The 71339-nt window shown below is 40.4% G+C and overlaps 4 protein-coding genes, 1 non-coding gene and 1 pseudogene across 12 annotated transcripts; 3 read left to right on the top strand and 3 right to left on the bottom strand.

Annotated features, from left to right (window-relative positions):
• Positions 1-671: 671 nt before the first annotated feature.
• Positions 672-2084, top strand: LOC123936902 (putative tripartite motif-containing protein 75). The gene has a single exon (XM_045997416.1). The coding sequence runs from the start codon at positions 672-674 to the stop codon at positions 2082-2084; it is 1413 nt and encodes a 470-aa protein (XP_045853372.1).
• Positions 2085-10987: 8903 nt separating this feature from the next.
• Positions 10988-11091, top strand: LOC123937799. Its single transcript, XR_006817588.1, has one exon. It is a non-coding gene; the product is annotated as a U6 spliceosomal RNA (small nuclear RNA).
• An 11654-nt stretch (positions 11092-22745) lies between these two features.
• LOC123936754 (high mobility group protein B1-like) lies at positions 22746-23491 on the top strand. The gene has a single exon (XM_045997305.1). It carries the CDS (start codon positions 22865-22867, stop codon positions 23489-23491), a length of 627 nt encoding a protein of 208 aa, XP_045853261.1. The 5' UTR covers positions 22746-22864.
• Positions 23492-27474: 3983 nt separating this feature from the next.
• On the bottom strand, positions 27475-28896 carry LOC123937566 (tripartite motif-containing protein 60-like). Its single transcript, XM_045998521.1, has one exon. It carries the CDS (start codon positions 28894-28896, stop codon positions 27475-27477), a length of 1422 nt encoding a protein of 473 aa, XP_045854477.1.
• A 9876-nt stretch (positions 28897-38772) lies between these two features.
• Positions 38773-39749, bottom strand: LOC123937377 (annotated as a pseudogene).
• Positions 39750-40472: 723 nt separating this feature from the next.
• On the bottom strand, positions 40473-68751 carry APELA (apelin receptor early endogenous ligand). Of its 8 annotated transcripts, none has more exons than XR_006816182.1 (4): positions 68519-68751; positions 67042-67131; positions 60442-60517; positions 45161-45258 (listed from the first exon to the last, which is right to left on the bottom strand). XR_006816182.1 is itself a non-coding variant. In XM_045987520.1 (3 exons), exons 1-2 carry the CDS (start codon positions 68592-68594, stop codon positions 67043-67045), a joined length of 165 nt encoding a protein of 54 aa, XP_045843476.1. In that variant the 5' UTR covers positions 68595-68751; the 3' UTR covers positions 40473-40494; position 67042. The 8 variants fall into 8 exon arrangements, 4 of the variants coding, with proteins under 4 accessions (XP_045843476.1, XP_045843435.1, XP_045843458.1 ...); XR_006816184.1 differs by having other exon boundaries at positions 45161-45253; XR_006816183.1 differs by lacking the exon at positions 60442-60517 and adding an exon at positions 53358-53504.
• Between the last annotated feature and the right edge of the window lie 2588 nt (positions 68752-71339).

The following is a 71339-nucleotide window of genomic DNA, read 5'->3' as shown; positions in this document are numbered from 1 at the left end:
GCTTAACAACTGAGCCACCCAGGCATCCCAGAAATATCTGTGTTTTAAACCAAAAAAATACCAGGTTCTTTTATTAGATCTTTGACAAGATTGAAATGATTGAAGTTGGGATTTGTATCCTTATTTACTTAGATTCTCTTAGAGATGAGGATGTCATTTACTTTCCCCAGATCCCCCAGATAATGAGTAAGGGGAAATCCTACTCAGGATGGATGCTCAATTTGCAAAGCCTTTAACCTTCTGCAATGCCATGCATCTCCCTGTGGTTGGCGTGGGTGTAGGTAGAATCCTGGGGGTGGAGAGAAGAATTGGTGGCTGCCTCAAATGTGGCAGTGAGCAGAGCCACAAATACGGTAAATTTTTTTACATGAAACAATATTTTCTCCTCTCCAGGGATGAAGAGGCACTTTAAAGTTGTGTCTACATTCTGACCAAGAGAACTGTATAACTTGGCTTCACATCCTCCAAACTGCCAAGGACAGCTGGTTGCCCACTAACCTGTGACTGGCTGCAGCTTCCCTGGGCACCTTTGTATTTGAGGGATGAAACGTTCAAGATAGGAAGAACAGCAAGATCTGAGGGTGCGTCTGAGGCTTCTCAGTGGAAAGAGCCTTCAAAGCCCCAGCTCTTGAAGAAAACCCACCTCAGTCCAGGTCTTCATTCACAGCCCAATGGCAGTCTCAGCAGCCCTGGCAGGACTCCAGGCAGAAGCCAACTGTCCCGTCTGTCTGGATTACCTCAGAGACCCCGTCACCATGGAATGTGGGCACAACTTCTGTCGCTGCTGCATCCAGCGGTCCTGGGCTGAACTCAAGGACAGGTTCCCGTGCCCCGTGTGCCGTCATGCATGCCAGGAGAGGCACTTGAGGAGCAACACCCAGCTGGGAAGGATGATTGACATTGCCAAGCTCCTCCACGTCACCAGGACCAAGAAGAGGAGGCCGGAAGAGAAACATTTGTGTGAGAAGCACAACCAGGTCCTGACCCTCTTCTGTGAGGAGGACCTCGAGGTGTTGTGTCCCAAGTGCACACAGCCCCCTGACCACCAGGGCCACTTGGTGAGGCCCGTGGAGGAGGCCGCCTCTCATCACAGGCAGAGGCTCAGCCGTTACATCAGGCAGCTGAAGAGGCAAGTGGCAGATGTTCAGAAACTAGTAGCCACCCAAGATCAAAAACTCTTAGAACTGAGAGAGAAGGTGCAGTACCAGAGTCAGAAATTAACCTCTGAGTTTGAGCACCTGAACGAATGTGTAGACCGTGAGCAAGAGGCTGTTCTGGCAAGGCTAGCGGAAGAAGAGAGAGACATTCAGCAGAAACTCTGTGCGAACATCACTGCCTTTTCAGACCACGTTTTCACCGTCCGACGCCTCCTAAACCAGGTGGCAGAGAGGAGTGTGATGTCAGAGGTGAAGCTGCTGACAGGTGTCAGGAGGATCCAGGACAGATGTGCAAGCCTGAAGCCCCCAGCTCTCTATTCTTTCCAGTTAAGGACGGAAGGATGCAGTCTTCCTCCACAGTACTTGGCTCTGCAGAAAGTTATACAGAAGTTTAGACAAGAGGTTACTCTGGATCCTGAGACCGCACACCCGAATCTCCTTGTCTCTGAGGATAAAAAGTCAGTGACATTTGTGAGGAGAAAGCCAGGCGTTCCTCAGAATCCAAAGAGATTTCTGATGGATCTGGTTGTGCTGGGTTCCGAGGGCTTCGATGGTGGCCGACATTACTGGGAGGTGCAGGTCGGCGACAAGCGGGAGTGGGCCGTGGGGCTTTGTAAGGACCCCCTTTCCAGGAAGGGCAAGCGGCCCCCGTCAGGAGGGAACAGACGCTGGACAATTCAGCTGCGGGACAGTGGCTATGTCGCACAAGGGGCCACTCCTGTCGCTCTTGAACTGAAGGAAAAGCCCAAAGGGGTTGGCATTTATCTGGACTATGAGTTGGGGGAGATTTCCTTTTACAGTTTGAATGACAGGTCTCATATCCATTCTTTCACAGATACGTTTTCTGAAGTCCTGAAGCCTTACTTCTGTGTGGGGCATGACTCCAAACCTCTCACGATATGTGCAGTGAGGGATTATGAACTGTGACTTGGCTTCATTTTCTGTCTGTAACTTACGGACAGTGGTGGAATATTGTACAACTAGCAGTGAATGTGGTGCCAATTTTTTAATACTTTCGTGACTTAAATACATTTTCTCATTTTGTTTTCTTTTTTTTTTTTAATTTTGTTTCAGTAGCCAAAGAAATGTGGGGATTTAACTGTTTCTGGAATTCTAAGATCAAAGTATATACATTGTAATTTTATAGCTCCAATAGATTTTTTGGTACATTTATGTACTTACATGTATTTACATATTGTATTAGATTTATTACACATTTTGTACACGTACAGTGTAGTCCTATATGTAAGTGCCTTTTATACGCCAGGTAGGAGAAAAGAATTGTAGGGAGACGATTCTCAGTGGGTCCATCCTGTTTCTGGGTGCCAATAAGGTACTGACTGCTCCACATTATATGTTCAATGATGTTTTTATGGGGGACAGCCTTGGAAGATAGAGATGGTGTTTCCATCCAGACTACATGAATAATAAATCTCTTCAGATCTTTCTGGTGTGTGTGGTGTCATCAGTCCTTACAGTGAACAAAATTTTGGGTGAGGGTCCACCTTGGCTATACAACCTGGTCTTAACGTTGGTGTTCTGAGCAGACTTATGGAAATGTTAACTAACTTCTTCAGGGGTTTTCTCCTCTTCCTTTCTTTTTCTTTCTTTCTCCCTTCCTCCCTCCCTCCCTCCTTCTTCCTTCCTTCCTTCCTTCCTTCCTTCCTTCCTTTCTTTCTTTCTTTCATTTCTCTCTGCTGCCCAAAGAAATCATAAAGTGCATAAATGCACTTTGAGCATTTATGCCTTTACTTGCAAATCAGCCCACCTTTAATGAGGTCTCCTCCAAGAAAAGGCTCTAGAATCCAAGTCAGAAAGAAGGAAGGAAAGACTGGAATCAGGGAAAGGAAATGAAGCAGTAGAACAGAGGGCCACAATTTGAACTAATTGGCAAGTTGAAATTTACTAAAAGAATCTATCAACAGGTGCCTGGGTGGCTCAGTAAGTTAAGTGTCTGCCTTCAGCTCCCGTTGTGATCCCCGGGTCCTGGGATCTGGCCTGCATCAGACTCCCTGCTGAGCAGGGTGACTGCTTCTCCCTCTGCCCCTCCCCATCCGACATGCTCCCTGTCTTGCTCACTCTCTGAAATAAAAATAAAATCTTTAAAAAAAAATCTATAGAACAGGCAAAATAAAAGGGTGAGAGTCTATTTTGTGCCTCCATAACCTAGATGCTGATTTAGTGGGATCCTACTAGAATGTTAATGATGCTACTGAAAATAAGAGACATCAAAGAGGTATGCTTCATCTTAGCTATCAGAACGGTTGCCTTGCCTAAATTCCCCATGGTCACAAACACATGTTCTCCTAACATGCCCAACAGAAGGCATGGATGAGCTGACCTGGTGAGTAGTATAATTAAATCATTGACACAAATTGGCTTCACAAAATAGACCCCGATGAATGCCCTACCCCGATAGATAATATGACTAAACATTAGTTAAAACAGCATTCAAGAATTGAAATATATTATTGAAGATCTATGTAGAGTAGAGGTTATCCCCACTGCTTCTCTGTTTAACATGCAGATTTTGCTATCTTTAACTTGAGAAGAATGGATAGCACCTCACAGTGAATCCCTACAACCTTAATGCTGGGGTCCCACCTAGTGCTGTCATAATTGATAATTCCATCCAATCAACAACTGGTAAATATCTGGCTATTATAGATTCGGCCAGTATATTAGATTTAGGGTTTATTTCAACAGCTTCCCAGCCATAACTTTCCTTCACCTCCAAAGGGCTATCATACACCTCTACCCAGCAATTCTAGCTACCTCAACAGTTTTGTCTTGGCATATATCTTTGAGGCAAGATTTTTACTACATTCAACTTTCTCTAAATCATAAATGATTTATATTTATATTTATTTATTTATATATTTATGTTTATATCTCTGACTACAGTCTTGGTTAATTTCTTGAGAGTTACTTGGTAATGTGAGGGCACCTCTATCCCTGACTCTGACAAGGAATAGCTATGGACAGGGGCGCCTCAGTGGCGCAGACAGTGGGCATCCAACTCCTGGTTTTGGCTGAGGTCCTGGTCTCAGGGTCATGGGATCCTGTGCTCAGCACGAGTCTGTTTGAGATTCTCGCTCCCTTTTCCTGTGCCCCTCCCACTCATGCTCACTCTTTCTCTCTCAAATAAATAAATAAAATCTTAAAAGAAAGAAAGAAAGAGCTATTGACCTTCTCAAAAACCCACAACATGAAAACAAGCCCAACATCTTCTAAGCTTTTTTGGGGTTCTGGATGCAACTTAATCCTCATCTGTAAATTTTGCTTAAGGCCATTTATACTGTTACCTGCAAATCAGCCCATCTTTAAGGAGGCTGCTTCCAAGGACTCTAGAATCTGTCTAAATAGGAATATATCAGGCATTCCTATTAGTGCCCCCAGAGACATCATTGTAGAGGCTGCAGGACCTTCCTTTCATGCTTGCTGGGACTCTGGACCAGCACGATGGCCATAAGCTGCACCTGGGCTCTCAATGCAAGATCCTCAGCTCTATTCTGTAAGCCATTGTTAGACACAGACAGACAATCCAACTTGCAATTTTTCAACTTTATGACAATGTGAAAGTGATACACATTCAGTAGAAACTTGCACTTCGAGGGCACCTGGGTGGCTCTGTTGGTTAAGTGATTGAATCTTGGTTTCAGCTCAGGTTGTGATCTCAGGGTCATGAGATCGAGCCCTGCATGGGTCTCTGCGCTTTGTGTGGAGTCCACTTGGGATTCTCCCTCCCTCTCCCAGTGCCGCTCCCCTTGTTCTGTCTTTAAAATAAATAAACAAATCTTAAACAAAACAAACAAAACAACAACAACAAAAAAACCAACCAAAACCCTGTACTTTGAATTTTGAATTTCGATCTTTTCCTGGGCTAGCAACATGTGGTATGCTACTCTCTCATGATGCTGGGCTGTGGCAGCAAGCTGTAGCTCCCAGTCAGCCGCATGCCCATGAGGGTAAACAACCAATACATTTACAGCCATTGCTTTTCACTTTCAGTACAGGATGCAATGAAATATTCAACACTTTAGTATGAAATAGGCTTTGTGTTAGATGATTTTGCCCAACTGAGGCTAATGTAAGTGTTCTGAGAATATTTCAGGTAGACTAGGCTAAGCTATGCTGTTTGGTAGGTTATTTTGCAACATTATTAAAATATTTTCAATTTTTGATGGGTTTATTGAAAAATGACCCCATCATGAGTCATGGAAGATCTGTACTGAGACTTCCTGGAAACAGAGGCTCTCCTAGGCCTTAAGTCTAAACCTGCAATACTCATCTGGCCAGTATGCCTTGGATCATGGGTACAGCACCCTGCTCACTCAGCATGGCTACTGAGGCCTTGCTACAGGATAGAGCCACACTTGGGCCCTCTATCCCGCCTGCCTTCTCTGTTCTCAGTCCCTTGCCATATGTCATGGTGGGAAGGAGGGACTTGTAAGTGCATGGTATAAGATAGTCAGTTTTTGTCCCTCCCTTTTTTTTTTTTTAAAGATTTTTATTTATTTATTTGCCAGAGAGAGAGAGCACAAGGAGGCAGAGAGGCAGGCAGAGAGAGAGGGGGAAGCAGGCTCCCTGTCGGGCAGAGAGCCTGATGTGGGGCTCGATCCCAGAACACTGGGATCATGACCAGAGCCCCACCCAGGCACCCCAAAATCACATTCTTGAGGAGACATCTGCACTCCCACTTTTATTGTAGCATGTTTTATAATAGCTGACACATGGAAAGAACCTAAGTGTCCATCAACAGGTAAACAGATAAAGAAAATGTGATATGTATGCATATATATATATATATATATATATATATATATATATTACACACACACACAATGAAATATTCAGCCAACAAAGGGGAAGGAAATCCTGCCATCTGCAACAACATGGATAGATTTTGAGGACATTATGCTTAATGAAATATGTTAGACAGGGAGCACCTGGGTGGCTCAGTAGGTTAAGTGTCTGCCTTTGGCTTGGGTCATGATCCTAGGCTCCTGGGATCGAGCCCTACATTGGGCTGCCATCTCCCTCTCCCTCTCCCTCTGCCCCTCCTGTCCGCACCGATGCTCTCTCTGTCAAATAAATAAAATCTTAAAAAAAAACGAAATATGTCGGACAAAGACAAGTATTTCATGATCCACTTATTTGTGGAATCTAAACAAAGCAAAACAAAACAAAAAAACCCTCTAGTTACAGACAATAGATTGGCAATTGCTAGAAGTGGGATGGGTGGGCAAAATGGATAAATGTGATCAAAAGGTACAAACTTCCAGTTATAGGATAAACAAGTCCTGGGGATAATATACAGTAAGATGGCTATAGTTAACTGTATTTTTTTAAAAGATTTTATTTAGTTATTTGACAGAGAGAGAGAGATCACAAGTAGACAGAGAGGCAGGCAGAGAGAGAGGGGGAAGCAGGCTCCCTGCTGAGCAGAGCCCAACTCAGGGCTTGATCCCAGGATTGTGAGATCATGATCTGAATTGAAGGTAGAGGCTTAACTCACTGAGCCACACAGGAGCCCCTGTCCCTCTTTTTCTATAGTTATCTATGTATTAGTCTGCTTGGGTTACTGTAACAAAATACTATAGACTGGGCGGCTGAAACAACAAAAGCTTATTTTTCCCACAGTTCTTTATTTTCTCACATAATTCTGTCAACAACAGTCTATAACATTTTGCCATTCTCCATTTCTCACAGGGAACATGAGGGTATCTATGATAAATCCTATGAAATTATAAATAAAACCTTTTATAAGAATAAAAAAGTACACTACTGGTTCTGCAAAATCTACCATAAATATAATCTATCACATTTGGCTTCAGATTGAAGAAGTAGTAAATGCTTTAAAAAAAAAAAGAAAAGAAAAGTAACCTAGTCTATGTAGGTGGATATGAAATATGTCTAGATATATTTAAGCATTAAAAAAACCCATGTACAGAACACTACACATAGCATGTTCATACTGTAAAAAAACAAACAAACAAAAAAAACAAAAAAAAATTCTGCTCTTTCATATGTGGATGTAAATGGATGTTCCTGCAAAGATACAGGAGAAACAAGAGTGGTAGTATTTGAGGAGTGCCAGGAGCCCTGGTGGCCTAGGATAAGAGAGCAATTTGGGTTTTTTTTTTAGTGTACTCTACTTAACAAGTAAATTTTTTACTGAATTCATCTATATTTTTCATTTTAATAAGTTCACAACAAATAAACCTATATGGTGTTCATTGGAAAATTACTAGCTTTTGTTTTGCTGCTTAAAGAAAAACCTTTAAAAAAAGAAAAGAAAAAAAAGAAAAGAAAAACCTTTCTTATTCCTTGAGTAGACAGCCATCTGCGTTGAAGAAGTCCACGAAACATATAGCTTACATCTCTCCCATTCTCTGAACTGTTCTCTGAAGGTGGGGTCTCCAGATGGGATCTTTGCATTCCAGACTTCCAGTTTAGTGCCTCACATGCAGCGAGAGCTCATAGAAAGTCTCATGCATGAGTTATTAAATGAGATGCCTAACTGGGATTTATGAGACCAAGGTTAGAAATGCAGATCTGGCAGTTTTCAGTCTTTGTGTGAATCAAGTCACCAGGAGCAATGGGTACAACATATCAAGAATTTTCTGTCTGTCCAAACCAAAACATTTTGCTTAGTATTTAGCACATAGAGAAGCCTGGATCTGCTGCCATTTCCATGCTGCTCTCTTACCTATGAATGCAGTGTGATAGAGGGTATAGCTATCCGGGGGGCCTGTTATGCCTGGAAGCCTTGAGATGAGGAACCAAAGATGTCAACTGAGAAAAGAGCCAGAAGAGAAACTTGGGAATCACCCACTTCATAAAAGTAATCTGTTTAACAGACTGAGAAGGTACAGTCTGAAACCAAATTACAGAGTACAAAATCAGGGCTCAAATGCTTAGAAATCAGTTATATTTCTATACACTAGCAATGAACAATTCTACAGAGAAATTAAAGAAATAATTCTAGTTACAGTAGCCTTAAAAAGAATAGGGGCACCCGGGTGGCTCAGTCAGTTAAGTTTCCAACTCTTGGTTTCCGCTCAGGTCGTGATCTCATGGGTCGTGAGACCGAGCCCTATGTCAGGCTTCCTGCTCAGCTTGGAAGTCTGCTTGGGGATTCTCTTCCTCTGCCCCTCCTCCCATTTGCATGTGTGTGCTCTCTTTCTTTTTCTCAACTAAATAAATAAATCTTAAAATAAAATAAAACACTCAGGAATAAATTTATCCAAGGAGATTCAAAATTTATACAGTGAAAGCTATAAAATGCTACTGAAAGAAATTACCAAAGACCAAAATAAATGGAAGTTTATATCTGATGTTCAAGATCGGAAGCCTGAATATTGTTAAGACAGTAATACTGCCCAAAGCAATATATGGATTCAATGCAACCCTTGTCAAAACCCCAATGGCTTTTTGCTGAAATGGAAAATCTTACACTTTATATGGTATTGCAAGAGCTCCCTAATATATTGCCAAAATCATATTGAAAAAGAACAAAATAGAGAAATACAGGGTAAAGATATTGTTTGTCAAATTTGACCAGGCTATGCTGCTCTAATATGTAAACCCTGACCTCTCAATGGCTTAGCACCACAAAGTTTATGTCTTGTTCTTGTGATGTCCAGGACTGAAACTGTAGCTCCACTGAGTGAGTCCAAGATCCATACCCTCTGACCTTGTTCTTTTTTTTTTTTTAAGATTATTTATTTATTTGACAGACAGAGAGTACGTGTAGGCAGAGCTGTAGGCAGAGGGAGAGGGAGAAGCAGGCTCTCCGCTGAGCAGGAAGCCCGATGTGGGGCTCGATCCCAGAACCCTGGGATCATGACCTGAGCCAAAGGCAGGCAGTCAACCAACTGAGCGACCCAGGCACCCTTATTCTCTGACTTGTGACAGCACCATTGGAGAGTTGTCTTAGAGACGTCAAGAGAGCACTATGACCTGTTTCCAAGGAGGACAATGACTTGCTCCCAAGATTACAGCATGGAAAAGTAAGGGAGGAGATATAACTGTACAGAGTAGAGAAGCTTACAAACACTAGGAAGATGACCAAGGTTCCTATCATCAGTGATGTGCCAAGTACCCTTGATATGATGTGATAAGAATGGCACTTCAGCCCTATGGTCTTCCCTAAATCCACTGCTCTAGTCCAACTATAAGAACAGAAAATGAACTGAAACTGAGGTATTTCCCCCAAATACCTGATATGATATTCCTCAAAACTGTCCAAGAAAGTCTAAGAAACTCACAGACCAGAGGAATCTAAGGTTACAGATGATTAAATAATGTGGTATCATAGATGGGATCCTGGAACAGAAAAAGGGCAGCAGGGAAAAACGCATAAAATCTGCATAAAATGTGGAGTTTAATTAATAATGTATCAATACTGGTTCATTTATTGTGACAAAGGTATTAGAGTAATATAGGGAAACTGAGTATGGAGTACATGAGTACTCTCTGTAGTATCTGCGCAACCTTGCTGTACATCTAAAATTATGCAAAAACAAAAAAATTACTTAAATATATGAAGGAGAGAGCATTGTGATGGCCTGTGGCTCTTCATGTCCGGCAGAAAGGAGCACTCATCATGTCTGCACTTACTTTGTTGGCTAGAACTAGTAACACAGCCCCAGTTATTTGCAAAGCGGTTGGGATCACTGGGAGTCATCTTGGAGGTAGGCTATCACACCCTGTGGAAGAAAAAGAGAAAGAATAAGGAAAGGAAGGAAGCAAATAGTCTGTGGGGAGTTCCTCATATGGAGTGCACTCAGTCTGGCCAGATTGGGGATGGGTGGCAGAAAACTAACCAACCAACCACCCTGGTCCCTTAAGAATGCAAAGACGTCTAGTGCACAGGACAACTCTGCGCCTCAACCCCCCTCCAGCTCCTACTGCCTCAGGTGCTACAGGGAGCATCAGCTCCTAAGAGTCTGGAAGGCAAGGGGTAGCCAGCCAATGGTCATCGGGGCTTCTGGCCTCGGCTCCCAGTGTGACAGGAGGAGGAGGTCAATCTTGGTTTTGGAGACCACCAGCAAGACGAGGTGCCAGAAAGAGGGAAAGACATAATGTGTGAACAGAGAAGCTGTCCTCTTCTCCCAAGACCGAGCGCCTAGGCACCTGGCTGTGTCGGGTCAGCTGGGTGAGCACGAGGTTCCCTGAGAGGGCGTGTTGCTTGTCCTGCAGAGCTCTCATTGAGATACAGCTACCCTCGCTGTTCCTGTTTCCTCACAGACCTGATGACGACTGTCCTGTCCAACCACTGTCGCTCTTGCATCTATCAGTTATAGAAGCTAAATGCTTCTTCTTCCTGGCTTATCTGCCCTCACTCTGCCAACCCAGGGAGCAGCCCCTAGCAGATTACACTGAAATTGCCAAACAAGTGCAAATTAGAAGTAGCACAAGGAAAAGACAGGAAGAGAAATACAATCAGGTTCCCACCCCTTTTTGTGTGAAGGACCTAGAGCATTTGTGTCTGCACTGTAGTCTCCCACTGGGCTCACAGGTTCCGTAGAACAAGATGCCTCAAAGAAAAAGCAATAGCCACGTAAAGGAGAAAAACGTTAAAGCTAGAGAAGATAGCTGAATATTAGAGGGAGAGATTAGATTCTGGTTTTGAGCAATGGATGCTCTTATTGGAAAGTAACTAGCCATAGCCTAGAAAGTCTTAAAGTACAAAGAATAGGATATTAGACACAAATTAATTGATAACAAAACTTTCAGACCATGCTTTCATACTCAAATCTCTAATATATTGATAGCAGATTTGCAATTACTAATTAATTAATATTGAAAGTATCCACAACAGGGTGCACATTTTGGCAGCACATATACTAAAACCGGAAGGATATGGAGATTAGCATGGCCCCCATGCAAGGATGACAGGTAAATTCATGAAGCGTTCTATTTTCTGTGTAGTTCCCCAGCATCCTGCCACTCTTTGAAGATTAGGACACACACACACACACACACACACACACACACGCATTCACAACAGGTATTAAATGATACAAACCCCAGGGCTTTTTCATTTTAATTAAAGAACGATGATTACAGACTTTTGTCACAACATATGGCTCAGAAAACATTATCAATTCAAGATAAATCTGATTCTAGATCCTATAACAGCACAATCTGATCTTACCATTTTTAAGGAGAGAAGAGACATTGGGATTTCAAAAGACGCCACAGAGTTACAATGCAAAATAGATCCTGTCAGGATGGCATTACTAGGTGGAAGAGATGAAAGACAAAACCAAACAGGATATAAAAGTTGCTAAGAATCCCAGGAAAAGGAGGAAGATGCCATCGTGACAGGATTCAGGCTATAGAATTCAGTTACAGAACTGGGATAGCTTTGCTTCAGGGGTTCCAGTAGTTACAGGCGCAATTCTTTTTCCACAAAAGTAAAACCCAGTAGGACTGGCATTCTTCTGAACTATGAAATTGGCACAGTTTAATTTTATAATTTGAATGCCTAGTCTTATATCTATTCAAGTGATATCTTACCAAAATACTTATACCTTATGTCATACTGGGTATGATTCCTAGTCTCTTACAATCTTTATAAGTAATAGATTACGAACAATGAACTATTTAAAAACTATTGTGCATTCTGCTTTATTTTCTTATTTTACATATATAGGAGAGTAAGTACCTGCAGTACAACTCAACCAGTGTGCAGTCTTTAAAATTCTGAATTCTGTGTTTACCACTTGTAAGTGGAAGAAAGATCTTTGTGCGTGTGATTTTTTTTAAGTGACATCTTTAAGGTGTAGAAAAAAAAAACGTGCGAACTCGTAATTTTATACTTAATGAAAATACTTCTCAAAAGTGATAATGAAATGCCTACAAAAGTAAAACTGAGGGAATTCATTGCTATTCTTATACTACAAGGAATGGTAATCAAAGTTCTTCAGAACAAGCCAGAAATGTGTATCTACACAAAGAAACGAAGTACATCAAAAATGGAATCAATGAAAGTAATAGCTCTAAAAGACGACTGCTGCTTACAGCAATAATACTAACAATGTATTAGTCTGTTTCTAGCATATATGTATGACGCTAAAAACATAAAGAATTAACGAAAGAAGTTGATAATATACTTTTATAGGAGCTATCCCCTTTCCCTTCCTGAAAAGGAAATGTTATATTATTTGAAGATGACCTCAGATTATTTTTTTATTTTTTAAAAATTTTAAAAGATTTTGTTTATTTATTTGACAGACAGAGATCACAAGTAGACAGAGAGAGGCAGGCAGAGAGAGAGGGAGAAGCAGGCTCCCCGCTGAGCAAAGAGCCCAATGCAGGGCTCCATCCCAGGACCCTGAGATCATGACCCAAGCTGAAAGCAGAGGCTCTAACCCACTGAGCCACATGTACACTATAAATCACAGGGTGAAAAAATCAAACCTAAAGCAAGCAGAAGGATATAATAAAAACTATTATTTTTTTGGAAATTGCAAATGAAAGGTTTAATTTAGAAACTGAGTTCACCATTTATAAATACACTAAAACATAGTCAGTGCAAATACAGATTAATAACAGGTACTTTTTTTTAAAAGACAAAATAACTTTTCTAAAAGGTCATAGCAAATGAGTGACTTGTTTCATCCAGAATATTTAATTGGTTGAAAGTAAGAAAATGAACCCTTTCCTCGATGAGGAAGCAAAAATTCTGAAGACAGGTCATTATTAGAAGAATGCAACTGATGCTTCCTTCTGCTGTTCTTGAATTTTAAAACAGTCCAGTGATGGCGAATCTTCCCTATTATATATATTTTAAAAAAATCTAAACGCCTAAGGCTATTCTTACAACTGCAATATAACGATCTCCTCCCTGTTAATGAGCCATCTCTTCTGAAAAGAATTTTATACATAATTTGATCAAATTGGGGTCAGTGGGGTCAGTGCACAAATTTCAAAAGATAGCTTCCCGTGTGGAGACAGCAGGTCCGAGGCTGGGGGCGTACTTGGCAGGACTGCTGTGAACAGGCTCCTGGTGTGCAGGCTGGACAGCATGTGTCTGTAGGCTCATGGTCACGGCTGGGGCCTCTGCATGAGTCAACCACGTAAAAGCTGAACGCAGAAGCATAGACCCAGAATGCTCTCTTAACCAAACTACTACATAACTAACATTCCAGAACACATCTAAGTTTAGTTTCATCTTCAAATATGAATAAACACTTATATTCCAGAATATTCTCTGTATTTGACATACTTTAGAGCCTGCAGTTAAAAACTGCTCAGCCAGGATTTCTTGAACTCCACGTCCTGTTTACAGATTTCATTAAATAGCCACAGAAGCTGTTCTGTTGAATTAAAGCAATTTTTAACTAAACTACAGTACCTGATTTGTGGTTTTTACATAATTGAATAAAAAGCCTACATAATAAAATTGTTTACATCTCCTCTTCCATTCTAGTGAAACAAATTAATAACCCCCAATTTTAAAAAACTTTACAGTTATGAATGAAACCCTAATCGTCCTCTTTCATCATGGGCAAGACAGGCTCTTCTTAGGGGGCCTGCGGGAATCCCTCAGTGATGTGGGGCCTGCAGGCCTGGGAATAAGGCACCTGGGTGGCTTAAGACGGTTTAATGTTTGCCTTTGGCTCCGGTCATGATCTCAGGGCTCTGGAATCAAGCCCCACATCAGGATATCTGCTCAGCGGGGGGTCCACTTCTCTGTCTCCCTCTGTGCTCTCTTTTAAGTAAATAAATAAAACCTTTTTTTACTTAAAAATTTTTTAAAGATATTTATTTATTTTAAAAAAGATATTTATTTATTTATTTATTTGACAGAGAGAGAGATCAGATCACAAGTAGGCAGAGAAGCAGGCAGAGAGAGAAGGAGAAGCAGGCTCCCTGCTGAGCAGAGAGCCCGATGCAGGGCTCGATCCCAGGACCCTGAGACCATGACCTGAGCTGAAGGCAGAGGCGTAACCCACGGAGCCACCCAGGTGCCCCAAATCTTTTTTTTTTTTTAACTATTTTTTTTTAAAAAAACTATTTTGAATAATAGATCAATAAAGCTGAAAGGGGCTAATTAAAGTGAAAATTAGAAACAATGGAAGACCATCAACAAACCCAAATCTAATTTTTTGAAAAGATAAAAATCAAGAGGCAATAAATTGGTAATGAGTACAAATAGATCAACTTAGTTTGGGATTTAAAATGTATGCTCTTTCCACTATTCCACTGCCTTATTTTGGGTGATGGGGAAGATTTAGAAAGGGGACAATCGGGAACAGGCATAATGATGTCGGGGAAATGGGCAAAGAATATTATAGAGATGGCTTCCTGGGTCACCATGTTGGTGGAGGAATATTAAGGAAACAGAAACTGGCAGGGACAGAGCAGGGCAGGGATGCTGGGAGTACACTACTGATTTTTCAATCAATAAATTCTTTTCTCACAGAAGTGATTCTATGCTTCTGAACTGGGGCTGGTTTTCTTGGTTAAGGAAGCCAGTGAGCTGCGCTTTAGAGAAGGGTAAAGGGGGAAAGGCTGAGCTGTGACTGGCTGCGGGGTGTGGGACTCCCTCCCCCATTACTCACTGCAATTATTGTTAATGGCAAAGACTTAATGGTATTTCAAAAGCGGCCCTTTGAGAGGTGTACCACTGAAACGCAAAGCAAGACAGTTTTCGTTTTTCGTCTTTTCTGCTTGGAATGAAACATCAATGTTTTATTCATAATGAAGAACTCACTCACTAAAGCTAGAATGAGACTACTACTAACCACCTCCACCACTGGTCCAAGCACCATTTCTTCTCTCCTGGATTATCCCAACAACCTCCTCATTTCTCTTCTTGGTTCTACACTTGCTCCCTCCAGGCTATCCTCAACACAGCAGCCAGAGTGATTCTTTTAAAACATGAATGTGCCGCTTTTCTGCTCAAAACCCACCATTGACTTCCCATCTCATTTAGTGGCCTTAGAATCATGTCCCACACAACATACTATTCAGGCCCCTGCTGCTTCTTGATCTTATATCTTATTATTCTCCCACGTATTTACCGTGCTCTAGTCATCCTGAATTCCTCGCTATTCCTACAGGCCAGTTACAATCTCTCCTGAAGGATTTGCACTGGCTATTCCTTCTGCTCTCTCTCTCTGTCAAATAAACAAATAAAATCTTTAAAATAAAATAAAATGCTCCACAGAAACTATGTGCTAAAGTACAACTTTTAATCGATACTGTATACACAGCTAGTCTGTTTCTCTAATCAGGAATTCACATCCAAGGATGGTCAGGTGGCGTGTTTTGGTTTTTTTTTTAAGATTTATTTATTTATTTATTTGACAGACAGAGATAACAAGCAGGCAGAGAGGCAAGCAGAGAGAGAGAGAAGCAGGCTCCCTGCTCAATCCCAGGGGGGGCTCGATCCCAGGATCCTGGGATCATGACCTGAGCCAAAGGCAGAGGCTTAACCCACTGAGCCACCCAGGCGCCCCGGTCAGGCGGCGTTCTAATGGCAAACTCAAGCTCCAAGTGCTACCATATTGCTTCATTTTATCTTAGTCCTTTTTTTGTTGTTGTAGGTTTCAGCATTTTATTTTATTATTTTTTTAAGATTTTATTTACTTATTTGAGAGAGAGAGAGAGAGAGAGCATAAGCAGAGAGATCAGCAGAGGGAGAGGGAGAAGCAGCCTCCCCTCTGAGCAGGGAGCTCAACGCAGGAGGGCTCAATCCCAGGGCCCTGGGATTATGACCTGACCCCAAAGCAGATGTTTAACTGACTGAGCCACCCAGGCGCCCTCTAGAACACATTTGAGATAGTCATTTACTTAGCAGGCAGACTCTATGCATTCATATAGCCTTGTTGGTAAACCAGTGTTCCCAGCATTCTGTTTAGGTGTTCTGATCTTGCACCAACGGTTCACTTGAAGCAAACACAATTCCATAAAGGCAGAATTCATCTAACATTATACTTACTGTGTGGCCACCAGTGTCCTTAGAATAGATGGCCAGACAGTTTGGGAATTCCAGGCTCATTTTTCACTGGGTATAGACTACAGTGTTCCCTAGCATTATTGTCCTATCCATGCAAGAGTGTGAATAACTCCAATCTTTCAGTCAAATCATATACGTCCAATACCACTAATTTCATCAAACTCACCCCATTTTTATGTCCATTATAATCCATTCGTTTAATTATAGCTTCAGAATATATGAGAGATTAAGATGACTGAAGCAAAAAAAAATTTATATATATATATATATATAACTGAAGCAATGTTGCTGCACTTGGAGCTTGAGTTTGCTATTGGAATGCCACCTGACCATCCTTGGGTGTAAATTCCTGGTTAGAGAAACTGACTAACTGTATGCAGTATTGTCATGCTTTAGCACATTGTTTCTGTTGATGCATTTTATTTTATTTTAGAGAGAGAGAGAACCAAAGAGTGCAAGCAAGGGGAATGGCAGAGGGAGAGGGAGAAGCAGGTTCTGCTGAGGATGTGGGGCTCAATCCCAGGACCCTGGGATCATCCCCTGAGCTGAAGGTAGATGCTTAACCGACTGAGTCACCCAGGCACCCTCTGTTGATATATTTTCAAACACAAGTCAGACATCCTAACGGTATATAACAGTATATTTCACAACAAAAAATGCTAGAAATACATAACAGCAAATTATTTCAAAACCAGAAACTGAGAAACTTTGTTAAATACCAGGATAGACTAAACATACTTTCATACTTGAAAGTCTTGAAAAGGGGTGCCTGGCTGACTCTTTGACTCTTGATCTTGAGGTTGTGAGTTTTTAAGCCCTATGTTGGGTATAGAGTTACTTTAAAATATTTATTAAAAAATATTTTATTTATTTATTTTATACAAACAGAGAGAGCACGAGCAGGGGGAATGTCAGGCAGAGGAAGAGAGAGAAGCAGGCTCCCCACGGAGTAAGGAGCACAACGTGGGATCAATCCCAGGACCCTGGGATCATGACCTGAGCCGAAGGTAGATGCCCAACTGACTGAGCCAACCAGGTGCCTCTAAAATAAAATCCTTTTTAAAGTCTCAAAAAATTTATTTCCCATGTACCACTATTAGGAAGCTACTGAAGGGCCTTGTTAATGAAAAACAACCTTCAAATGGAAAACCATACGGAAACACAAAAATCAACTCAAGAGATGCCAAGGGCATTTCCAAGATGTTATATGAGCAGCTGGCTTCGTGAACCGGTCTGCATTAGAAGTCACAGGGATCCTTGAGAGTAGTTGGCAAAATCAAAGTGGTAAAAGCTAAATATGTTAAAATTGAGAAATTTGGAAAACTGTAGGGACAGTTTGGGGATGAACTAAGGACAAGGACATGGGAAACAAAAGCAATGAGAAATAGAACTGTTTTAAGTATGGCAAAGCAAAGTTGTAGAGAGACAAAATATTATTTCATAATATATGGCTAAGAGGTGAATGGCGCTAACATAGTCAAAATATTGTAAACATCAGAAAACATTCTATAGAAAATGAAGAATGCTATTAGAAGAGGACCAGAGAGTGACAAGTACTCTAAATTCTCATCTTACAAAGTAAGACATTAAATGATAATATCAAAAACTGAAAAATACGTAAGTATTACTGTTAGCCTGTTATTTAGAGATTATAAACACCCTAAGGACGAGAGTTGAGAAGTGGTGGTCTCTGAGAAGCTGGCAATAGTGGCTGTAAAATAATCTTGTAAACATGGGGCACCTGGATGGCTCAGTGGGTTAAAACCTCTGCCTTCAGCTTGGGTCATGATCCCATGGTCCTGAGATCAAGCCTCACACCGGGCTCTCTGCTCAGCCGGGGGCCTGCTTCCCTTCTTTCTCTGCCTGCCTCTCTGCCTACTCGTGATCTCTGTTTGTCAAATAAATAAATAAAATCTTAAAAAAAAAATAATCTTGTAAACAATATGAATAACTGAAACATTAAAACTAGATTTAAAAATAAAGGTGACTCAAATCCCCTTCCGTAAAGGAAATCAGATGAGCTATTCTTTTTTTTTGGGCGCCTGGGTGGCTCAGTGGGTTGGGCCGCTGCCTTCGGCTCGGGTCATGATCTCGGGGTCCTGGGATCGAGTCCCGCATTGGGCTCTCTGCTCGGCAGCGAGCCTGCTTCCCTCTCTCTCTGCCTGCCTGTCTACTTGTGATCTCTCTCTGTCAAATAAATAAATAAAGTCATAAAAAAAAAGATTATGTATTTATTTATTTGAGAGAGAGAGAGAGAGCAAGAGAGGGAACACAACCTGAGCCCAAGGCAGATGCTTAATGACTAAGCCATTCAGGCACTCCCAGGTGAGCTACTCTTAAAGTACAAAATGATTCACTCGGAGCACCTGGGTGGCCCAGCTCTTAAATGTCTGCCTCAGCTCATGATCCCAGGGGCCTGGGATCCAGCCCTACATCGGGCTCCCTGCTCAGCAGGAAGCCTGCTTCTCCCTCTCCTACTACCCCTGCTTGTGTTCCCTTTCTCGTTCTGTCAAATAAATAAAATGCTTAGTTGCACTGAGTTTGGTAGCAGGGAGATTATGCCTGTAGTCTTGGTATTACTGAGGGTGGCAGCTGGGAACATTGTCTTTAATCAACCCTGTAAGGCAGATAGTTTTTCAGTTTCAAAGATAAGGAAACTGGTTCTAAAACCTAACAAGTTCGAAGAAATTCAAAGCCCTTTTGGAGTATCTAGTATATGTGCTTCCTCCAGAGACCATGTAACTCTTCCGTGCAATCTCCAGTCCGTGAAACCCACTCACGTGTCAGTTCAGTCACAAAACTTAATGGCTTCTTGAGATATGAAGCTTTTTTTTTTAAAGATTTTATTTATTTATTTGTCAGAGAGAGACCACAAGCAGGCAGAGAGGCAGGCAGAGAGAGAGAGAGAGAGGGAAGCAGGCTCCCTGCCGAGCAGAGAGCCCGATGTGGGACTCGATCCCAGGACCCTGAGATCACGACCCGAGCCGAAGGCAGCGGCCCAGCCCACTGAGCCACCCAGGTGCCCCGAGATATGAAGCTTTTAGGTCAGTGCAGGTCTCTCATTTGCTCAATGTTTCATTTACTCCTACCTGAACCATCCCACAGGGAACCCAAAAGTGCTCCTGGGCTACTATGTGAACTAGAAGGGTTTCCATGAAATGAAGCTACAGATGCAAACTTGCTTAATATTCAATATTCTTCTGAGTAAGCTTGATGTCAGGAATACCCCGTGGAAGTCATGTGAGTTAGAATGTTTAGTTTTCCCTAAGGCATCCCACTGGTGGGTGTTGTCGTAGTTTTAAAGAAGACTTAAATAGATGTAAAGGCATACATGGATTAGGCAATTCAATAAACGTGTCAGTTTTCTCAAACTTGATTTATAGCTTCAATGCAATTTCAAATAAAACAAAATCTCCAAGTTATGGTGTGTATTTTTTTTTAAATTTTATTTATTTATTTGGCAGAGAGAGAGAGCAAGCAGACAAGTAGGCAGAGAGGCAGCAGAGAGACGGGGACATGGGTCTCGGTCAGAGGCTTAACCCACTGAGCTACCCAGGCGCCTTAAGTTATGGTGTTTAATATGGCAAGCTAAAATTTGTATGGAAGAGGCCATAAGTTGTCAAGGTAACCCTGAAGAGATGAAAACTGTCACCAGATACTAAGAATGAGAGAGCTGCAAGAGTTGAGTATGGTACTGGGATAGGTCAAGGATAGACCAATAGACCAGCAGAACATATTAAATGTAGAATACAAGTGGTACTGCAAATCAGCTGGGGAAAGTATGACCTCTCAATAAATGGTGTTGTAACCATTAGTCATCCATACATTATTTATAGTTAAGTTAATAGGCAGGACCTATCCCCAAAACAGAATCAACTTCCAAGTAGATGATTAGGTGTACATGTAAGATTATTTAATGGCCCTGAAGTAGAGTAGGGGAGGATTTCCTAAAGAAACCAAACCTCTGGGGCACCTGGGCGGCTTAGTTAGTTAGGCGTCTGCCTTTGGCTCAGGTTATGATCCCACAGTCCTGGGATGGGGTCTCTTGTCGGGCTCCAAGCTCAGAACATTTGCTTCTCCCTTTCCCTCTGCCCTTGGTCATGCTTACTTTCTAATAAAGAAATAACATCTTTAAAAAGAATCCAAACCTCAAAAAGAAAGACTGAATCAAACTTAACTAAGACACAGTAAGAGTGAGATAAATTTTGAAGAAGATACCTGCAGTGAATATAATTGCTAGAGGACTAAAATCCAGAAAATATAAAGAGCTCTTATAAATCAGTAAGACACACTAACAGGAAAACAGGGTGGAGGGTTAACAGGTATTTTATAGAAGAAAAACTAATGATTATTAAACTACAAAAATATACTCTATTAGAGATCATGGGAATAATTAAGACTGGAGGTAACACTTAACATATTGCAATTAGTAAAAAAAAAAGTATGTATATATATAATTTAAATCAAGTACTCTCGAGGCAGAGCAATGAGAACATTTATACACTGTTGGGGGTGGAGTACAAGTTGGCACAACACTTTGAAAGTAATTTGCTATTATACAATAAAGATCAAAGTTTAGTAACTCATTCCCCAAAGAAACCAGATGCATAATTTTCATAGCAGCTGTCTGTTGAAAGTTTCAAACTGAGTATCTATCAGAAGTAGAACTAAAACAAAGTACAACTTTAAGCAAAAACATGACAAATCAATCTCATGAACATGCTGAATGAAAAATATTCAAGATACGATTAATCAAGTTTATGTAAAACTCAAATATATGGGAAACCAGAGTACACTTACGAGCTCTGAATAATGTACAGAATTGAATAACTATATTGTGCACCTGAAACTAACACTATGTTAACCATACATGTTGTAATTAACTATGTTAATTTAAAAACATGTGGAACAAATTAACATTGTTTGCGGATATAAACGTACACAGTAAAAGGTCAGGAAACAACAGACTATCAAATTAAAAATAGCAGAGGTAACTAGATAGGACCAGGAAGTGAAGAGATTGGGGTTGAAAAGGGGCATAAAGGAAACCTCAAAGTTGTTGGTAATGTTCTATCAACATTAGGGCCATGGATACATGATTTTTTTTTTCATTATGTTCAATAGTCCTATTTTGTTAGGAGTATAAATATGTATAAATTGTACGTTATTTGAGAAGATGTACTAAATAACATCAGTGGGGAAATGATCAAAGAACACTGAATTGCCAGTATTAAATAATTTTATGTAAAGACTGAGAGGTATCCTAAGTAATAAAAAAAGGGGGGAGGAGAGTGGGGGGATGGAGTTACAGGGTGATTGGGCATTAGAAACACATGATGTAATGAGTCCTCCTTAATGGTGTTATATACAACTGATGAACAACTAAACTACCTCTGAAACTAACAATACTCTGAATTTAAATAAAACAGAAAAAAGTATGAAAATCAAATAAGGAAATAGGAGCAGTAAAATGACGGGTAAAACCAATCATAAAACGTTAAGAATTAGCATTGTGCTGGAGGTCCTAGTCTGTGCAATCGGGCAAAAAAAAAAAAAAAAAAAAGAAAAAGAAAAAGGAAAAGGACTTAAGACTGTCGAGGAAGCAACTAAAATGTCTATTTGAAGATAACAAAATCATCTTTGTAGAAAACCCAGTGGACTGTACTTGGGCATAAATCTGACAGGATGTTGTATCATGTATACTGAAAACTACAAACATTGCAGAGAGAAGTTATAGTCAAATAAATGGGTACATGGATTAGAAGCCTCAATATTGTCAAGATGTGAATTTTATGCAAATTGATCTAGATTCAATACAACTCCAATCAAAGGCTCAGCAGTGTTTCTTTGTTGTTGATACAGGTCTAAATTTTATGTTATCTACTGAGAGATTTGATTTTCAGAATAGAGAACGCCTAAGAAAGAAAACCTACAGGGCTCAAGCAATTAAGCATCTGACTTTGGCTCAAGCATGACCTGAGTCCTGGGTCTGCACCTAGTAGGAAATCTGCTGTCCCTTACCCTCTGCCTGCCCTCCACCCCCAGCTCATGCTCTTGTTCAAATAACAAACTCTGAAAAAGAACGAATGAACGAACGAAACTAGAATGTCTAAATCAAAAGGGATTCCGAGAAAAGAGGTCAGTCCCTAAAACAAAATGAAGGATGGTAGCTTAAGATAGCTACAGGTACAGTGTCCAAACAGGAATAGAGGGATTTTTTTTTCTACTTCTCCATTCCTTCACATTTTATTAACAGATTGTTTCAGGGGTACAGGTCTGTGATTCATCAGGCTTCCACAACACACAGTGCTCACAACACATTTCACAATGTCCACCCCCGCCCCCACCCCAGCAACTGTCCTAAGATTAAAAGTCACTTAATGGGGGGCACTTGGGTGGCTCAGTGGGTTGGGCCTCTGCCTTTAGCTCTGGTCATGGTCTCAGGATCGAGTCCCCATCCGGCTCTCTGCTCTGAGGGGAGCCTTCTCTCCACCCCCCCCCCCCCCGCCTTGTGATCTCTGTCAAATAAATAAAAAAAAAAAAATCTTAAAAAAAAAGAAAGTCTCGGAGAGTAATGTTACAGAGCGGAGAGAGTGAGGAGGCTGCATCTGGCTCCCGCTCTCACAGCCATTGCAGTACATTGAGCTCCATAGAGACAGCGCCGGGGCAAGTGAGAGCCAGACAGGCACTGGGCGACTCTGTGCCTCGCTGAGGAAAATAATTAAACATGGGCAAAGGAGATCCTAAGAAGCCGAGAGGCAAAATGTCATCATATGCATTCTTTGTGCAAACTTTCCGAGAGGAGCACAAGAAGAAGCACCCAGATGCTTCAGTCAACTTCTCAGAGTTTTCTAAGAAGTGCTCAGAAAGGTGGAAGACCATGTCTGCTAAAGAGAAAGGAAAATTTGAAGACATGGCAAAGGCTGACAAGGCCCGTTATGAAAGAGAAATGAAAACTTATATTCCCCCTAAAGGGGAAACAAAAAAGAAGTTCAAGGATCCCAATGCACCCAAGAGGCCTCCTTCGGCCTTTTTCTTGTTTTGTTCTGAGTATCGCCCAAAAATCAAAGGAGAACATCCAGGCCTATCCATTGGTGATGTTGCAAAGAAACTGGGAGAAATGTGGAATAACACTGCTGCAGATGACAAGCAGCCTTATGAAAAGAAGGCTGCTAAGCTGAAGGAAAAATATGAAAAGGATATTGCTGCATACCGAGCTAAAGGAAAGCCTGATGCGGCAAAAAAGGGAGTTGTCAAGGCTGAAAAGAGCAAGAAAAAGAAGGAAGAGGAGGAGGATGAGGAAGATGAAGAGGATGAAGAGGAGGAGGAAGAGGAAGATGAAGATGATGAATAAGTTGGTTCTAGCGCAGTTTTTTTTTTCTTCAACTCACTCCTTTTAAAGAAAAAAATTGAAATGTAAGGCTGTGTAAGATTTGTTTTTAAACTGTACAGTTTCTTTTTTTGTATAGTTAACACACCACCGAATGTGTCTTTAGATAGCCCTGTCCTGGTGGTATTTTCAATAGCCACTAACCTTGCCTGGTACAGTATGGGGGTTGTAAATTGGCATGGAAACTTAAAGCAGGTTCTTGTTGGTGCACAGCACAAATTAGTTATATATGGGGATGGTAGTTTTTCATCTTCAGTTGTCTCTGATGCAGTTTCTACGAAATAATTGTTCTGTTAACTGAATACCACTCTGTAATTGCAAAAAAAAAAAAAAGTTGCAGCTGTTTTGTTGACATTCTGAATGCTTCTAAGTAAATACAATTTTTTTTATTAGTATTGTTGTCCTTTTCATAGGTCTGAAATTTTTCTTCTTGAGGGGAAGCTAGTCTTTTGCTTTTGCCCATTTTGGATCACATGGATTATTACAGTGTTTATCTTTTCATATAGTTAGCTGATAAAAAAGCTTTTGTCTGCACCCTGCATACTCATGATGAGGGTAATAAAAGTTGAATTGAGACAGTTTTCATCCATAACTGAAACTCAAATCTTGATCGATTGATACCAGATCTCTCATAGCCCAGTCACGTTTATAAAGTGAAGAGTAACCAGTCTAGTCACAGCATGGGATTAGTAGAATCAAACATTTTGAAAAGTCTGTCCTTGAAGGACTAAGAGAAAAGTATGTTCTAATCTTTACTTGAGGACTCTACATTCTTTAACTCCCATTACCATGTAATGGCAGTTATATTTGCAGTTCCCACATTAAAGACCTGAGAATGTATCCCCAAAAGCGTGAGCTTAAAATACAAGACTGCCATATTAAATTTTTTGTTGACATTAGTCCCAGCAAAGGCTCTGGAAAAAAAAAGGGCTGGCTGTAAATGTCTTCTCCTATTTATCTGAATATAGATTTCTTAGGAAACCTGACTTTCATTAAAGGTATTTTTAATTAATTGGGCCAACTTATAAAATGTATGCCACATTTAAAATCAGGTGTATTTTCCTACATTATAGTTTGCTCCTTTATGTAAGTCAAATAGACCTGAGGGAAGAAGACACTTAAAACTTTGTATTTCAGTATGAGTTACCTGATTTGAATTTGATTTCTCGTTACAAAACCCTAACCCATTCATTAGACTCATGTTTATCTACATAGCAGTTTAGGGAACAATTTGGCAATTTTGTGGTTTTTTGAGATTATCGTTCTCTTAAAGTGCCAGTGTTTTAAAATAGCGTTCTTGTAATTTTACACGCTTTTGTGATGGAGTGCTGTTTTGTTATATAATTTTGACTTGGATTCTTTCCATTTGCATTTATGTAATTTCAGGAGGAACTGAACATCTGAGTCCTGGATGATACTAATAAACTAATAATTGCAGAGGTTTTAAATATTAGTTAAAAAAAAAAAAAAAAAAAGAAAGTCTCTTATCGTTTGTCTCCCTCTCTGGTTTCTTATTTTTCTCCCGTTCCCCTATGATCATCCTCTGCCTTGTTTCTTAAATTCTGCATATCAGAGGGAAGATGATTTACTGTGTGTTTACCTAATATAATAAGTATATGCTGCATGTATATGGTGGGGGTATTACCTCATTTTCCATAATTCTAAGTCAAGACACACAAGATAAAAAGAACAAAACATGTTAGAGAAATATTGAGGTAAACAGAATAAAGTGGAAAGGGGCTGCCTTTACAGAGGCCATAGTCCTGGAATGGTCACGTCTGCCTTTCATAAAGTGTGTATGTATTTGTGTGGTGTGTGTGTGTGTGTGTATATATATATATATATAGGCAAAATATGTATGCAATACAGAAAAAAAATACTGGACTTTTATTGACAATTACTCTCCAATTGATCCCATAATTTGTCTATAGGACAAGCATTAAAACCACATTTTTAAACATTTTTCATTTAAATTCAATTAACAAACACATGTATTACTGGTTTCAGGGGTACAGGGCTGATTCATCTGTCTATATTATATAAAACCCAGTGCTCACTACATCATGTGCCCTCCTTATTATCAATCACCCAGTTACCCCGTCCCTCCACTCCCCTCCCACAACCCTGTTTGTTCCTATATTTTAACACTCTCTTATGGTTTGTCTCCCTCTCTGGTTTCATCTTGTTTTTCCTCTCTTCCCTATGATCCTCTGACTTGTTTCTCAAATTCCACTCATCAGTGAGATGTATGATAACTATCTTTCTCTAATCAACTTATTTCGCTTAGCACAATACCCTCTAGTTCCATTCACTTTGTTCCAAATTTCAAGATTTCATTCTTTCTGATGGCTGAGTCATAGTCCATCATACACACATACATACACACACACACTTCTTTATCCATTCATCTGTTGATGGGACATCTGGGCTCTTTCCACAGTCAGCTATTGTGGACACTGCTATGAACACTGGGGTGCAGATGTCCCCTTTTTCTATCTTTGGGGTAAATACCCAGTAGTACAATTGTTGCCTCACAGAGTAGCTCTATTTTCAACTTTTTTGGGACCCTCCAAACTGTTTTCCAGAGTGGCTGCACCAACCTGCATTCCCACCAACGGTGTAAGAGATTCCCCTTTCACTATATCTTCACCAACATCTGTCATTTCCTGACTTAATTTTAGCCATTCTGACTGGTGTGAGGCAGTATGTCACTGTGGTTTTGATTTGTATTTCACTGATAAGTGATGTTGAGAACATTTTCACATGAAATTGCTGCTGGCCACTTGGATGTCTTCTGCCATTTCTTGTTTGGACTATTCTTTGAGTGTTGAGTTTGGTAAGTTCTTTACAGATTTTGGATACCAGCCCTTTATCTGATCATGTTATTTACAAATACTTTCTCCCATTCTGTGTCTTTCCATTTTGCTGTCTCCTTTCTGTGCAAAAGCTTTTGATCTTGATGAAGTCTCAATAGTTCATTTTTGCCTTTGCTTCCCTTGCCTTTGGAGATGCGTCTAGCAAGAAGTTGCTGCAGCTGAGGTTGAAGAGGTTACTGCCTGTGTTCTCTAGGATTTTGATGGGTTCCTGTCTCACACTGAGGTCTTTCATTTTGAGTCTACCTTTATGTATGGTGTAAGGAAATGGTCCAGTTTTACTCTTCTGCATGTGACTGTCCAATTTTCCCAACACCATTTGTGGAAGAGTCTTTTTTCCCACTGGATGTTCTCCCCTGCTTTGTTGACGATTAGTTGACCATAGAGTTGAGGCTCCATTTCTGAGCTCTCTATTCTGTTCCATGGATCTGTGTGTCTGTTCTTGCGCCAGTACCATACTGCCTTGATGATTACATCTTTGTAATAGTTCAAGTCTGGAATTGTGATGCCACCAGTTTTGGTTTTCTTTTTAAACATTCCTTTAGCTATCTGGGGTCTTTTCTGGTTCCATACAAATTTTAGGATTATTTGTTCTGGTTCTGTGATAAAAGTTGATGGTATAAAAAAAAATAGTTGATGGTATTCTGATAGGGTTTAACTGAATGTATAGATTACCCCAGGTAGCACAAACATTTTAACATTTGTTCTTCCAATCCATTATCATGGAACATTTTTCCACTTCTTTGTGTCTTCTTCAATTTCTTTTAGGAGTGTTCTATAGTTTTCTGAGTAAAGATCCTTTATCTCTATGGTTAGGTCTACCCCTAAGAATCTTACGGCTTTTGGTGCAACCGCAAATGGGCATCAACTCCTTAATTTTTCTTTCTTCTGTTTCATTATAACCACATTTAAAAGAAAAGATAAAATCATTCTGGTTGTTTAAAGGGAAAACTAAAACTAAAACAAAAACTCAACAACAAAAACCACAACAGAACTGTTGAGACTGCATTCATTGGCTTAGTTTTACCTACCACCTGAAACAAACAACAAAAGTAAGAGTTTTACAATAATTCATCATTCAGAATCTGTCACTGTACAGATTTTAAGAGGTTTTGAGTCAGTTCCAGTATAGAAATAAGGCCAAAGTGTTTCTGTAAAATAATAGTCAAAAATAAAGAGAAGGGATCTATCACTCAAATTATAAAAAGAAATCTCACACAATTCAGAGTCTAAAAAAATGCCGATTTTTCTAGGTATTACTTTTGGCAGAAGATTAATTTTTTTAGGACCCAATGCAATATAATTACTCTGACTACATCGTCCAACACCCCATAATCCATCCTGTGCTAAAATTGGTTGCTTCTGATTCTTTCTCCTTCTGGGAAGAGAGTCTTTACAGACACCCACGATCCATTCAGGCTTATCTTTCACTTTCACCTCCCAATACTGCCTGCCAGAATTATAACCCCTAGAACCCAGAACAGCTGGACAGAGATAGAACCTCCTTGGGTTATGAGGTAAGTTATGCCTTTTATTTCCATACTGGACAGTTTTTCTATCTTCTGAGACAATAAGCTTACGATGTGCTGTTTCAGGATCGAGAATTAGATCCACCTGAAATCTGTTGATAATTTTATTTAGGCCAGAATATTGTGGAGCAAGATGGTAACCATATTCCTTTAATTGGAATGAAAAAGGCTCAGGGGCCTTTAAGGTTTTATACCTATGGTAGATACTTTTAACATCTGTCAGTAATTCCAGCTCTGATTTAGTAGATTTGCCCTCTATCTGCTTTGACAGATGTTTTAATGTGGAAAGATGACTTGAAAATGTTGTTAGGTTTTCATTTAGTTTTGTTAAAATATCCATTTCTTCATCTTGTAATTGCCGAAGAACAATCTCTTGCTCATTTTTGAGAAACAACAAAATTTGTTCAAATTCAGACTTTATTTCTTCTCTCCTACACTGTACCTTCTTCTTCAGTTCCGATGATTTCCTGCTTTGCATAGTTATCACCTTTTCAACTTGTTCTACTCTCTCCTTCCATGGTTCAATGCAATTCTGCAATCTTTTCCTATGATAAGGAGCAGCCTTCTCTATGGGCCAAATATAGTGACTCCGGTGATCAGTGGAGAAACTACACTGTGGACATAAAACTTCTAGGTCCTTCTGACAGAAAAATGTCAAAACCTGATTATGTTTTTCACACATAAGCTTCTCTTCCTTCCTCTTCCTCTTGCTTCTTCTTACTCGTAGTAGCTTAGCAATTTCAATCAAATTGCTCAATTGGGGATTGTTTGTGAATTTCCTTTCTGGAGAGCAGTAACGGCAAAAGGGGCAGGGGAATGTACCATTTAGATCCTTCCAGAACATACTGATGCAGGAGAGACAGAAGTTGTGCCCACAGTTGATGGTCACTGGTTCTTTCAAGTAGTCCAGACAGATGGGACAGCTGGCCCCCGTTTGGAGGTCTGCCAGGGCTGTCATAAACTCCATTGAGCCGTGAATAAAGGTGGTGAGTAAGGCAGTATATCCTTTAGTAAAGCTTGGCTCTCTATCGCTCAAGACCCAGCTAACGAACAGTGGATGATATCCTCCCACAGACCTTGAAAACTAACCAGCTTCCAGTTTCACTGGATTGGCATATTGATGATAGTCTATATAAACCTGTTCATCTCCCTGCCCCTTAGCTCTAGAGTCTTTTGCCAAGAATACTGCACAGGCTGCAGTCTATTGCATACTAGAACGTATCAGATGGGCTGCTGTTCTTCCCACTCAATGCTGTCAAGTCAGGCTTAATGACTTTCCTGTTCAAGAAAGCAGCTGTAGTAGCCCTGAAACAAATGATACATTATATGTTAATAAAAAAGCAAGCAAGCACCTGTAGGTCCAAGACTAGGAATCTTTCCTATGGGTGAGAAAAGACGATTAAGTTAAAAATATGACACCAGGGCGCCTGGGTGGCTCAGTGGGTTGGGCCGCTGCCTTCGGCTCGGGTCATGATCTCAGGGTCCTGGGATCGAGTCCCGTATCGGGCTCTCTGCTCAGCGGCGAGCCTGCTTCCCTCTCTCTCTCTCTGCCTGCCTCTCTGTCTACTTGTGATCTCTGTCTGTCAAATGAATAGATGGAATCTTAAAAAAAAAAAAAATGACACCACAATCACCAATGTATTAAAACAGTCACACAAGACTCATCAGTAAATGCTAAAATCATTGTGCAGAAGCTCTTGAAAAAAAAAAAAAAACAGGAATTTATAGTTATAGTCATTCATTTCACATATTTCAACAACAGCAGCAAAACCTGTAAGATATCCTTGCAAAAAAAAAAAACAAAAAAACTCCATCTCAATCCAGTCATAAGAAAACAAGCAGTCTAACTTAAATAGGGGGGCATTCTACACGACAATCAGTATGTATTCTTCAAAATGTAAATGTCATGAAAAACACAAAAAAGTTTCAGAAATATGACAGACAAAAATATACAATACCTGACTGAATCTGGGATCTTAAAAGAGAAACTAAAGGAATATTTCTGGGATAAATGGGAGAATTTTAGTTATGAACTACATTTCATATTCTATCAGTATTAAATTGTGTTAACATATTAATTTACCATAGGTAAGAAGTAAAAACATCCTTGTTCTGCAATATATACTTTGGGGGGCAGGGACACCATCTTGATGGTTGCAACTTACTTTCAGAAGGCTCAATAATTTTAAGATGTGTAACAAAAAGTTAGAAACTGGTGCATCTAAGCAAAAGGTTTACCTGAAGGTTTTTCTATAGGTTTGAAATGTTCGAAATAAGAGTTAGGGAGAGGGGCTCCTGCATGGCTCAGCCAGTTAAGCAACCACCTTTCATCTCGGGGTCCTGAGACTGAGCTCCATTTTGGGCTTCCTGCTCAGTGGGAAGTCTATTTCTCCCTCTCCCTGTGCTGCTCCCCCTTTGTACACTCTCTTGCTTGTGCAAAATCTTAAAAAATCTTAAAAAAATAAAAATTAGTGAGAAATTTCCCGGCTTGTTTTTAAGATACCCAACACACCTGGAGCACCTGGGTGGCTCAGTCAGTTAAGCATCTGCCTTCAGCTCAGGTCGTGGGATCGAGCCTTGCATTGGGCTCCCTCTGCTCAGCGGGAACCCTTCATCTCCCTCTGCTGGCCTCTTTCCCTCCCTCCTTCTCCCCCCACAGTAAGTAAAATCTTTAAAGAAAAAAGTCTATTACATTTGAATCCTGGTTCAGCTACTTAATGTACACTTCAGTAAAACCTGTGTAACTTTTTAAAATCCCATTTCTTTGATCTGTAAGAATGGGGATTATAACATTTATTTACTTCCTTATTTATTTATATTTTCCTTATTTGACAGCGCACACAAGTAGGGGGAGTGGCAGGCAGAGAGAGAGGGAGAAGCAGGCTCTCCACTGAGCAGGGAGCCCGATGCAGGGCTCAATCCCAAGGACCCTGAGATGATGACCCATGCCAAAGGCAGACGCTTAACTCGGGTGGCCCTATAACCCCCTTTTAAATAAGGAGATCACATAAATGGCAGCCAACGTGTCTACTGTTCTTGGCCAATAAGCTATTTATTAAATATTTTATTTTTCACATTATCCCAACATTCAACATGGGGCTTGAACCTGCAACCTCGAGATTAAAAGTCACATGTTCCACCTACTGAGTCAGCCAGGTGCCCCACCTTTCTATTTTACATTTATCTGAACTTGGATCCCATTTACTTATTAACACCCTTAAGTAACTTTCAATCTAGAATAGTGTCTTCTGCCTCTACCTTTGTCCTGGTAGACTATCCCAAGTTCTACATTTACCTACGGCTTCTTCTATATAATTTTAACTTATCCCTCATACCATCACTGTTTAAACGATTAAATCTTTCCTCTCAGTTAAACCTGTCAATAACTCACCAACAGTCAAGACAAAGCACTCCCCTTGGCTTACCATTCAGAGCCCTTCACCCTTCATACCTTATTATCTTCATCTTCACCTGCCTATGGTCCCTGAAAGCAGGTTTTTTTTTTTCTTTTCTTTTTTAAAAACAGAGATGTTATGTTCTCCTTCCTGCTTAAATGACTCAACTGGTTACATTACCTTTTCCTCCCGTCTTTTCTTGGGACTAAGTTCTGCTCCTTTTGGAGACTTCAACCAAGACAAATTTTCTCTGGTTTAGTATGTGTTAGGCACTAAGCTAGGATATTTCATGTAGTCACTGATTCAATTAAACTCTCCAAACAACCCTATAAATTAGGAGCTATTATCCTCAATTAGAGCTGTGAAAAACGAGTCTGCAATAATCTGAGTACACTCATACAACATTGCATTAATTGGCACGGTAATCACAAAGCTGTACTGTCCCTTCTTCATACTCCCAAAGTATCCTATGCATCCCTCTACATCTATTTCAAAGCAACTTATATTTTTCATATTTGATAGTCACAATTCTTCCCATTTGATAACATTCAAACACTTTTAGGAGGAAGGACAGAGCTTTATTGATTCTAGCACTATCACAGCAAAAATGTAACACACATGGAGAAGCAGCAATACCGGATAGAACTGGGTCTTCATCCAACTCTGCCACTTAACTAGCTGTGTGCCCTTGGCCAAATTAGTTTCTCTGAACTTCAGTTTTCTTTTCACAAAGAAAGAGATAATATTATCTCATATTGTAATTATTAAACGTGAAAATAAAATTAACGCACATGTCACAGTGCCTGCCATTTAACAAAGGTGCAATAAAAAGTATTATAAGATAGCTCATAAAGTCTCAAAAGCTCTCAGAAATCTAGCTGAAATCACATACTTCTTTTTTTTTAAAAAAAGATTTTATTTATTTGACAGACAGGAATCACAAGTAGGCAGAGAGGGAGGGGCAGGCTCCCCCCACCCCAGCAGAGAGCCCGATGCGGGGCTCGATCCCAGGACCCTGGGATCACGACCCAAGCCGAAGGCAGAGGCTTTAACCCACTGAGCCACCCAAGCGCCCCTGAAATCACATACTTCTATTACACATACAGGTATACCTTATTTTATCATGCTTTACAGGACTGTACTTTTCATATACTGAGTTTTTGTTTGTTTGTTTTAAAAAATTGTGGTTGAACGGATGAAGAGTTAGTAGCTGCTAATGCACAACAAGAAAAAAGTCATTTCTTGAGATGCAACCCACTCCTGGTAAAGGTGCTATGAAGACTGTTGAAATGGATTTAGAATATGCCATAACCTCAGCTGACAAAGCAGTAGCAAGGTTTGAGGACAGACTCCCAATTTTTAAAGAATTTCTACTCTGACTGCAATGCTATCAAACAGTATCACATGCAACAGAGAAATCATTCATGAAAGGAAGAGTCAAAGTGGCAATTTCTACTGCCTCATTTTAAGAAACTGCCACAGCCACCCCAACCTTCAGTAACCACCCCCCTGATCAGTCACCAGACATCAAACAGAAGCAAGATCCTCCACCAGCAAAAAGATTATAACACACTGAAAGCTCAAATGACGGTTAGCATTTTTAGCATTAAGTTATTTAATTAAAGTATGTACACTGATTTTTTTTAGACATAAGGCTATTGCACACTTAATAAACTAAAGTATAGGGCAAGCATAACTTTTATATGCACTGAGAAACAAAATTCATTTGACTTACTTTATGACAGTGGTCTGGAACTGATCCCACAGTATCTCTGAGCTGTGCGCATGGGCCTGTGTTGGCACTTAATATGAAAAGTACTGCCATTAAACCTAAAAGTTGCTATGTCTCATATAGTTGCTAAGTCCTTCATGACTGGTAAAGGTATTAGCTTCCACCAGGTTCACTATAATAATGTGATGTAGGAAATTTTCTTGTACTGAGTTTGGAGGCACAGGAGAGGAGCTTCAGAATTTTAAAATAAACTTTTAATTCTATATTAAAATACATTCAACTTGTAATAAATTCCAGTAACACAGAACTACATAACATAAAGCATAGTCTCTTCCAAGGTACTCTTCCTACTTGTCCACACTATGTTATAGGCTAATGACTAAGGCTTCAGTGACTTCTCATTCCGCTTAATACTTTCAAAATGGAGGGCACCTGAGTGGCTCAGTTGGTTAAGCATCTGCCTTTGGCTCAGGTCATGATCCCAGGGTCCTTGGATGGAGCCCCACATCAGGCTCCTACTTCTCCCCCTGCATGTGTACTCTCTTGCTCTCTGATAAATAAATAAAACCTTGAAAAACAGAAAAACAACTTTCAAAATGGGTACTTTTTTTTTTTTTAAAGATTTTATTTATTTGACAGAGATCACAAGTAGGCAGAGAGGCAGGCAGAGAGAGAGGAGGAGAAGCAGGCTCCCTGCTGAGCAGAGAGCCCGATGTGTGGCTCTATACCAGGACCCTGAGATCATGACCTGAGCCAAAGGCAGAGGCTTAACCCAATGAGCCACCCAGGCGCCCCTCAAAATGGGTACTTTTTAAAAAAAGTTTTTTATTTAAGTAATCTCTACATCACATGTGGCGCTCAAATTCACAACCCCGAGATGAATAACTGCAGGCTCCTCTGAGCCCCCAAAACAGGTACTTCTGAGTAAGCTAAGCTGTGGAGTGCACTGGGTTCAGGGTGAGGCTGAATAGAATGGTCAGAGATTAGAAAACTGGGGCTGAAGGAAGTTTTAAGAATCTTGCCCAATATAACAGTAAATTGAATTGCAAAGGATAATGGGAAAATAAAAATCAAGAAAAAATGTAACTTTTAAAAAAAGTATGTGCAAAAAAAGAGAACTCATAGGGTTCAAGGAACATAAAATAAATACTCACTTCAGGTATCACTGTGCCCCACTTTTTCCAAGTGCACACACTGGTCACTTTTCCCTACTTAACAGAATAAAGCCATTAACAGACTATAAAGTCAAAAGAACCAGCTTTGTGGGAACAGACTGCTACCACCCCAGTTAACTGTCCTTTTCTCTCTTCCCACTATAGTATGAGTCCCCTTTCTACTCCAAAACAGAATGGTGCTTCCAATCAATTCCCTAACTCTGTAGCTATACTGATCTTTCCAAATATAAATATAATCCTTTTATTTTCCACTTAATACATTCCACTAGTCCTTTATTGCTTTAAGAAAGTAGCCCTCAAACCTTAGATAGCATCAAGATTACCCAAACACCTTGGTAAAAGACTACTGGGCCAAATTCGCAGGTTCTGATTCAGCTGGTGTGTTTTATTTCTAAGTTCCCAGATGATGTTGCTGCTCAAGGGACCATAGTTTGTGAACTGCTGCTTTAAGAAAAATAGAGCTTTAAGACCCATCAAGATCTGGTCCTAGCCTGTTTGCCTAGCTCCGCACCCAATCATACATCATAATTCTGATTTGATTCTACAATAGTTTTTGAAATTCCTTAGAGGTTATGTCCAACTCTGCCAGACTGTGAGCTTCTTGGTGGGAAAGTGTCTCCAGTTTTATTCTTATTCTTGGGCAATATAATGGGTGCTCAAAAAGTATTTAATGAATAAAGAGAACCTGTGGTAGATTTCTAGCTCTCAGTTTCAACCACCATCACCTTGAATGATTCCCTAACATGCCTGAGCCTAAACCAGCTCATCTCAAGAGTTGAAATGGTTAATTCCTAATGGTAAGATCTTTGTGAGAGTTAAAGGATGTTTCAATTGACCAGGAGGTGTAGGCACTGTGGAGTAGTGGGTTTTTAAATGGTGGCTACCATTCCATTCTCTTAACTTCCCATCTCGCCTCCCACCTCTCTTCCACCAAAGACGATAATGCTTTGGCAATAATCCAGCAATTCACAATTCTCGTTCAAACCAACATCTTCTTGAAAATTTAACTGAAACAGGGCTACCACTCCCATCCTCATTCTACAGGTCTGAGAATAAGGAGCTGTCGTTTTCACAAGACCCTCGCCACATTGAGGAGACCAGGTCTTAGACAAGCTATGACCCCGAAGTCTGGCGCCCAGCAGATGCCGAGGAGACCCTTGCTCAGCTGAACCTCATGACACCAAACTCGGCTTACCTGGAACCGATGACGCACTCAGCACCTCTCAGACCAGAAACGCTGTGCCCCAGAGCCTGATTCAGCATTCAACAGAGAGCCCTAATCTGCATGAATGGGCAGGTTCTCGACAGAAGCGCGTCCGCGACCCTTGCGGTGATTGGCTACCCCTCCGGAAGTGGGTAGGTAATTGCCTGCGCATGCTCAATGTCCCTTAGTGGCCAAGGAGATTGGGAAGAGCTTTGCTGAGGGCGTTTCCTTCAGTAATCAGGCAGCTGTTGTCATCAACTGATTTTTCTCAATGGCAACCTTTTGTATATTCTTAAGATTTTTATTCCTGTGAGCAATTTGAGGATCACAGTAGGATTTCAGGTTGGTTTAAAAAAAAAAACGCTGAGTTTTGAGGCAGACGTGGTCACTTTGGGATGGCAGGTGAGGAGATAGTAAGCTTTGAGGTGAAAGAGCAGCAGTCACCTTAATGGATCAATTTGCATCTCTGTGGGTTAGTGGGTGGGTCCGTCCCACCCTGTAGAACTATGCCCCACCTCAACTCTGACTCACCCAAAGTCCCTTCTGAGGAAGTGTTATTTAAGGTGAAATTTAAGGAGTGGATTTGAGTTACCTCGGGAAATCTTTAATGTTGAAGGAGGAGCCAGTGAGGAGGCTGGTAACTCTAAAGAACTTGGTGAATGAAAGATTCTGTAGCCAAGGGTACAGAAGGGGGAAGTAGGGAGGGGTATGAAGTAGAAAAGATGGAAAATGGCTTTTGGGAAGCCAATGAGCTAGGCCAGAATAGCTGCTGCAGTACTTTTCAGGCAAAATGGAGAATTTTGATCTTTTTAAAGTCACTACGGTTTCATAGCGTAAAGAAAAGCCAGTGAAGCTTTTTTTTTTTTAGCTTTTTTTAATTTTTATTTTCAGTACATTAAATTTACTCATAAAAACATTCTAAAATGTACAGTTTTTCCTTTTTAACAAAGTATAATAAAACATAAAAACTTCAAAAGCAATACTTAACATTTACAATTCAAAATCAAATTAGCAGAATATTAAATATTTACAAAACTATATCTTTTAAAAATATTTATAAAGTTACATGCAATTTTGTAGAATTGACATAAAAGAATGGCTCAAAAATAGGAGAATTTTCCTTCATTCCTAAAAAGAAAATCTGTCCAAGATTAGCTGTGAAGATTCTCGAGTACACGGGGATTCTACAAGCCCCTCACATGCATTAAGTTTTTTTTTTTTTTTTAAGTAATCCCTGCACACAATATGGAACCTGATTTTAGGGATCTTATGTTCTACTGATGGAACCACCCAGGTGCCTTCGCCAGTGAAGCATTCTAAACCTTTACCATGATACAATAAAATTTGAATTTTGAAAGGAGAATTGGCTAAAATTCAGTGACTTAAGAATTTTGGGAAGTGGTGAGTGGTGGGAATTAAAATACAGGTGTGAAGGGCACCTGGGTCGCTCGGTCATTAAGCGTCTGCCGTTGGCTCAGGTTATGATCCCAGGGTCCTGGGATTGAGCCCCGCATCAGGCTCCCTGCTCAGTGGGGAACCTGCTTCTCCCTCTCCCACTCCCACTGCTTGTATTCCCTCTCTCACTGTCTCTCTCTCTCCATCAAATAAATAAAATCTTTAAAAAAAAATACGGGTGTGAATTAGAGATTCTTCACCAAATTCTGTTCTTGGGCTTCCTAAACCTTTTGAATTGCTGGTGGCAAGAGCTTACCCTCTTTTCCTTTGTTCTTTTATTGTGGGATGAGCATATGGTTTTAATTTAAATACTGTGAGATAGAAAATTTGAGTCATTTCCTATCACAGTTCATGACATAAAAAATTACTTATGACATTGGTATGACACTGAATCCTGAAAGGCTGGCCATGCTTTGTAGGGTACATCATGATCCAATCAGATAGGGCCAGCCTACCTGCTGTATGCTAATTAAGGAGTTGATCGTTATGCATGGATTTTCTTCTCAACGCATTGCTTTTAAGAATTATCATTTAAGGGGTGCCTGGGTGGCTCAGTCGGTTAAGCATCTGCTTTCCATTTAGATCATGATCCCAGAATCCAGATATCAAGCCCTGCGCGGGCGGGTCTCCCTGTTGAGCAGGGAGCTTGCTTCTCTCTCTGCCTGCTGCTCCCCCAGTTTGTGCTTTAAGGACTGAAACTCTTCCTAGTTGATCAGTGATCTAGTTTCTCAGCCAAAGATTATTTTTCATGCTTGTTATTCTCTGGATGCTTTGTATTCTTGGTCTTTGGCTGCTCCATCTTGTTTTAGCAACTTGCTCTTCCTCTGCCTGCCCTCATGCGTACAAGTAAAGGCCTGCAAAGGCACATGACAAAGTTTTAATATGTAGTATGAAACATATATATGTCTGTGTATATGTATGGGTACGTGTATTTGTTTGCTTCTGCATATAGAGAGGAAAAAGTGATGGTTAAGGTCTGGCTTTGGAACCAGGCTGGCAGGAATGTAAACCAAGCACTGCTTTGTGTAACCTTTGGCAGGTTATCTTTTTGTACCTGTTTCTCATCTAGCACACAGAAAATGGGGGTGGGGCGGTAACAATATGTAGAGAATAGGATATTTCACTCATGTCAAGGGCCCTGTGTCAAGCAATGACACAAACAGTCAGGGGTGTTGCAGCTGCCAGATAGCACTGAGACCAGTAGCAGTTGATGACACCCCAGAACTGATAAGCAGAAGCAAAGGAGGTTTGCAGGGGCCCAAGATTAATTAAATTCCTTTAAAAGGGGAGGATTTTGGCAGCAAACTGTCAGCTTCTTCAGACATTGACCCCTCTATGTCTGGCCACTTAAAAAAAGGCAGCTGCCACCAAAGGCTCTGCCTGACTGATCTCTGAACAGAACCGAGATCCTTCACTGCTTGAACATAATAAGCAGTAAGTGCCAAGAGCTGACCTGGACCAGATCCAAGACTTACCTCAACTACACACCCACAGACTGACTTCCCGTTTGGTTCGTTAACTTCCTACTCTCTGTCTTGTTTGTTGTATGACTTGTGTTGGGCTTTGTATGCCGTGTAAGTAGACAAATTAGTGCATGGTGAAATGTCATGGAGTTTGGAATCCTCAACCTGCTTTACAATTTTGTTAACCTTGCTTTATGACTGAATAAAGCTGACATTGTGGAAAGACACAAATGTGTGTGTCTTCATAGCATGCTCATGACACAGTACAATTTGACTTCTTGGAGACTAAATGAGATTTTTAAAAAAAGATTTTATTTATTTATTAGACAGACAGAGATCACAAGTAGGCAGAGAGGCGGACAGAGAGAGAGGGGGAAGCAGGCTCTCTGCTCAGCAGAGAGCCCGATGTGGGGCTCGATCCCAGGACCCTGAGATCATGACCTGAGCTGAAGGCAGACGCTTAACCCACTGAGCCACCCAGGTGCCCCGATTAAATGAGATTTTTATGAGCTAAACCACTAACATCTGACATGTCTGGGGTGGCTCAGTTGGTTAAGTGTTTGCCTTCGGCTCTCATCATGATCTGCAGGTCTGGAGATTGAGTCCTGTGTTAGGCTCTCTGTTCAGCAGGAAGTCTGCTTCTCCCTCTACCCCCCCACTTGTTCTCCTTCTCGCTCTCAAATGAATGAATAAAATCTTAAACACATGCACGCACTATATAAATTCATCTGAAATGCCTATTTCTGTTTCCCTGAGAGCAGAAATGAGATTTAGAAGCAGCAGGTATAAGTGGCCCATATTGTTTTCTTTCATTTGTAAAGCTCTTTCTTTTTTCTTTCCTCTTCTTCCCTCTTCTTCTTCTCCTTCTTTTTTTTTTTTTTTTTTTGACTGAACTAAGTGGCTTTATTGGGGGAAAATCTGGATTACAATGGATTTAAGAGTTGGCATTGGGGCCTTTTGTCTTGCCAAAGGCGGGCACAACATTCACAGAGTGCCAGTCGTCCTGCATCTGCCGCTTCGCTCTGCCTGTCTTCTTTCTCTCCTGCTTGGCCACCTTGGGAGTCTTCCTTCTTCTTTTCCCAGTGCAGGCCAGAGAACCATGGACTTCGCCTCCAAGCATGCGGTGGGCTTCTTCAGGGTGGTCAGAGCTGCCACTACACACTGATTGAGGGTAGCCTCAGCCTCTAGGGGTAGGCCTGCCAGGAGCTCAACCTGATCTTCTGGAGTGATACCCTCCAGCAAGGCTACATGAACCTTAATCTGGGCGACCATCTCTTGTCCAGTCACCTCCAGGGTGTGTCACTCTTGGGCACGGAGAGAGAGTTGCGTGTCCATGACTGAACCACAGCCACTGCAGCCACTGCCTTGAAGATGGAGTTGAGAAAGAGCCGTATCATTTGTAAAGCTTAAAAAACAAAAACAGAAACAAACAAACAAAAAAACTAAACTAAACTAAAATCTATGGGCCTGGGATGCCTGGGTGGCTCAGTGGGTTAAGCCTCTGCCTTTGGCTCAGGTCATGATCTCAGGGTCCTGGAATCGAGCCCTGCATCAGGCTCTATGCTCAGTGGGGAGCCTGCTTCCCTCTCTCTCGCTGCCTGCCTCTCTACCTACTTGTGATTTCCATCTGTCAAATAAATAAATAAAAGCTTTTAATTAAAAACAATAGTTAAAGCCAACAGAATGATTTCCAAGTTTCCTTGAAAGCGCAGAAGGAATTAATCCAAACTTTGTTGAATTAAGTACGAATCACACAGATGGACACACAGGGTTCTGGCTAAGTAAGCTGAAGTAGTGACCACCACAGCGATCTATCTCCAAGAGGGGGCAAAAATCTACACACTAGAAAATTTGCTCCAGTTTTCGGTGGCAGGTCAGGAAACTACTTTTTATTCCATGTTATTATAAAATACGTGGCTTTGATAATTTAAAACTCCTCTTATAGGCTAATACTTAAGAGCACATTTTGGAAGGCACTTGGATTTGCATTCCAGCTGTATCAGTTTGCTACCTGTGTGATTTTAGTTTACTTCCATTTTCTAACTTTCAGTTTCTTCATCTAAAAATGGGTGGGTGCCTGGGTGGTTCAGTTGGTTAGGTGTCTGTGTTTGGCTCAGGTCTTCCCTTCTGATGCTCTTTCTCTGTCAAATAAATAAAATCTTTTAAATAAATAAAACAGGCAAAATAATGCTTAATCCAATAGTTATAGGGAAACTACTTTGCAAAAGACTGAGTCCCTTCTTTCCTCCCTCCCTCCTCTCCCTTTTTAGCAAGTGCACTTTTAATTTATTTTTTTAAAAGATTATTTATTTATTTTACAGAGAGAGATCACAAGTAAGCAGAGAGGCAGGCAGAGAAAAAGAGGGAAGCAGGCCCCCCACCAAGCAGAGAGCCCGACTCGGGACTCCATTCCAGGACCCCGAGATCATGACCCGAGCTGAAGGCAGCGGCTTAACCCACTGAGCCATCCAGGCGCCCCTTATTTGTTTATTTTTAAAAGAGTTTATTTACTTATTTGCTTGTCAGAGAGTGAGCAAGCGCACAAGCAGGGGGGGAATGGCAGGCAGAGCAGGCAGAGGGAGAAGCAGGCTCCCTGCGGATAAATCGGCCCAATGTGGGACTCAATCCCAGGACCCTGGGATCATGACCTAAGCTGAAGGCGAATGCTTAACCGACTAAGCCACCCTGTGGCTCACACTTTTTTAAGTTTTTAAAGACGTGTTTATTTGTAGAGAGAGAGAGAGAAAGAGCATGCATCAGAGGGGTGGGGCAGAGGAAGAGGTAAGGAGAGAGAATCTCAAGCAAATTCCCCACCAAGAGGGGAGCCTGATGCAGGGCAATTCACAATCCCGAGATCATGACCCAAGCTGAAATCAAGAGTCGGATGCTTAACTGACTGAGCCACTGAGGTTCCCCTCAAGTGTACTTTTATTTTTTATTTTTATTTTTTTTAAAAGATTTTATTTATTTATTTGACATACAGAGATCACAATTAGGCAGAGGGGCAGGCAGAGAGAGAGGAGGAAGCAGGCTCCCTGCCGAGCAGAGAGCCAGATGTGGGACTCCATCCCAGGACCCTGGGATCCTGACCTGAGCTGAAGGCAGAGGCTTTAACCCACTGAACCACCCAGGCGCCCTTCAAGTGCATTTTAAAATTAAATGGTAAACCTAAGTAATATGTATTTTTTTTCTTTAGAGAGTGGGGAGGCAACTAGGGAGTAGGAGAGAGGGAATCTTAAGTAGGCTTCAGGCCCAGTGCAGAGCTTGATCTCACAACCCTGAGATTGTGACCTGAGCTGAAATCAAGATTGAGCCACCCTGGTGCCCCTCCTAAATTAATACTTTTTAAAAAGAGGCTCAGATACTTTGAAAACAACATGGACAACAATCATCTACAATCTCATTACAGGGAAGGCTATTTTAACAGAAGGTACCCTGTTTTGTGTTTTTTTTTTTTTCCCTAAAGATTTTATTTATTTATTTGACAGAAAGATCACAAGTAGGCAGAGGCAGGCAGAGAGAGAGGGGGAAGCAGGTTCTCCGCAGAGCAGAGAGCCCGATGTGGGGCTCTATCCCAAGACCATGAGATTGTGACCTGAGCGGAAGGCAGAGACTTTAACCCACTGAGCCACTCTGGTGCCCCTGTTGTTTTTGTTTTTGTCACATTATAAATTTGGAAGTTTTTTATTTTTCAAAGCTAGCATTATTAAAATATCTTACCAAATACTAAAGAATTAGAAATATTTTTGTTTTGGTTTACTTGTTGTATTTGAACTTTCCATGATACTTATGGCTCAGTTTATACAAGTTGTACTTAGTTAAGCGTAACTCTGAGTTATGAAACACAAAAATTTTATTAACACCTCAATGGAAGAAAAAATAGTATGGAAACTAATATAGTAACACATGCTCCCAGGACATGTTACATTAAAAATAGAAAAATGGATACATACCAAAATATTCTTTACTTTTACCCATTACCAAAGTAAAAACTTTTGAGAATATTCTATAGCCACTTACTACATAGCAAGTGATACAAAGCGGTTGATATACAGTATATGAGAACTTGTAAAAACTGGGTTTTGTAATATTCCTAAATATGTAGTGAGATGGCGGCATAGGTAGTTCTTGTGGATTCCCAGCGTAGTCAAGTAACAAACTTCCAGATAAGGCTGAGGGCTTTTCTGCAGAGCAGTTGAAAGGGACGAGCTTCAAGCCAACCTCACCACCACTTACTGAGACTCCTTGGAATCCCATTATGATTTTATAGTAGGATGAGAGCTTAGATGTAAAAAGATGCCACAGCTAGTACCCAATGTTCTTTCCATGAACATTCTGGCCGGGTGGAAGCCAACAATGGAAAATGGGATACAGACCTAGGGTTTACAGAGTGAGGTCATTTTGGGAAGTGAGAACAAAGAGAAGAAACAAAGCCTGGAATGCGACTTCAATATGCTAAAATAAGGTTCTTCTTACTGAATTAGAATTACTCATTTTTTCCCTTTGCTTCAGGCTCTAACATGGCTTGGTTGATCCTGTCTTTATTTAAAAAACTGATATTTTGCTCATCATGCATTTTTTTTGGTTTTTTTATTCTTCTCAAAAATGGTGTTAAACCATTACTTGTTTAGTGAGGTTTTGAGCACGCCCTTAAATTTTTTGTCCACATATTCTAGTGCTGGCTCTGGGAAGGAATAAAAATAGTACAAAAATAGAACCAAAGACTGCACTGATATCAGAGTTTGGAAGGAACTAAGCCAAGAGAGAGGATCAACTCTTACTTGGTCCACTCGTTGCCATCTGCTCCACTTCCCTGACTCACCTCGTGGCCCCAAATTGGGGTGGCACCATTGCTTCTGATCCCCTTAACCATCTTGATTAAACTATGTAAAATCTATTTTCCTTTGTGTTCTGAAAATGTTAGCAATTACAAAGAACTTTTAACTGAAACTTTTATAAAAAATAGTAAATATCAAATTGATCAAATTGTAGGGGAAGTTAAGTTTAAAGTATACATATTTGACATCCTCTGTCTCCCCCTCCATCTCATCAGTGACTAAATTTGGCTCCATTATCATGGATTTGTTCTGGTATGCCACTTCCAGTGTACATGTGACTGGTTGTTGAGTTTTTATAGATTTTTAAAGAATCTTTGCCCTTACCCTGGTAATCCTGAATTAAGTAATAAAAAAAGCTCGCAGTGGCAGAGTATGTATCGAGGATGTATAACCTTAAATGCCACAACTGAAAGCAATAAAAAATGAAAATAAAGACAAATATCAGAAGCATTTCTGCCATGCTGTGCTCAACACTCTGAACATTTCTTATACAAAGTGAAGACAACTAGACACTCGAATGTTTATTGAAAACTTAAAGTTGTTTGGGCAGAAATCTGCAACCATTTAATTACAATGATATGGCTAGTTTTTAGCTTTGTGAGTCTGTACTTGAAAAAGTGTGGGCTTGTATTCAAAAAGACAGTATCTGAACTGTAGTTTTTTTTTAAGATTTTATTTATTTATTTGACAGACAGAGATCACAAGTAGGCAGAGAAGCAGGCAGAGAGAGAGAGGAGGAAACAGGCTCCCCACTGAGCAGAGAGCCTGATGTAGGGCTCAATCCCAGGACCCTAGGATCATGACCTGAGCCAAAAGCAGAGGTTTTTAAACCCACTGAGCCACCCAGGCACCCCTGAACTGTATTGTTTTCTTTTTTTGGTACAAAATATATAAACAAGTACATGTTTATTTATTTATTTATTTTAAACAAGTACGTTTTAAACATAAATATAACTGATAACAGCTTCTGTTTCTACTGAAATGCACTTGTGTAAAGGAATTACAATTTATCCAGAAAATTATTTAGAATTTCCCCTAAATACCCAATTTAAATGAGGTAATACATTTCATAAAACATCTTTTGTGTTTAAAGTTAATTACAGTGTTTACAGTACTTTCCATTCCAAAAGATACCATTAATAAGCAATGGAAGGGAGACAAATTCTGTGATTTCAGAATTTCTATCTCAAATTCTTTATAGTATACCAATCCCAAACTTTATCTTCCACTCTACGATGTTTACAAGCAAAATTTTTAATCAAGATTTCATAAATTTCATACCTGAAATTAACTTACAGTAAAATAAAAACTTTATGGCATTGAGCTAACTTTAGTCTTTTAATAAATACAAATTAAGAGTGTATTTAACAACTTGGGAAGACCTCACACTGGGAAGGAAATAAAACACTGGCTTCTTATAATTACATGATGAGAGACAGATTCAGAAATTAACATCTTAGTATTTTAAACTTTCTTTTATGACTTTATGGATACTGTTCAAAATAAAAAATACTTTCATAAACATTAAAGCCTATAATATAAAATTGATAGCAATTAATAGCTTCTTTCTTAGTTTCACTATATAAATAATCAATGAACCAATTAATGTATCTTTATTCTGTAAAGCCAAACGGTCAAAGCATTTGATTAGAGATTTAGCATTTTTGGAAAAAAATCACTCAAACATATACAAATGTATATAAACATTTTAATACTTGTGGAGAATTACAGAATTATGAAAGAAAAATTTTAATCCTTGTACTAAGACATTAAAAAGTTTTCATTTTAACTCCTCTAGGAATAGTAATGTGCAGAAAAAGATAAGAGATTTTTATTATACAAGCAAATAATTGTGCTTCAGACTGGAATTGCTTTTGAATTTGTTATTTTCCCCTTTAAAGAGAAACCAGGAAGAGAATCCTGTAAGACTAATAAACCATCCCAGGTACTTTCAAATGATTCCTTTTTGACAGGAACTTCTAAGCAATCACACTATGGTGTAGGTGGGTATCTTTCCTTCATTCCTCTTCTGGTAGACCAGGTACGATTATCTAGAGAAGGTCTACACTGGGAAGGCAAAGGAGAAAGAAACATAGTAAGAAATGCTATCCAGCAGACCAATTTACCCATGCTAAATTTTTTTAAATAGATAATGAGTTATGAAAATTTACCAATGTTTTTCAGTACTGAGAGTTAACTCTCAGTATACTTTGTATTTTCTTACCTTTTAATATAGGTATTATATTTCTCTATTTCTTCAAGTCTGAATTTATGTTATTAAAGAGATTTTTTTCATTGAATTATTTTTCACCTAATCTCTATTTACTCAGTGACCCACATGAGCAGTCCCAGCTATTTTTCTTAGTATTTTGGATTTTGATTCTTGATATTTATACTAGCTAAGATAATTTATGTGGAGCAGGTCAACAAAAACATATGAGAACCAGTATCTTTTTTCAAGTAGGCTCCATGCTCACAATCCCTAAGTCAAGAGACACGTCTGGGGTGCCTGGATGGCTCAGCAAGTTAAGCGTCTGCCTTCAGCTCAGGTCATAATACAGGGTTTTGAGATAGAGCCCGGGATCAGGCTCCTTTCTCAGTGAGGAGTCTGCTTCCTCTGCCTCCACCTGCCACTGCCTCTGCTCCTGCTCCCTTTTTTTTCACTGTCAAATAAATAAATAAATAAAATCTTAAAAAAAAAAAGAGTTAAATGCTCTACTGACTGAACCAGTCAGGCACCCCCAGAACCAGTATCTTAATTCGGGTATTTTAACAGATAAAATGGTCCCTAGAAATCTTTAATGTTATGAAACTATTTAAGTTAATACTTAGCAATAACTCTTAAATATATGGTAGGGCAATATGTAACTGATTTTTTTTTTAAGATTTTATTTATTTATATGACAGAGAGAGATCACAAGTAGGCAGAGAGGCAGGCAGAGAGACAGAGAGGAGGAAGCCGGCTCTCCGCCGAGCAGAGAGCCCGATGCAGGACCCTGAGATCATGACCTGAGCCGAAGGCAGAGGCTTAACCCACTGAGCCACCCAGGCGCCCCTAGGTATCCATGTTTAAAACACGCACAGCCTAGAGGCACCTGGCTGGCTTAGTTGGTAGAGTGAACAATTCCTGATTTCTTGGGGATCATGAATTCAAACCCCACAGTAGGTGTAGAGCTTACTTAAAAGGCAAGAAAGTACAAAGACTAGAGGGTTCTTAAATGATGGTACAAGGAGCCCTGTGACCCTTCCTCCTGATGAAACAATCTTAGCTGGTGAAAAAAAATGTTTTTAAGTTAGTTCGTTTGTTTATAATCTCTATACCCAATATAGGGCTCAAACTCACAACCCCAAGATCAAGAGTTATATGCTCTTCTGATTGAGCTATTTTCTTTAAAAAAATTATTTAAAGGAGTGCCGCTCCTTTAAATAATTAGTTGGCTCAGTTGGTTAAGCATTGGGCTCTTGACAGCTCAGGTCCTAATCTAGGATTTTGAATTCAAGCCCCATGTTGGGTTCCACATTGAGTATGGAGCCTGCTTAAAAAAAAGTCTTTGAAGTCTCTGGAAATTAAGGGAATAGAGCAAATGGAAACATTGATTCAAGTGGTATAAATTAAATGTTTGTGTGCCCCCAGATTCAGGTATTTAAATCTAATTTGCGGGCGCCTGGGTGGCTCAGTGGTTTAAGCTGCTGCCTTTGGCTTGGGTCATGATCTCAGGGTCCTGGGATCGAGTCCCACGTCAGGCTCTCTGCTCGGCAGGGAGCCTGCTTCCCTCTCACTCTCTCTGCCTGCCTCTCTGCCTACTTGTGATCTCTCTCTGTCAAATAAATAAATAAAATCTAAAAAAAAAAAAAAAAAAAAAAAAAAAAAGGGACGCCTGGGTTGCTCAGTTGGTTAAGCAGCTGCCTTCGGCTCAGGTCATGATTCCAGTGTCCTGGGATCGAGTCCCACATTGGGCTCCTTGCTCAGTGGGGAGCCTGCTTCTCCCTCTGACTCTGCCTGCCACTCTGTCTGCCTGTGCTCCCTCTCTCCCTCTCTCTCTCTCTCTGACAAATAAATAAAATCTTTAAAAAAATAAATAAATAAATCTAATTTGCAGTGTGATGGTATTTGGAGGTAGGGCCTTTAGGAAGTGAGCTGGGATTAGTGCTCTTCCGAAGCAGAATCCAGAGAGCTCCTTAGCGCCTTCCACCATGTGAGAAGATGGAGATCTATGAACCAGCCTCCAGAACTGGGAGAAATACCACCTAGCCTACAGTACTTTGCTATAGCACCCTGAATAGACTAAGACATCAGAAAAATCCACTAATAACAAGAACTGGAAATGGTAAATAAGAAGGCTAATATAATAACTCTATTATAAACATGTATTTCTTCTCCTTCCTTCTCTCCGCCTTGAAGGACCTAAAATTGTGGAAAGTAATGATTTTAACAAATTTGTATGTGTAACATATATAGATATGTATAACTGTAGTGAAATTAAAAAGAAAGCGAATAAAAAAAAAAAGAAAGCGAATACAGCTATATAGGTATTTCTGTATCTCGTGGACTTAAAAAATAGCATAATCTGAGGAAGATGCTGATAAATTAGTATACTGTTTAAGTCCTAGAGCAACTGCTAAGAAAGTAAAATATTAGATATACAGTTGACCCTTGAACAACATGGGTATGAACTACACAGGTCCACTTATACATCGATTCTTTTTTGATATGATTCTATAAATCTATTTTCTATTCCTCATGATTTTTTTAAAAAGATTTTTATTTATTTTTTGAGAGCGAGAGCAGAGAGTGGGGGGAAGAGCAGAGGCAGAGGCAGAGGGATAAGCAGACTCTGCACTGAGTGTGGATCCAGAAGAAGATCTCAATCTCATAATCCATGAGGTCATCACCTAAACCAACAAACACCAAGGGCCAGATGCTCAACCAACTGAGCCACCCCGGTGCCCCTTATGATTTTCTTAATAACATTTGTTTTTATCTAGCTTACTTTACTGTAAGGATACAATATATCGTACATATAGCATACTAAATATACATTAATCAACTGTGTTTATATTATCAGTAAGGCTTCCCATCAACAGTAGACTATTAAGTTTTGGGGCAGCCAAAAGTTATATATGAATTTTTGACTACACAGGGGGTCAGTGCTACAAAATTCCAGGTTGTTCAAGTGTCAACTGTATATCCAACTATATCAATAATAACACTAAATGTGAATTTGGGTAGCTTGGCTGGCTCAGTCAGGAGAGCATGAGATTTTTGATCTCAGGGTCATGAGTTCAAGCCCCATGCTGGGTGTGGAGCCTACTTTAAAAAAAAAAAAAAAAAAAAGGCGCAATCACTGAACAATCCATTCAAAAGGCCGATCTTGTCAGACTGGGTAAAACGAAACAAAACAAACTTTTAATCTAACTGTGTAAAAACACACATATATTCAAAGGTCACAAATTGGTTAAAAGGATAGAAAAAGATATGCAAACAGCAACCATAAGACAGCTGAAGCAGATATACTAATGTCAGATAAACTCTAAGACCAAAAGTTATTAGAGACAAAGACATTTCATAATGATAAAAGGAGTCAACTGAGGAAGATGTAAGAATTATGAAGATACATGGACCTAACAACAGAGCCCCCAAAATACATGGAAGCAAAAACTGACTGAATTAAAAGGACAACAGATGATTCAACAATAGGATGAAGTTAGAAATCAAGAACAAATAAATTTGAAAAATTCACAAATATGTGGGAATAGACCACACACTGCTGAACAACCAATGGATCAAAGAAGAAATCACAAAGGAAGTAAGCAAATACTTTGAGATGGGGGTGCCTGGGTGGCCCAGTCAATGGGTGTCTGCCTTAGGCTCAGGTCATAACCCCAGGGTCCTGGGATCCCTGCTGGACAGGAAGCCTACTTCTCCCTCTTCCTCTCCCCGCACCCATCCCCCCCACCCCCCACTTGTGTTCCCTCTCTCTCTCTCTGTCAAATAAATAAATAAATACAATCTTAAAAGAAAATACTTTGAGATGAATATGAAAACTTATGGGATGTAGCTAATTAGTGCTTACAAGGAAATTTGTAACTCTAAACATCTGTATCAAAATAAGACAGATGTCTATCAGCAAGGTAACAGTTCACCTTAACACACTAAAAAAAGAGCAAATGAAACCTAAAGCAAGCAGAAAAAAGTAAGCATTAAAATAGAAATAAATGACATAGAGAACGGAGAAACTATAATGAAAAAGAACAAACCCAAAAGCTGGTCCCTTGAAGAGATCGATAAAACTAATAAACCTTACCTAGACTGACCAAGAATAAAGAAAAACTCAAATTACTAAACTTGGAAATGAAAGCAAAAACATCATTATTGACCTTACAGTAACATTTTTATAAGGTTATAAGGAAATATTCTGTAGAACTGTGTACCAAAAAATTGGGTAACTTAGATGAAAGAACAAGTTCTAAAAAGATACAAGCTACCAGGGCACCTGGGTGGCTCAGTGGGTTAAGACCTCTGCCTTTGGCTCAGATCGTGGTCCTGGGGTCCTGGGGTCAAGCCCCTCATTGGGCTCTCTGCTCGGCAGGGAGCCTACTTCCCCCCTCTCTCTGCCTGCCTCTCTGCCTACTTGTGATCTCTCTCTCTGTTAAATAAACAAAATCTTAAAAAAAAAAAAAAAGACACAAGCTACCAAAATTGCTTAAGAAGAAATTTAAACTTTTTTTTTTTTTTTTGAAGTATGCTCTACACCCAACGTGGGGCTTGAACTCATGACCCCAAGATCAAGAGTTACATGTTCTACTGACTGAGCCAGCCAGGTGCCCCAGAAATAAAAAATCTAATTAGGTCCATGACAAATAAAAATTACTGCATTAGCAATTTAAAAAACTTCCCACAAAGAAAAGTCCTATGTATGATTTCACTCATATATGGAATTTAAGAAACAAAACAGATGAATATATGGGGAAAGAAGAAAAAAAAAGACAAAAACAGAGAGAAAAAAACCATAAGAGACTCTTAACTATGGGAAACAAACTGGGGGTTGCTGGAGGGGAGGTTGGTGGGGGGGATGGGGTAATTGGATGATGGGAAGAGCACTTGCAGTACCTAAGGAGGGCACTTGCAGTAATGAGCACTGGGTGTTGTATGTAACCAATGAATTACTGAACTCTACCTCTGAAACTAATAATACAGTGTATGTTTAAATTAAACTTAAATAAAAAACTTAGAAAGAAAGAAAGCAAAGCCCTAGGCCAGATGGCTCCACTGGTGAATTTTACCAAATTTTTAATTTTTCCCCCAACCATTTAATATTTCAATGTCACACATGATTTCAATAGAACAAAAGACAAAAAAATGCATGATAATCTCAACAGATATAGAGGGGAAAAAAGTTAAAACTCAACACTCCTCTTTCACGATAAAAATTTTCAACAAACTAAGAATTAAAGGGAACTTCTTCAAACTGATAAAGGACAAATACAAAGACCCACAGTTAACATACTTAATGATGAGAGACTGAATGCTTTCCATCTAAAATCAAGTAACAACAAAGATGACTGTTTTCACCAATTCTATACAACATTGTACTAGAGATTCTAATTAGGGCAATTAGGCAAGGAAAGAAGATAAAAGACATCCAGATTAGAAAGAAAGAAGTAGGGGCCTCTGGCTGGCTCAGTCAGTAGAGCATGTTCCTCTTGGTCCTGGGGTTTTGAGTTCAAGCCCCAAGCTGGGTATAGAGATGATTTAAAAATAAAATCTTAAAAAAAAAAAAGAAAAAAGAAAGAATTGTAAGTATCTATCTGCTGATGACATGAGTTTATACATAACAGAGCCTAAGGAACCTACTAAAAATTATGAGAATGAATCAAAAATTTCACCAAGTTTACAAGATATAGGATCAATAAACAAAAATCAAATTATATTTTTATATATTAGCAATGAATAATTCAAAAATGAAATTAAGAAAATTCCATTTACAATGGCATCAAAAGAATAAAATACTTAAGAATAAATTAGACAAAATAAGTGAAGGGGTGCCTGGCTGGCTCGTCAGTAGAGTGTGAGACTCTTAATCTTGGGGTTATGAGTTGAAGCCCCACACTGTGGAGATTACTCAAAGAAATAAACTTTAAGAAACAAAGTGGAAAACTCATATTCCAAAAACTACAAAACATTGTTTAAAAAAATTAAATCTGACTAGATGGAAATACATTCCATGGTCTTGAGTTGGAAAACTTAATTGTCAAGATGGCAATACTTCCCATTTTGATCTATAGATTCAATAATCCTTTCCATTGGAAAGGCTGGCTCTTTGCAGAAACCCACAAACAGATCTTAAATATAGAAATTCAAGACAACCAGAATAACCACCCCCCCAAAAACCCCACAAAACCTACCAACCAAACAAAAACCTTGAAGAACTACGAAGTTGGAGGACTCACACATCCTTATTTAAAAGTTTGCTATAGGGGTGCCTGAGTGGTTCAGATGATTGGGCATCTGTCTTTGGCTCAGACTGTGACCTCCAGGTACTGGAATTGAGCCCCATGGCAGGCTCCCAGCTCAGTGGAGAGATTGCTTCTCCTCTCCCTCTGCTGGTGCTCTCTGTCTCTTTCCCTCAAATGAATAAACTAAAAAGTTTAAAAAATTAAAAAAAAAAAAAGCTTGCTATAGGGCACTTGGGTGACTCAATTGGTTGAAGTGCCTACCTTTGGCTCAGGTTGTGATCCCAGAGTCCTGGGATCCAGGCCCATGCAGGCTCCTTGCTCAGCTTGCTTCTCCCTCTCCCTCTGCCCCCCAACTTGTTCTTGCTCTCCCTCTAGTGCTCTCTGTCAAATAAATAGATAAAATCTTAAAAAAAAAAACTTGCTATAATATTACAATAATCATGAAAGAACAGTAGTAGCACAAGGAATGACATATAGATCAATGAAATAGAATTGAGAGCCCAGAAATAAACCCTTGCATTTATGGTCAATTGATTTTCAACAATAGTGCCTGCATAATTAAATGGGGGAAAAGAATAGTGTTTGCAAACAAATGGTGCTATAACTGGATGACGACAGAAATAGGAGGTTGGACCCTCACACACACACCACATATAAAACTGAACTCAAAATGGATCTCAGTCAGGGGCTCCAGGCTGGTTCAGTTAGTAGAATATGTGACTCATAAACTTCAAGTAGTGAGTTCGGGCCCCATGTTCAGGCAGACTTTATTTAAAAAAAATAAAGAAGAAGAATTTTTAAAAAAATGGATCACAGCCATAGATGTAAGTGATAAAACTACAGACTCTCTTAGAAGAAAACACAGGTGTAAATTATATTTGTAACCTCGGATTAGTCAGTGGTTTTATTTTTTATTTTTATTTATTAATTTTATTTATTTGCCAGAGATAGAAAGAAAGACTACAATCAGGGGCTCCGGAACAGCAGAGGAAGAGGGAGAAGCAGGCTCCTCGCTGAGCAAGGAACCCAATGTGGGACTCAATTCCAGGACCTTGGGATCATGACCTCAGCTGAAGGCAGCTGCTTAACCAACTGAGCCACCCAGGTGCCCCTTGTCAGTGGTTTTAAAACATGATGCCTAAAGCACAAGCAACCGAAGAAAAAATAGGCAAATCGGACTTTAACAAAACTAACAATTTTTGTGTTCAAGAATAACACTCAGAAAGTGAAAAGACAACCCACAGAATGGAAGAAAATAATTGCAAATGAAGTACTTGTATTCAAAGTATAAAGAATGCTTATAACTCAACAATAAAGATAAGCAAGCCAATTGAAAAATGGGCAAAGAATTTGAAAAGACATTTCTCCAAAGACAGACAAATGGCCAGTAAGTACACAAAAAGACACTCAACATCATTAGTCATTAGGGAAATGCAAATCAAAATCACAATGAGCTACAGCAGCCCCTCTTAGCCTGAGGGATGTATTCCAAGCCACCTAGTGAATACCTGAAACCATGGACAGTGCCAAGCCCTATGTATACTATGTTTTTTCCTGTTACACATCTATGATAAAATTTAACTTACAAATTAGGCACAGTAAGAGATCAACAATGACTAGTAAAATAGAACAATTATACCAATAAACCAATTAACAGTTATGTGAATATGATCTCTCTCTTTCAAAATACCTTATCTTACTATACTCACCCTTTCTTGTGGTAATATGAGATGACACAATGTCTACATGATGAGATAAAGTGAGGGGAATGACGCAGGCACCGCCATACAATGTTACGCAACCACTGACCTTCTGAAGACAGGTAGGAGGATCATCTGCTTCAGAACCACAGTTCACTACAGGATAACAGAAACCATGGACAACAAAATCATGGATAAGGGTTGGGGCGGGGGAGACTACTGTACCAACCCCCAGGATTCTTAAAGTAAAAAATGTTGGTGAGGATGTGGAGAAATTGGAACCCTTATATATTGCTGGTAGGAATGTAAAATACTGCAACCACTATGGAATATAGCTTGGCAGTTCCTCAGTAAGTTAAACAGAGAATAACCATATAACCCAGCAATTTCACTCTTAGGTGTATACCCAAGAGAACTGAAAACATCTGTTCAAACAAAAATTTTATAAACTAGGGGCACCTCAGTCACTAGAGCATTTAAGTCTTCATCTCAGGGTCATGAGTTCAAGCCCATGTTGGGTGTAGAGATTATAAATAAACTTAAAAAAATTATAAATGAATGTTCAGAGGAGAATTACCCCTAATAACCAAATAGTGAAAATAATAATGACTGCATAAACAAAAGGTTTCTATGCAATTTTATTTCATCTTTAAAAATGAATGAAGTGGGGCACCTGGGTGGCTCAGTGGGTTAAAAGCCTCTGCCTTCGGCTCAGGTCATGATCCCAGGGTCCTGGGATCGAGCCCCACATTGGGCTCTCTGCTCCATAGGGAGCCTGCTTCCTCCTCTCTCTTTGCCTGCCTCTCTGCCTAGTTGTGATTTCTCTCTGTCAAATAAATAAAATATTAAAAAAATTAAAAAAAACAAACAAAAAAAACGAATGAAGTACTAATATCTGCTACTATATGGATGGGTCTTGAAAACATTACGCTGAGTGAAATATGCCGATCATACAAGAAAAAAATCTCAAGAATATTTATATAAAATGCCCAGAATAGCAAATCTATAGGGAGAGAGAGTAGTTTAGTAGTTGTCTAGGATCAGAGAGCTGGGGAGAAATGGGAAGTGCCTGCTAATGGGTATGAATACTTCATTATGGGGTAATGAAAATGCTCTAAAATCAATTATCATGATGTCACACAACTACTTAAATACAGTAAAACCCATTAAACAGTACAACTTAAAATAGGTAAATTATACACTATATAAATATCTCAAAAAATTAAAAAATATGCATGTCCTAGTGATGCTTTTAGAAATGTTTTGTAAGTAAATGCACAAGTGTTCTAAGATGAGTGCATACATGTTCACTGCCCTGTTCAAAACAACATAAATACATTAATATCCATCAATAGCCAGGTTAAATAAATTAAGGCTGTCCATACAAAGAAACTGAAGAGTGGTTCAAGAGGACTGTCTCCCAGGGTGCCTGGCTGGCTCAGCTGGTAGAGCTTGCTCCTCTTGATCCTGGGCTTATGAGTCTGAGCCCCATGCTCGGTGTAGAGATTACTTACAAAAATAAAATCTTAAAAAAAAAAAAAAAAAAAGACTGTCTCCAGATCTACAAATAAATACAACTAAGCTTAGCAACCTAAAGAGGGAAGGTAATAAATGCATTACACATGTGTTTAAATTATGTGTTTGTATATATATAGTTTTTGTATATATAAAAATATTAGAGAAAAAAATGAGTATACATAAAGCGGAAAGCGCTAACACAATTTCTTTCTTCTTTTTAATGATTTTATTTATCTGAGAGAGAGCATCGAGCAGGGGATGGTGGGGGTGGGGGGAAAAGGGAGAAGTAGGTTTCCTGTTGAGCAGGGAGCACAACGTAGGGCTCAATCACAGGACCCTGGGACCATGACCTGAGCTGAAGACAGATGCTTAACCAACTGAGCCACCCAGGCACCCATGTTTTTTTTTTTAGATTTTATTTTTAAGTAATCTCCACACCCAATGTGGGGCTTGAACTCACAACCCTGAGATCCAGTCACATGTGCTACTGACTGAGCCAGCCAGTGCACACACACACACAAGTGAAGTGACATTTGATCAAAGCTCTTGACTGAGTAGGAATAAACTAGGTGAAGGGAAGGGCTAGAACATCCTAATCTTAGGTCCAGAGAAACAATGTGTGAAAGCTCTGAAGTGAAAAAAGGACATACACAGCTAGTGGGTCAGGTCAGATAGGGTAGAAGACAGAGCAGTGCTTGATCATGCGGTTTTGTGGGCTACATTAAGAATTTTATTTTGGGGGGCACCTGGCTGGCTCAGTGGCTTAAGCCTCTGCCTTCAGCTCAGGTCATGATCTTGGAGTCCTGGGATGGAGTCCCATATCATGCTCCCTGCTGAGCAGGGAGTCTGCTTCCCCTTCTCCCTCTGCTGCTCCCCCTGCTTGTGCTATCTCTCCTTCTCTTACTCTGTCAAATAAATAATAATAATAATAAAAATCTAAAAGAAAAAAAAATAATTTTATTTTGGGAAGAAAAAAAGTTTATTTTGGGGTACCAGGCTCAGTCAGGGGAGCATGCAACTCTTGATCTTGGAGTTGTAAATTCAAGCCCCGTGCTGGGTACCGAGATTAATTAAAAATATAATCTTTAAAAAAAAATAATTTGATTTTAATCTTAATAGTAATGAGAAATCACTAAAGGGTCTTGAAATGTATGAAGCTATGAATATGAAGAATGGGTAAAAGACGCAAAAGTAGGTATGAGGCAGCTGGTACAAGGCAGACAGCAGTGAGGCTTGGGTCATGTGAACTAGAGAGGAAATAAGTTTGGAATGGAGAGACTGAACATATAAATGGACAATAGCCATGGCCAGACTATATAAAGACCATAAAACAGAACTCTGACCTGCAAATGCTATAGCAACCAGTTGAGGAAGCCCAACCATGACCTGTGTAGCAACTGGCATCAAATAGTCAATATTCTCTCAATAACTACCAGGTTCCCTAATTTTGCCCTTCTTTACTCTGATGCCAATTCAGGCGTAAGGAAAGAAAGCCATATATACACCCCAAACCAATCACATAGGAAGTCTCATTTCTAGATAGCCTGACTCCAACTTCCAATCAGATCACACCTCAAAGCCTTCTCTTTTTTCCCCATGAAACTTTCCAACTCCCCTGCTTATCTCTTGTCCTCAGCCAAAAACAAATGACAGCGGCTGAATCTCTCACTCAAGCAAGCTCTGAATAAATAGGCTTTACTGATTTTCATTTGGAAGGTCTTCTCCCCCCTCCAGTATTATCAGTGAGTGTAAAGAAGAGATGTAGGCCCAAGGAATGGGTGAAACACACTGTGTTTTAACTACACATCAATTAAAATGAAAAACCAAAATGGGGCGCCCGGATGGCTCAGTTGGTTAAGCGTCTGCCTTTGGCTCAGGTCATGACTAGTGATCCAGCCCCTGGGATAGAGCCCCATGTCCTGCTCTCTGCTCAGTGGGAGCCTGCTTCTCCCTCTCCGTCTGCTGCTTCCCCTGCTTGTGCTTTCTCTCTCAAATAAATAAAATCTTAAAAAAAAAAGTAAAATAAATAAAATACTGAAACCTTAAAAAAATAAGTAAGTAAAAGAAGGAAAGACTGAAATGGAGTAGAAGAGGGCAGAGAAAAACTAGAGCTTGCAAGCCTTTTAGGTATGATTAAGCCTACCTAGGAGACAGAGGGTTAGCTGAGAACTTGATGGAAAAGCAGTAGAGCGTCACAAATCTAAGGTAAGCGATTTTTGCAGACATAGTTGTTAAAATTCTGAAAAATAAAAAGGAAGAATAAAAAAACCTTAATTTAAAAAGCTGAAGGTGACTGAAGGCTATTTTATTTTATTTTAAAGATTTATCTATTTATTTATTTGAGAGAGAGAGAGAGAGAGAACATGAATCTCAAGCAAGACTGTGCTGAGCTCGGAGCCTGAAGGCGGGGCTCAATCCCAGGACCCCGAGATCATGACCGGAACAGAAATGAAGAGTCAGCCACTTCGCCAACTGAGCCGCCTAGGTGCCCCAATGGCTATTTTAAAGAAGGTGTAAGATGATCAGAGTGGCTTGAGGTATGAATGGAAAATAATAGATCAGACAGGGTGCCTGGCTGGGTTAGTCAACAGAGGATGCAGCTCTCAATCTCAGAGTCATGAGGAAGGATAGTAGCCAAGCAGCCAGAGACCATGCTTTTCTTCCCCCCACCCCTCCCCAAGAGGAAACCACCCTTAAAGGGATTTTACACCACCCTGGAAAGAGCCCTCCACCCTTTCCCACGTGGCAAAAACCTGGTTGGATGACAGGTGCAGGGAGGGTTAATCAGATTAAAACAGCCCACCCAAGAGCCCAGTTAAACCCAGGATTTAGAAATTCCAGTCGCCAGCCTCTTGGGTCCCCTCCCTTCTTGGGAGCTTAGTTCTATGACTTTGCTATCGCCCAATAAACCTTGGTTTGCTGCCCACCAGTCTATCTGGTCTAACTCTTCAAAGTCGCATGACTGAGAACAGGGCACTGTGAGCAATGATGGAGGAAGAAAATCCTGTAACTGAGTTTGGGCACCGAGTCAGGTGTAGGGTTTACAATTGAGAAAGAAAACAAAATAGTGGATCAGAAGTGAGTACAAAAGATTGGTTTGAGAGCTTTCACAGAGAAGTGTCTGTGTGTTGTCTATTTTAGTATGTAGTCTTATCAGCATTTTTTTAAAAAAAATTTAACGAATTTTATTTATTTGAGAGAGAGTGCACAAGCAGGGGGGAGCTGCAGGCAGAGGGAGAAGCAGGCTCCCTGCTCAGTTCGATGTGGGACTTGATCCCAGGACCTCAGGATCATGACATGGGCCACAGGCAGACCCGACCCTTAGCTGACTGAGCCACCCAAACAGCCCTCTTACCATGTTTAAATCTCCATGTTGTTACGTAATCCAGAGAGCGAGGAGAATGAAGAAAATGTTTAAGGGACAGTTTCAGATTCCAGATAAAGTGGGAAGGGATGGGGAGGGGACCCACAACAGAGAGGAAGGAATGGCCTTGCTTTCCCAGGCGGTGGGAAGGCAGAGGAGGATGGGGTTGAGCAGGGTGGGAACTGGATTAGATGGGATTCTAGTTTGGTGCTGGGAAGTTGAGGGATATACCATCTGAAGACTTTTCTCTGTAATGTGAACAGGCAAGATCAGCTGCTAAAAAACGCAAAGAAGGGCCTAAAACCAGAGGTTTTAAGAAAAATTAAGAACCAGTGATCTTAGAGCATGAGGCAGCAAGTTGAGCACAGAAATGCAGCAGGAGCTTGCCAGATGGTAAGGGGAAGATGATGAATTTAGAAGTGGTTCCAGGGGGCGCCTGGGTGGCTCAGTGGGTTAAGCCTGCCTTTAGTCATGATCAGGTCATGATCTCAGGGTCCTGGGATTAAGCCCTCCATTGGGATCTCTGCTCAGCAGGAGATCTCTGCCCCTCTGCCTACTTGTGATCTGTCAAATAAATAAAAATCTTTTTTTAAGAAAAGATTTTATTTATTTAATTGACAGAGGGAGATCATAAGTAGGCAGAGAGGCAGGCAGAGAGAGAGGAAGGGAAGCAGGCTGCCCACTGAGCAGAGAGCCCGACGCGGGGCTTGATCCCAGGATCCTGGGATCAGGACCTGAGCTGAAGGCGGAGGCTTACTTAACTCACTGAGCCACCCAGGCGCCCCTAAATAAAAATCTTTAAAAAAATAAATAAATAAATAAAAGTGGTTCCAGTCTGGCTTCTTGTGTATTCTCCAGCAGCAGGAACATGACTGGGTGAAGACGTCAGGATTCTTCCAGAACAGTGTGATGAAGACAGAGCAACAAAGGGTGACCTATGATGTTGGCAGCAATTATGGAAATAATGAATTAGAGAATCTTAGCTGGAGGATGGAAGGAATCGGGAGGACTGGTGGGCCTGGAGGACGGTCAGCACTCCATGGAAGCCTGATGAAGTGCCAGTGGCCACTACTCAGAGTCCAGTTTGTCAGTTAATATTAGGAAATAAAGCTGAAAATGTGTGTTAGGGTCTCATTGTTCTAAGTTTTAACTTCTAAGATAATAACGAAAAGTTTCATTTCACTTCTGTCAGCAACATTTATGGACTGCCTCACTGTATTCAGGACATTTTTATCAGCTAATGATACGAAGATCAACCCAACCCACACTCCATGGCACTGTGGCCTCCAGATCCAGTTTTTTGTGACCAGGCAGCCAGCAGGGGTCCTGCGCGGACACCAGCCCCTCTGGCAAGCTCCTGTGGAACGCAGCTGCAGAACCACCAGCAAAGTAGCAAAGAAATGGAAATTCAGGTATCACTTCCCCAACAGCTCTTGTGATCAAATCTCCCTTGCTTCCCAGGGCCTCTATTTTAAGTAGCTCCTAGATATGAACCCTTTTGGGGGGGGGCAAACCCCCCACCTTGGGTCTGAATTGACCCGATCAAGACCCCAACCCAGGAACCCCAAAGCATTCCACCCAGTCAGGAATATTGGCATGTGCCCTGGGGCTGGTCTCTAGGTTGGCATCCTCCCTTGACCTCCCCCAGGTGACCCCTCCAGGAGTGTTGCACACTTTCTCCAGGACCTATGAGTCATGAAGTTCCCTATTTCCAATCACCTGTGCGCCAGCTTTTTAACTAAGGTTCACGGGCTCATTGTTCTGTACTGGTGCTCCACTTAACAAACGTTAACTTAACAAAGCAGAACAGCCACCCTCTGCCTTCAGGGAATTTATATCCTGCGGGAGGAAGGAGTACCAGCAATTAAGGTGTTCCAATGCAGTGAGGCAAGTACTTTGACAGAATTACACAAATAGGGTGAGGGAAAATGTAGACATCTAATACAATTCGTAGGGGCATCAGCCTCTGGGAAGCTTTCCTGAAGGATGAATGAACTGCAAAGAAAAGCGTCAAATAAGGACACTGCAGGCAGAAGTATACTTTGAGGAACAGTCAAAGGTGAAGAACACGAACTAGAAAGTCATGTTAATAATAAACTCTGGCTAGCAGCTACCCTGTGCTAGGTAGGGTATGGCCAAGTTAACACCATTACTAGCTCCAACTTACAGGTCTAGAAGCTAAGAGGATCTTAAGCCAGATAAGTGACTTACCAGTGACTACCAGTGCGTCAGCTTGTGGTCAGAGTTCGAATCCACAGAGGCTGGTATTAGTTCTTTCTTATCCCTTCTAGAGAGGGAAGGCGGAGAAGAGGTGACAGGATGCTGGAGAGGTGTATTTCGTTAAGGTCTTGTTTCTTAAATTGTGGGAGTTCTCACTGTCCTGAAGGCTACAGGGACAATCACTTAATTAAGATGTGACATGGCTGGATTTACAGTTTAGGAAGAATCAGTTGATAAAATTAAAAAAAAAAAAGGCTTTTCCAGAACTGGAGGCTGTAGTGATGAGTTAAGGAGTTGAAGTCATGCCGGGGAGCTCTAACAGGTACTAAGATAGTGGTAACAGAGATGAAGAGGGAGCAGATTTTTACAAGTATTTCAAGGTAGAAATGAGAGGCCTGGGAGACCAACCAGAACTGAATACTACAGCACCGGCAGCTCAAAGAGTTACACTGAGGGATGCCGTGTGGCTCGGTGGGTTAAGTCTCTGCCTTTGGCTCAGGTCAGATCCCTGGGTCCTGGGATTGGGCCCCACATCAGGCCCCCTGCTTGGTAGAGAGCCTGCTTCTCCCTCTCCCCCTGCTTGTGCTCTCTCTTGCTATCTCTCTCTCTCCCACAAATAAACACAATCTTTAAAAAAAATTTTTTTTAATTTACACTGTCAAGGTAGAATGTATATTTTATAGCACAGAGCTTGATACATAGTAAACATCTAATATATCATAGCTCTACAATTATTCTCCAGATTCCAAGACATATCTGAGTGGAAGGAATTGAAGACTTTAAAGTGTACATTTATTCGTTCATCAAATATTTCTGTGGAGCTTACGGCAGTCACTGGGTGTATAGCTGTCATCAAAGCGAAGTCTCTGTTCTTGTGGAACTTACTTCTAATGAAGAGAGAAAGATACTAAACAATAACAAAGTCAGGTGGCAGGTGTCATGGAGAACAAACCATGAAAAAGGAAACAGAGTTACCTTGGGTGGAATGAGGTACTGCTTTTTTTTTTTTTTTAAGATTGTATTTATTTATTTGCCAGACAGAGATCACAAGTAGGCAGAGAGGTGGGCAGAGAGAGGAAGGCAGAGAGAGGAAGGGAAGCAGGCTCCCTGCCGAGCAGAGAGCCGGATGTTGGCTCTCTCTCCTAGGATGCTGGGATCATGACCAGAGCCCAAGGCAAAGGCTTTAACCCACTGAGCCACCCAGGCACCCCTGAGGTACTGCTTTCTTATATGAGCTTATTTTTGCATTGTGTATTTATTTTAAAGATTTATTTATTTATCTGAGAGACAGAGAAAGAGAGAGAAGCCACCAGGTGAAGGGGCAGATTAGAGAGAAACTTAAGCAGACTCACACACAGCACGGAGCCTGATGTGGGGCTCAATCTCAGGACCCTGAGATCATGACCTGAGCAGAAATCAAGAGTCAGGCGCTTGACTGACTGTGCCACATAGGCGCCCCAGTGTTGCAGGGAACAGATGCAGGGAAGTCCTTCTTGATGACATCTACGATATTGGAACAGAGAACGGAATTACAAGAATAAACTATGGGTATGCAGAAGTCATGGCAGAGATTTGCCGGATTCATGTAGGCATGAACTTGAAGTGACTGAGAACAGCTAAGGTGATTCCAAGTAGGCAACTGCACACCGTGTACAGGTACTATAAGGAATAGTGATTTGTTTCAAAGATAAATAATCAAAATGGAGCGTGGTATCATCAAAACCAAGGAAAATCTATTCCCTAACTACCTATAGCAAGATAACTGAGACCAGAATCGAAATGTGTTCACTGGATTGAGAAGTCACTGTTTATCTTTCCCAGAACGCAGCATGGAGGAGATGGTAAGAAAGGAAACAGCCACCTTTTCAAAAAATTTGGCTATGCAGAGAAGAACCTGGGCTAGTCACTAGAGAGCACCATAGGGTCAGTGGTGCTCGTGTTTTCCTCTTCTTAAAAGAGGAAACAAACCAGTTTTGACATAGTGAACCATCTGAGTAAGAAAGGGAGTGACTCTTAGATAAGGTTCTTGAGGTGTAGAGAGATTAACCATACCCAGGAAAGGAAAAGAAAACGGAAGTTGTAGCAGATGTAAATGTAGTCTAAGTGCAATCTAATTTTTTTTTAAATATTTAATTTATTTATTTGACAGAGAGAGATCACAAGTAGGCGGAGAGGCAGGCAGAGAGAGAGGAGGAAGCAGGCTCCCTGCTGAGTGGAGAGCCGGATGGGGGGCTCGATCCCAGGACCCTGAGACCATGACCTGAGCCGAAGGCAGAGGCTTTAACCCACTGAGCCACCCAGGCACCCCTGAGTGCAGTCTAATTTTAAAGCTTGATGAGATCTCCATTTTCTCTGGGAAGAGAAATTATCTCTTGTGAATTGGAAAAGGTTCAGGAATTCAAGGAAACTAGAGTTCATTAGAGGTTTAAATGCAGGCGAATGGGAATCAGAGGTGCCTAAAAGTAAGCAGGAGTTTTTCTCAGGGGCACCTGGATGGCATAGTCAGAAGAACATGCCACTCTTGATCTTGGGGTTGTGAGTTCAAGCCCTACATTGAGTGTAGAGGTTATGAAAAAAAAAAAAAAAAAAAAAGTTTTTCTCAGAAAGTCCTGCTAACATTGAAGATAAAATGCTTCACAAAAGTAGAGATTCTGTGCTTTAGAGAGTTGGCTTTCACAGTTCAGCCAAAGAGGCAGCATGCAATGAGAAGGGCCAAAACAATAAACAAGACAATTGCAGAAAGAACTGGCAGGCAGGGCTAGAGGATTGGTCAAAGGAGTGGGAAGTCTGTAACTGTGAGGGGGTAAGAATAAGGCAGAAAATAGAGAATATATAAGTACTTAACATTTTGAATGGTAGTCAAGAGTGACAAGAGAGTATTGGCTGGTCTCAATTTAAAATAATGTATTAAAATGTACCTTTACCAGGGCGCCTGGGTGGCTCAGTCAGTTAAGCATCCAGCTCTTGGTTTCAGCTCAGATCAGGATCTCCCTGCCATGAGATCCACCCCCCCACCCCCACCTTGGTGCTCAGCCCCAGTCAGCTGGGGCTCTCCTCCTCCCCCTCCTCCTTCCCCACCCTCCTTCGCACCCTGACCCTCCCACAGTCCCCTGCTCAGGAGCTCTCTCTAAAATAAATAAATCTTTTTTAAATTAAACAAAAAAAAAATTAAATCTACTTTACCAAAAACCCTTTCATAGCCATTGCCTCTGGGAAATGAAGGGCCAAAGGTTAGAATGGGAGACTTTTTACTTTTGACTTTACATTCTTTCATACTGTTAGGAAAAGATTTTACACCATGAACATGTCACAATTATTAAAAAGCTAGATAGGGGTGCCTGGCTGGCTCAGTCATTGGAGCATATGACTCTTAATCTCAGGGCTGTAAATTCAAGCACCATGCTGGATGCAGAGATTATATTAAAAAACTGTGATAGAGTATATAGGAATAGGTTATGTAGTTATCTAGAGTATCTATTTATTTTAAAGATTTATTTATTTATTTGACAGACAGAGATCACAAGTAGGCAGAGAGGCAGGCAGAGAGAGAGGAGGAAGCCGGTTCCCTGCTAAGCAGAGAGCCTGATGCAGGGCTCTATCCCAGGACCCTGGGATCATGACCTGAGCCAAAGGCAGAGGCTTTAACCCACCAAGTCACCCAGGCGCCCTGAGTATCTATTTATTTTAAAGATTTGAGAGAGAGAGAATGAGCTGGGTAAGAGCAGAAAGAAAGGGAGGAGCAGACTCCCTGCTGAACAGGGAGCCCAACTCGGGGTTGCATCCCTCATAACCTGAGCCAAAGGTAGACGTTTAACCAATTGAGCTGCCCAGCTGCCCCCTAGAGTAGTATTTATACAGAAAAGCATTGATATAGTGAGATTTTATGGGTGAATGAGGAAAATCATTGGAATCGAAGGATCCTACCTCATTTTCCACTCTAACACTCTCACATTAGTCTATAAACTTGGATTTCCTGACATCCTTTCTCTTGTTTTCCTCCACTCTAATTCACTTAGGGGTGAACCTGATGCCAACTTATTCCAGCAAGAAAAAACATTTATCAAGAGAATGAATTTTAGGGGAGTCTGGGTGGCTCAGTCACTTAAGTGTCTGCCTTCGGTTCAAGTCATTATCCCAGGGTCCTGGGATTAAGCCCCACATCCGGCTCAGGGAGCCCTCTTCTCCCTCTCCCTGCTACGCTGCCTACTTGTGCTCTCTCTCTCTCTGTCAAATAAATAAAATCTTCAAAGAATGAACTTCACACAGCACAGATTTCTCTATTTAATTAACTCAGTTGTACAGTTTGGAAAATGTCTCTGAGGATCATGGAGAAGGACTCAAGGAGCTGGTAAAATTTACATGGCAACGATAATAAGGCATTCTTATTAAGGGAGCTAAAAGTCTAAGCTATTTCAAAGGTTAGTCTGGACAACTTCCAAAGTCAACTGTTTACCTTACCTATCCTCTTCCAGCCTTACATGACCCTAGCTGTAACCATGTGTGATTTTTATCTAAAACATGCAGAAAACAGGAGTGCCTGGCTGGCTCAGTCAGCAGAGCACAGAGACTCTTGATCTCTGGGTCGTGAGTTCAAGCCCCCTGATGGGTGTAAAGTTTACATAAAAAATAATAAACAAACAAAACATGAAGAAAACAGAGGGGGGATAAGTGAAAGGGAGGTTCTGACTTAGAGTTCCACTACCTAGGTCTCTAGTGATTTAGCCAGCCATCAAGTTGTTGTGTTGCAGAACATGTAAAAAAGTGTTCAAGTATTTGGGACAAATGAGGATTACGCTTTCACATCTGAAGGTAGCGCTTGTTACTACAGCATCACTGAGCAAGATCCTAGAAAAGTGTCTTAATATTTAGTCCACGTTGGCTCTTATGCTATCACTGGATTTCAAAAATGGGAGTTTATACATTCTTCGAAGAACTTTAACTGGAATGCAGGGATGGCCTAATCTAAACAGAAATGAGAAAATCGATATTGTAACCCGAGCGGTTGTTTACAGCAATCAGCCAAATTTGGTAAAGGACTGCTCTTATTAAATGGTTGACGTGGCTTTTCTTTAGATTGCCCTTTGGTTTACGAAGTTTTCCTTAACTTTGACAATTCAAATTTCACCACTCTGTCTTGTTTACTTGTGACCCTTGTTTTCAGGGCAGGTGGTTTGTGCAGAAAGCTGATACAACCTGGGGCTGCAGGCTTTTATTTGCGTTCCGCAAGGTATCTTCCTCAGTATATGCAGGAATTCCCTTGCTACTGTGGACCGCCTCCTCTCCTCTTTGTTATTTGTGGAGGAGTGCTGGGAAAGTCTTGAACTTCTCCACTCCTCCTAAGCACAGATTTCACTGCTATTTGTATGTGGGACTGAAATGCATTATCGACACATGCCAAAGGATTTTTTAGCATCGAAAATGTTTTAGCCCCTAATTGGCTTCTCGGGAATTTCTTACTGTATCTTTCTGGATTTTTCCACTAGACCTGTTTTTCATATTTTGATAGCAAAGGGTAATTTGTTACAGATACAGGTGTAGAGAACTTGGCTTTTTGTCTTAGCCCTCTTGATAAATGATTACTCATTTGCTCCTTCGTTTAATGTCCCACTATGGGACTTTCACCAGGTTTGGAAAGCATGTATTATTGAACAAGAGGCATGGCAACCATTCTTTCCTTGAATGAATAGTGCCATAAACACAACAGTCTACAGACCAACTGAATAAGCTAATTTAGCAATTGCCTCTGTATGCTAACCAGCTGAGGGCTATTTCAATGGCATTTTTTAAAGGATGATATATTTTAGAAGAATTAAGGAGCTTAAAATAATTACAATGGAATGCCAAGTCATTTATTTTTTAGTATGAAGAAATACACACTTGGGCACTGTTTGAAGTTAATTGATTCAAGCAGTGTTACTGGTAGTGGTGTGGATAAAATCATTGGCCTTTCAGTGAATGTAAGGGAAAAAAGAGGTGGGGGAGAGAGAGGGGAGCAAAATTCTATTCAGAATTTATCCTTAAAGATGCAGCAGCCATCAAGACCAACTCTATGAGTTGGTATCAATATTAAATTGGTTTTGTACATTAAATGAAATTTTGCCAAGAAAAACTGGTTTAATAAATCATTAAAATATCAAGGATGGTACATCATTTATATGGTGTCACTGGGCAAATATCTCCAAATGCTTTCCAAGGACACAATGGTCTTAGGGAGAAATGTGCTTGTTCTGGATGGCATACAGAGCTATTCAGTGTTTTTCAAAACATATGTTTAAAGATACTCTCACAATTACATTCTCTTGGTACCTGATTTTTCTATTATGAAATTGCTAAACACAAACCACAGTAGTAATCCCCATACTATCACTCACAATCAACAATTATCAAGATTTTCCTACATTTACTTTATCTCATTGAACAACTAAAGCAATTCTCACATATCGTGTCATTCACTGGTTCATTTGTCAGTACGCATCCCTTGAACTGGTATCACCTTAAAGGTATTATCACATATTACAAAATATAAATGGACCTTCTTTGAACTTTGGAACATTGCCTAAATGTAGTAAAATAATTTTCTGTCAGAAATACCTCAGGGGAAGGGCACCCGTGAATGGAGAGGCACACATCTCCTCTGAAGGCAGTTGTGTCTGTGCAATTTTCTTTTTACAGCCAAATTAGCTGAGAAAAAAAAAGGGGGTAAATATTAGGAGCAGTTTTCAGAAAATGGATTATTGTTTAATCTGGAGAATGTAAAGGAATATTTTGGATCCAGGCTATACTGTGGTATATATTTGCTACTTGTTCAGGTGTGACTGTGACCTGAAAATTATTGTGATGCAAAAGCACGGAATATCTTCCTAATATATTCATATTAGGCTCTAGTTCACAGCAAGCTGTAGTTGTAGTAACCTCCTCCTTCCACATGACTTCTTCCTCAGCGCTCTTGGACCTTTCGTCCTCTGTAATGAATCAATCACAGATGTAATTTTACAAGAACATTGTCCAAGATGTTCCGTAGTTCAGAAAAGTTTGATTAGCAACTGCTCTAAGCTGTAAGAAGGGGTCAGTTGCTTTCTGAACTGCTGTCCCGCACATTTTCTCTTATTTATGTAAAAGGGCAAACTAGGGGACGTCATCTGAAATAACCTCAGCAATTAGACTTCTGATGAACTAAAAAGGAGAGACGGAATTTTTAACCAGCTGTGTACCCTTTTCTGCCCTAAATGGAGAAGTACATTACCAACTGAATAACCGAATGTATTTGGAATAAATATTACCCCCCTCTATTTAAATATTTTTCCTGAGTCAGAAAACCTAATTTTTTTTTACTTGCCAAGTGCTTTGAAATCTCAGATACTTCGTTTTGAAGTAAAAGCGCATTAGAGTAACTCTGCTTACTAATTCCTGTTGGTTAAGAACGAAGCAGCATACATCATCTTTGAAAAACGTGTCGTCAATTAACGTTATCTTGACCATAAATATTTCTGACATTTTTGGCTCCTTTAGCACAATACTACTAAAACTGGATTTTCAAGTGAGACATCTAATTATATAACTAGAAATAACAGCTATCATAACCTGTTTTAAGATTTCATCTGCAACCTGTTACATGATTTTTGTTGTTAATTCAAATTAATAACGTTGCCCCACTCCAGCCAGCAACATGTTCTTCTAATCAACTGCTTTGGATTTTAGATTTCACCTAAAAATCTGTCCAAGTTTGTTGACCTTTGTCATGAATAGACCAAACAGTTCTTTTTTCTTTCTTTCTTTTTTTTTTTTACTTATAAGGACAACATATCTAAAATAGCTAAGGAATAAATTTTCTTTTAATTTAAAAAAATAGTGGCAAAATTTTATCATCATTTTTAAATCCACCTACTTTTTAAAAAAAGCATTCAAATACTGGACCTACCAGGATAGATAACATTCTCTTGAAATCTTACACATTTACCGGTACCTCAAGCACCACTAAGTGATTTTCATCAGGAACATGATCCTGCTCCCTCCCACCTACGGGCCCAAACAGGCAGAAACAAGTTACTCGGTCCACACACAGTCCTACCTGGTCTCTGTCCGTTGATAAGAAGAAGACTCATCACGAAAAGCAGAAAGGCAAAAAGGAACTGTTGCAACCTCATTTTCCTGCCCCCCTGAAGTAGAGCAACAGCTCGCAACGTAAACCAGTCTTGAAGAGTCTGTGCGGTATCGGTGAGGCTCCCCTCACATTCTACTGACGAGCCTCAGACAACGGCCAGCTGCTTTTTCCAGAAAGGTTAATGATCACATCAGACAAGGTTACTGGTGCTGTGGTCGAGCCTCTCTCGGTCGCAAACCCCTCCTCCCCTCCTCCCCTCCTCCCCCTCCCCCTCCCCCTCCTCCCGACACTCCCCTTTATTTCCATAAGCAAATATTGGTGAAGTAAACCATTCAAGCGTGCTGTAACTTAGTGGCAGTCTGCTGTGGAAGCTTCTAGGGGAGACTTAAACTCAATTTGGAGGTGGAGAAATATGTAAAACGAGGCAGGGCTTTGCCCCCTCCCCTCACTATTTGCATCTGTTTAAACTTTGCATTGCCCATATTGGTCCCACATGCAGAAACCAATAGAAATGACAGGAAGTCTCTCTTTTGTCCTCTTCAGAAGGAATTCTGCCGCTCTGACTTAACACTCCCAAATACTTTGTGGCAGAACATGTGCTGAAATGCTTTCTCTTTACCAAACCCACGGCCAAGTGGTGCCTATTTACTCCAAATCTCTAAATTGCTTAATCTCTGTGGTTTTCTATCAGTATCAACATTCCTGGGGTTTTAGAATGAATGTTCTGAAGTAAATTTTCTGAAATGTTTATATTTTTATTTCCCAAAGTGCAGTTTAAAAAGTAATGGAGATCACTTTCATCTGCAATACCATCCAGGATTTTTTAAAAAGGAAGTTCAGGAAAGCCACAAACTCATGAAATCTGTGTTCCGTTAAAAATTTTATATGTAGTGGAATACCAGGCTAACATATCACAGGCACAGAAATGAGACGTGGAGAAACGAGTTCTCAGTTCATCTTCCACTGAATTCAGAAGACGCAGGAACAGCCTGCTATTGTCGCTCCCACACATGCACTGGGATTTTTTTGGAAGCATTTCCTTGTCACATGTAGCTGTTGTAAACAGGAACCGCTGTATTTACCTATAAAGCGAACCAAAAGGATGGTATAGATACACTCTAGAATACAGGTAGAGCCTAAATACCAAATATAAAGCGTATGCAACTTGTTATAAGTGGCCATTCTAGGGCATTTTAAATAAAATAAATAAGTAAAAGATTTACATAAAATCTTCTCAAGGTGCAGGGAGGTGATGAACAACCTTGGGCTTCCAGAGCTTTGAAATTAATGCATAATTTGTCCTAATGTTATGAGTCACTCTGTGAAATTCCCTGCCTGTCTAATTATGCCTGCACTTTATAACGGGCAATAGCATACAGAAATTCTTCAAGTCACTTAAAATCCAATGACTATATGCCCATTTGATGACTGCAAACATAATGTCGAAGAGTACTACATTCTTGTGCTATATTAGTACATTACTCCACAGAATCAATGGAATACAAGAATTTGGACTCATGATATAAAAATGCACCAGAAGGGGGCGCCAAGGTGGCTCAGTCAGTTAAGCATCTGCCTTCTGCTCAGGTCATGATCCCAGAGTCCTGGAATCCAGCCCTGCGTGGGCTCCCTGCTCAGCGGGAAGCCTGATTCTCCCTCTCCCTCTGCTACTCCCCCTGCTTGTGCTCGCTCCCTCAACTAAATAAAATCTTAAAAAAAAAAAAAAAAAAGCACCGGGGTGTCTGGCTGGCTCAGTCAGAAGAGCTGCGACTCTTATCTTTGGGTTGTGAGTTCCAGTCCCACACTGGGTGTGGAGATTACTTGAAAATAAATGAACTTTTAAAAAGTAGTAAAAAATAGGGGTGCCTGGGTAGCTCAGTGGATTAAGCCTCTGCCTTCGGCTCAGGTCATGATCCCAGGGTCCTCAGATCGAGCCCCACATTGGGCTCTGCTTAGTGAGGAACCTGCTTCACCCTCTCTCTCTGCCTGCCTCTCTGCCTACTTGTGATCTCTCTCTCTCTGTCAAATAAATAAATTAAATATTTTTTAAAAGTAGTAAACAATAAAAAAAATAAAAGTGCATCATGAGTAATTTATGATGTCACTTCCCCTTCAAACTGTCACTTCCCCTTCAAACTTCCCATTATAGCATATTGGAAAACAGCAAGCTAACAAAATTAAGTGTTAAACAAACTAAGAGGAGACCAATACAGATTTTGACAATATAACTTCAGGCCAACTTTTAAGTATATTCAAAGGCAGAACAGTGAGTTTTCTTTAGGATAAAATAGTGACGACCACAGACTGCATATATTAAGATTGTTTATATTTCATTACCAGATGATAAACAATGAGCTCCTAGACTACAGACAATAAAAGCCAAGCACTGTGGAAGATATAGGACATCTCTACTGATCAGGATACAATGAAGTGTTGCATTTGTCATATAGACTTTGGGTTGTCTGCCTGGCTCAAGTCAGTAGAGCATGCGACTCTTGATCTCAGGGTTGTAAGGTCAAGCCCCATGTTGGGTGTAGAGATTATTCCCACCCACCCACCCCACCCACCCCCCGCAAAAAAAAAATCTCTGTCATGTAACTACTTTGGACATCAATTTTCTTATTAAAAAAAAATGATATGAAATAGCAGGTTTTCCACCTGTAAGAGGTATAATGTATTACATTTTCAAAACTTAAGACATTATTTATTTATATATTTAAATAGTATTCTTACCAAAACAACTTAAGGAAGAAGATGATGATGGTTATATTTAAGCAGTTGTTTTGGG

Source organism: Meles meles, chromosome 2, assembly GCF_922984935.1.
Source record: "Meles meles chromosome 2, mMelMel3.1 paternal haplotype, whole genome shotgun sequence".
NCBI lineage: Eukaryota > Metazoa > Chordata > Mammalia > Carnivora > Mustelidae > Meles > Meles meles.
Note: the sequence above shows the minus strand (reverse complement) of the source record. Positions and strands in the feature narration are given on the sequence as shown.

Bases quoted from the DNA above. Each gene is read 5' to 3' on its own strand.
- LOC123937566 (XM_045998521.1), bottom strand. From the start codon at position 28,896: ATGGAGTTTATGACAGCCCTGGCAGACCTCCAAACGGGGGCCAGCTGT.
- APELA (XM_045987520.1), bottom strand. From the start codon at position 68,594: ATGAGGTTGCAACAGTTCCTTTTTGCCTTTCTGCTTTTCGTGATGAGT. The intron at 67,132-68,518 runs GTAGGACTGTGT...TTTTTTTCTCAG, and splicing joins TATCAACGGACAGAGACCAG to CTAATTTGGCTGTAAAAAGA.
- LOC123936754 (XM_045997305.1), top strand. From the start codon at position 22,865: ATGGGCAAAGGAGATCCTAAGAAGCCGAGAGGCAAAATGTCATCATAT.
- LOC123936902 (XM_045997416.1), top strand. From the start codon at position 672: ATGGCAGTCTCAGCAGCCCTGGCAGGACTCCAGGCAGAAGCCAACTGT.